Source organism: Engystomops pustulosus, chromosome 3 (genome assembly GCF_040894005.1).
Source record: "Engystomops pustulosus chromosome 3, aEngPut4.maternal, whole genome shotgun sequence".
NCBI lineage: Eukaryota > Metazoa > Chordata > Amphibia > Anura > Leptodactylidae > Engystomops > Engystomops pustulosus.
In genome coordinates this window covers 208,115,108-208,187,196 of record NC_092413.1, presented here as the reverse complement: position 1 = coordinate 208,187,196, position 72,089 = coordinate 208,115,108, and the positions used below count along the sequence as shown (strand labels likewise).

Genomic DNA, 72,089 nt, shown 5'->3' with positions numbered 1-72,089 from the left:
TATCTTTGAATGTCAGATTTTGGGTTCCATGAAGTTTCATCTACATGTATCCATACTTTGTCTACGAGTATAATTTACTGCATTGGGTGCTCTTTGCACCAAAACCTTGGAAGAGTGAGGTGGTATCATACGTTACAATTCTTCCTCATGTGGCATCAAAAATGCATTTAAATTCTTCTGCAAGATTTGTAACCACCTGGACCTGGCTATAGCATCTTTTTAAGGAGTGGACAAGTGGCTCATTTGGGAAAATCAAAGACCTTTTTCTCCCAGTCATTACTCCATTTGAACTAAACTGTTGTTGAAGAAATAGATCCCCTAATACTCATAGTACAAAAGGAACTGCATCAACCCATGTGTTTCCATCGTCAAGCAACAGTTTGGTGATTCTTGTTTTTATGGTTCTATTCATTCTTTCTACAATACTTCAGATTATGGATGGTAGTGTACATGGAATTGTTGTTTGATACCTAGAATAGAAACAACAAAATCTTACCAAGAAAGTGACTTCCTCTGTCCAAAGTGATCATTTTTGGAATTCCCCAGGTACAGAACACATGATTCACAAATGCCCCAGCTGTGGAAAGAGCATTATCTTTTCTTACAGGTAACATTTCAACCCATTTTGAGAATACATCGACCACCACCAAAGCATACCGGAGTCCATTTTTGCCTGAAGGCAATCTGTAATGTAGACCATGAACCGTCTGCAGGTGCGGTTGGTAAGAGTGGAGGCTTCTGTCCTTTTGGTCATGGGTTTAATTGAGCCCAGATGAGACAAGACTGAACAACATCTTGGACAGTCATTCAATCTTTTCCCAGTAAAATTTCTCCTTGAGAATTTCTAACAACTTTTGTTGTCCCAAATGACCTAAACTGTCATTGAGTCAACTCAATTTGCAAGTGTTTGGATACCAAAGGATGCGGATCTCCCATTGGAGTCATGACACAAAACCCCGTTTTTCACAAACAAAGGGAGGTTTTGGATCAACCTGAGGAGCAGCAATGGATGGATCCTTTGCTTGTTCCTCTGCAAAAGAAGGCAAATGTGTGTCTGACTGGAGATGCCTGCAAAGACTCAATATCAATTATCCAGGTCTAGCTGCTTATTTTGCAAACTCATCTGTGGTGTTGTTTCCTATGGTAAGCTCATTTGTACCTCTCTGATGTGCGGGGACCTTTACTACAGCTCTACAGCTTTACTACAGCTACTTCTTTTCTGCTAGCTCATATATTATTGAGTGTCGCCGTGCATCAGGACTTTGTTAGATGAGTCCACAAAACCTCGTTTTTTTTTTTTTTTTTCACATAGGCAAGTGATCTGTAAGAGATTAACTGTCACTATAAATAACCAGTGGGCTCCTGTTCTCTTCCACGTCCAATTCAGACACTGTCTTTATAGCTTCAAGCTCTGCTCTCTGTGCTGAATGATGTCCTGGTAATCTATGCTGCACTGCACATACCCCATTCTGGGTACCAAATTGCAAAACCTTTGTTTTCTCAGCCTCTCTCCTAAGGAGAGAAGGACTGGGTTCCTGAAGTGTCCAGACATTCAGCATTTCTCCCTCTTTCTGCATTAACTAAGTACATACTTGGCCTTATGGTCAATCTGTTTTGGAGACAAAGAAAACAGCCAATGTGACACACCTGGGACAGTCTTTTCAAGGAGAAGTTTTAGTGTGGAATGGGGAGTCCACAAAATGATTTGTGGCAGTGTATTTTGTATTAAAAGCCATTGAACACACAGTGGATTTCAACAAAGATGTTTTGCATAAACTTCAGATCCTTTCTCAACAGGTGTCAGAAGCTTGGGAAAAATATCCCAAAATTCTCCTCTTCCCCCCCCCCCCCTGCAACTGCAACAGTACTGCTGACACTGCTGTTTTAGAGGCAAGAACTTAAATGGCAAATTGAGCTGATTTTTCCACAGTAGCAAGTGCTGGTGCTGTTTGCAAGTCTCGTTTTAATTTTTCAAAAGCTTCCTGTTGTTCCTCTCCCCATGGTCCAAAGGAATCCTGGTCATCCAGTTTTCAAAAGCTCATAGAGGGGCCTGGCTTTTTCTGAAAAGCCCTCAATGAAATCCCTTGAAGTTGACAAGGCCTAAGAAATGTCTGAGCCTTATGTGAGGTTGGAATGGGAAGAGGAGCAACAGCAGTGACACTTTCCTGTAGAGGTTGTCATTTACCTGGGCTGATTAACACCCCAAGGTATGTGACCTCAGTGACCTTTTTGGAATTCAATTTCAAACCAGCCTCATGCAGCAATGTGAACAGTTCTGCTAACAAAGAAAGATTAGGTTCCTTGTCTTCAGTGGCCAACAGATCATCAACATATTGGAGCAGGCAATCAGGTCTGGAAAATGTAGATGGGATACCTGACAATGCACGATGGAATATGGATGGACTTAAATGAGCACCTTGTAAGTCTGCAAAAACATATTGCTCCCCTATGTGAAGGAAAGCGAATTTGTATTGCCAACTTTTAGCCAGAGGAATGCTGAAAAATCCATTACTGATGTCAAGGACAGAAAAGCACTTAGCCTTGGCATTTAACCTGGCCATCATGTCATGAGTATCTGCTACTACAGGTGCCACATTTGATGTATTTGTTTAACATTCTTAAATCCAGTAACATTCGATATGAGCCTTCAGGCTTTTTTACATGCCTCAAAGGTTTGTTACTGAATTTGCTTAGCGAATGACACCTTGTTGTAACGGTTTCACAACTATCTGCAACATCGGGGCAATGGCTTCTGGGGGCAGCATATATTATTTCTGTGGGGGGTGGGTCTTTCCCTTCAACATTTACGAGTACACCTTTCATCGGGCCCACTTTAATTCTGAATTGTGCCCATTAATGCAGGGTAACGTTGTACCAGCTCTGTTAAAACCTCATTACCACCAGTGTCAGGCCACAGACGTTCTGAGGGTGCAATTTCTGTTAGACATATTGTCCCAACCTTGCTGTACTGAGTGGGATCTATGACAACAGGTTTCAACCCGTCTGTATCTTTCCAGATTACTTGAAACACTGGGGCTGGGTCATTAACTTAGGAAATCATGATATCTGTCCCTAAAATGTTTTCAGAGGCAGGATATCTATTTTATTTTCTAGATGGCTAGAAATTTCAAAATTTATGTTCTGCGCTAAAGTAGCAGTAGTGGCCACTAAAACTTATGATCGAGCAAATGGGTGCATTAGAAGTCCGAGGCAATTCCTGATTTGTCACACTCCATTTGGGCTCCTGTGTCAATGAGGAATGTGAGTTCTCTGCCTTGCAGATATACATTGACATAAGGTCTGCCACATTCATCCAGAGACACAGGGGAAACCAATTCCAAGGGGAGGGGCGCTAGGCGGTTTTTAGATTCTAGTCATTGAGAAGCTACCAAACCAGATGTTCTGACAGTCTTGGAACCTTGTGACTTTGCCTTGTCTGAATTTACAGTTAATTCTCTTATCAAAGGGGCGTACAATGATTCTTGGTCTGAAGGCGCTGTAGGAATAAGACCATTTTCTTTACCTGCACTATGCTTTTTGCTATGCTTTTTGCATTGCCACTTTAGATGTCCTGTCTTCCCACAGTGAAAGCAGGTAGCAGTTTTTTTGTAAAATGACCTTTTCCTTCTTATTGAGGGTTCCCGTGTTTGACCCAGGTAAGATGTGTGTTTTCCTGGCTATTCTCTTTTGATGTGCCTAACACCTTTGATGTGCCATCTGGATAATTTAGAACTATTCTGTATACCGGCTCAAATTTAAGCAGGAATGCAAAGGGATCATCATGCAGAGTTGGCTTTAAAGTATCCAGAATTTCTACAGTTGGCTCAGTTTCTCCTGTAGTGAATTGTATTAGTTGTTTAGGTCTATCAGACTCCGTGCTATGAATTACTACATCCTTATTTATAACCGGAATGGGTTTCAGATGTTTGGCCATGTAAGAAGGAATCCAAAGTTTACAAATATTTTTCTGCTCATTATTTAAATTTAAACTTGTCTGTGTTGGATTCAAAGATATCAGCATTGTGGAATGCATCCATCTTTTCATTGTAAACAGGAATGTCTTTGTCTATTTTCATGAGCTGATTGTGTATTTTCATGTTTAATTTTGCTGCCGGGCCTGTAATTCCCGTTTCCTGATATCATGTTCATCATCCTCCTCCAAATATGGGGAGGAAGGGACATGTATGATGCCTCTGAAGTGGTGCTTTTTCCACTTTTGGTAATTACAGACTTCTTTTGCATTGTGTCTTAAGGCTGAAATTAATTGATTTCTCGTTTCTAGTCTATTTCATCAATATATTGTGCTAAACCCTCACAATTGGGACATGTGTTAGTCTTCCTCCTCTATGTGATTGTGTGTCTTTACTAACTACACATACACTTTGTCTGAAATTGTGTCTTTTTAAAATAGAAAGAGACACCGGCGGCGCCCCTAGTTCAATAGGTCACTTGAAAGTATGGTGAAGTGTTAGGGGTATCTGCTCACCTGTAGACACCTTGTGTCTTATGCGTGTAGAGCAGATACTTGTTGTAACATCTGATATCCAATGATCGTTGGAGGGGTGTCCGGTACAGTGGTAGTGCCGGATGGGGAATCGCAAGGATAGATAGGTTTAAAAAACCCGGGTTGTTGTAAGAGGCGCTGCCCCAATTAGGCTGAGTATGACACAAATAGTGGGGTTCAAGGCAATATTTATTTGAATGGTATAAAGGACTACGCGTTTCGGGGGTGGTCTACCCCCTTCCTCAGGTCCGTGACAAATACTAAACAAAATAACATAGTAAAAGGGATATATGTAAAACTTGATTTGGAAAAAAATCAACAAATATACAAATATGCATATATAAATATATAGATACATATACAAGTGGAAACGACATTTAAAATATGAACATTCAAATTAAAAGGGTAGGTATGTCGAGTACAATCTCGTTATATATAAACAAATTCATTTGGTATGTAAAATAAATTAAATATGATAATAGACAGTGTTTCACATAAAAATGTTTCACATAAAAAAGTAGTTAGTAGAGATTAGTTAGTGCACATATAAATTTCATACTTATAGGAAAGAAAACACTAAGAATGTATAGGGCAGAAGAAATGGAGAAATTGTCCGGATGATAGTGGGTGTGAAGAGTGGGTAAATAATATGTAATGGTAATAGTCGGTGGTAAGGCAGTGAATGTAAATTGGAGAATTACCTTGAGCGCCGGGGTGCGATATGTAACCCAGGGTAGGCACCGGACTGCTATTAGAGGATGAATAGAAGGTTTAGTAGATATGTTTCCTATGGTAGGAGCAATATATGATGGCTGGGGTTTGGGGAAACTCACTTGGTCGGTGGTAAATGCTGAAAGCCTGGTTTCGGCACGAAGTGTGCGACCAATGGAAGCGGGAGCCCTTTAAACGTGCGGGGGTGATAATGGAACTAGGCGCATGCGCAGTAGGTGGTGAGATCGCTACTGCGGTGGAGACGGGGATTGGATCGCTAAGGTAGTGTTGACATGGAGATAGTGACAATGTATCGGCATTAGAGTGTTTGAAATGGGCGAATTTGTTCTGTAATTGGTGATTGATATGTGTTAGGAGATATGGATGTTAATATGTGTAATCGAGGGTATGATTATATGAATGTGTGAGAATGAATGTAAGTATGTGTAGAGTAGGATGAGGTATAATAAATGTAATAGTTAAAGGATACAGATGAGGTATAATAAATAGAGAATAAATGCAATGGTAAAGGAAGTAGACATATGGTTATCTCTAGGTATAACCAGAACATGCTGTGGTAAATATATAAATAAATGGATAAATAAATGAGTAACTAAATAAATGGAGAGTGGTAAATGGGGAAATAGATGGATATATAAATGGATAGTAACACGGACTTATTGCGAGGGGTGTACAGATTATAGTTGGAAGTAGATATAAGCAATTACTAAAATATACATATAAATGAATTGATAAAGGAATATATACGGATTCAGGTACGTTCGATTACTTTGTTTAGACCGCTAGGGGTCAGGGTATTTAATTTAAAGATCCTGAAATTTTCTCTACGGACTAGTTGGTTGAATCTATCTGGATGTGAAGTAGGAATTTGTTCGATAGGAATAAGTTTCAATAGGGATGGGTCTTTATTGTGGTGGGATGGGAAATGACGGGAAACGCTGTGTAGGGAATAACCACAGTTGATTTTGCTCCGGTGGGTATTGATGTGTTCTCTTAAACTTTGGGTGGTGCGCCCCACATATTGCAGGGAGCATGGGCATTCAAGGACATAAATGACGTAATCTGAGCCACAGTTGATACATGAATTAATCTTAAATGTTTCTCCTGTAGATAAGGCCTTAAAATCTTTAGTCTTATTGCATAGGATGTCGCAGGTCTTGCATCTTTCCTTGTTGCATTTATAGCAACCTTTCAGTTCTGGAAAAAAGGAGAGTGGGTTTCTTTCTTTATGGAGTCTTGTGGGGGCTAGACTATTCTTAAGGGTTGGGGCCCTTCTGAAGGTGAGATGTGGTTTAGAAGGGAGTAAATCTGAAATGTATGGGTCTTTTTTGAGGATGTTCCAGGGTGTGTCTGATAGTTATGATCAGTGGTATATGTGGTAATGAAGTTGGACTTGTGTAAGTGGGCGTGTGCTTTTTTTTTTTTTTTTTTTTTGTAGGGAGGGGGATCAGACAGTCCTTTTGTGTAAGGCGATTGACTTTCTGGTATGCGTTCTTTAGTAATCCTGGTGGGTAGCCTTTTTCTGTAAATCTATCCCTAAGGATTTTTGATTGTGCCTGAAAGGTTTTGTGGTTGGTACAGTTTCGGCGGATCCTTTTATATTGGCCATATGGTACATTTTGTAACCATTTCTTATAGTGTGAGCTTGAAATATCTAAGAAGCTGTTGACGTCTACGTTTTTAAAAAATGTTTTGGTAGTTAGGTGAGGGTTCTGTTCGTCAACTTGGATTAGGAGGTCCAAATATTCAATTTGTCTGAGATGTATTGACTATTAGCTCAATGCCCCAAGAGTTTTGGTTAATCTCTTTAACAAAATTTAGGGCTTGGGCTTCTGTTCCTTTCCAGATGATGAAGAGATCGTCTATGTATCTTCTGAAGAATTGGATTTGGTGGCTGTAGTTGATATTACCTGTAATATGAGTTTTTTTCAAAGCGGCCCGTAAAAATATTTGCATAACTTGGTGCAAATCTTGTCCCCATAGCTGTCCCCCTGACTTGTGAGAAGATGTCCTTTTGAAACATGAAGGTGTTGTGTTCCAGAATGAAGAGAATACTATCCAGAATGAATGTAATCTGTGCCGGGGGAAAAGACGGTTCTGTGTGTAGTTTGTTTTATTGCTTCAATGCCCAGAGTGTGTGAGATGTTTGTGTAGAGTGAAGAAACTTCCATTGTGATGAGGATAAAATCTGGCTGCCATTGTATTTCATCCAGTTCGATGATAAGCTGTGCCGAGTCTCTGAGATATGTTGGGAGATTCTGGACGAATTTTTGTAATAGGATATCAATGTTTTCAGAGAGGTTCGATGTGACTGAGTTTATTCCTGATATTATTGGGCGGCCAAGTGGTTTTGTCGGGGTTTTTATGGATTTAGGTAGGTAGTAAAAAGAGCTGTCCGTGGGTTTTTTGGGATAATGTACTTTTTTTCCTTTGTTAGGATGCCCTGTTCAGAGGCTTGGTTAATTAGAGTGGACAGGAGATTAAGGTGTTCCTGTTTTGGATCGTGGGTTTTGTCAAGGATCACCGTGCCACCCCTTGTCTGCTGGCTTGATTACTATTGTGGGGTTTTGCATGAGTGCTTTCAGAGCTCTTCTTTCTCCGGATTTGAGGTTGTGGCGAGTGATTGTTTGTTTTGACCGGTCTATTGTTCTTAGGGTGGTGGAAACTGATGTATAAAAGGTTTCAATGTGGGGGCCTCGATTATGTATGGGGTTGAAATCCGATCTGGGTTTAAGATCGGTATGGAAATATGGGTCGATGGTTGTGGTCTCAGTAGTATTATGTGGGAGGGTTTTATTTTTGTTGATAGCGAAGTGGCGCATCAGGGTAAGTTTTCTGATGAAATGGTTTAGGTCTAAAATTTGAATTCATCCGACTTGGAGGGGCAAAATGAAAGGCCTTTGTGGAGTAGGTCTGTCTCTTGTGTTGTAAGTGCATGGGAAGAAAGATTAAAAAATTTTATTTTCTGTTCTTTGGAATTAGCTACTAGGGTCTTTTTGTTTTTGACAGTTGCGTTTTCCTCCTCTATCCTCTGGTCTTTTCTTTTGGTTCTGGTTGTTATTGGAGTGAACATTGCGAAGGTCGCTTTTGGGCTCTGTATTGGTATGATGAGTGTATCCGTACCTGTTGTGATTCGTGGTGAGTCCCTCAGGGTGTGGGGTAACTCTAAAAAAGAAAGAGAGCTTATGGAGTTGGCGGAAGTTAGTGTTGCTATCTCTTCTCCGATGTTGCGATTATCAGGTGAGATCACTGTGGTCTGAGTGTCATCAAATGATGTCTTTCTCCTCATTGGGTGTAGTGGGGATGGAATGTTCAGTAGTTGGCGTGTCTGCTTTGTCATATACTGAGAGTTGAGATGGGTTAATTGGTGAGTGGTCTTTTTTTCTTAGTCTCGTTAGGTGTCGTTTTTGGTGTAGGGGCTAGCACTGTTTCCTTTGTTAATGGTAGGACGCATATTTGAGGTCATCCTGGGACTGTCTGGATCAGGGTTATTGTGGGATTTTTGGCTCTGACTGTTTCTCATTTCGGAAGTTTTTTTGTAGTTCTTATTGATATATATTCTTTCTTTGTTGGTAGGAGGTAGAGGGTTTTATAGGGACTGTAGTTCTCTGAGAGAGAAGAGGGGGGATATGTCTTGTGGGCGGTTGTTGTTGTTTTTTGTGTGCATCTGAAGTTACGGATGTGTTATGGTGGAGGGTGGCAGGTGGGTTAATCTGATCCTGTTCGGGTTCCCAGAACCTATGTGCATTATTAGAGTATTCGTCTCTGTCGCGTTTGAGTTTCTTTGAGATATATATATATATATTATATTATATATATAATATATTTTTTTTTGGAAATGGAGCTGTTTAGTTCTGGAAATTTTTGAGAAGGGGATGTCATCAGGAAAGGGAGACTTAAAGGGCATCCTGAGACCACTGGGTGTGATGTCGTCTTCCAAATATATGTTAAGGAAAGCAATATCAATATTATGTTGGATTTCCTTTTTGCACTCGTCCTCTAGGGACAAGAAAAGATCAGTCATAGTTTTTGTGAGTGAAAGATTTTCACTCACTGTGTTGTGGATTGGCCTCGTTCTGGTGTGGGATAGTTCCCTGATGAGGTTTTCTGGACTGGTCCATCTGGTGTTGTAGTATTCCATTGTTCCTTCTCAAACTGGGAATGCGCACATGTGAGCAAATCAAACAGATTGGGGTATGTCTTGAGGAACCGCTGAACTATGAGATTTAACACATGGGCCAGACAGGTTACGGCCGTTGTTACACACAACCATGCCTGGCTTCAGGTTCAGCGGTGCCAGCCACAGATCAGTCTGCTCCGTGATGCCCTGTAATAGCTCTTGGGCAGTGTGCCTTTTATTGCCTAGGCTCAGCAGTTTGAGCACCGCCTGCTGTCGCTTGGCGACGGCACTGCTGATGCGCCTAGAGCTACCGACTGATGGCGCCATGCCCACGGATTGTTATTCGGTGGGGGAGGGGTGGGAGGAGGCATAGTAGGCCTGAGAGACCATGACCGAGGTCGGCCCCGCAATCCTCTGTGTCGGCAGTATGAGCGGCCCCGGGGTCAGACTCAGTCCCAGCCTCTGCCAAGTTAACCCAATGTGCCGTCAGCATTCGTCCACGTGTCCGTGGTTAGGTGGACTTTGTCAGAAACAGCATTGGTCGTGGCACGGATGATGTTGTCTGACACGTGCTGGTGCAGGGCTGGGACAGCACATCAGGAAAAGTAGTGGAGGCTGGGGACTAAATACCGAGGGCCGGCCGCCGCCATGAGGTTGTGAAAGGCCTCGGTCTCTACCATCCTATAGGGCAGCATCTCCAGGTTATGGCTAGTTTCTAACCATCAGACAAATTTTTTTTAAAATGTCCCGGTATTCATGTGAACAAAAGACCGTATTTGATTACACCACAGGTGACGTACAGTACACTTCACCGGCAGAGAGAATGTGGATTGGAATTTCTGCAGACTAGCTTGCTAAACCGTAGCGGGCAGACTAAGCTAGATGAAATTGCATTTGCACCACTGATAGTACACAAGGATTGTGCTGTGACTTTCACTTTCAGTTCAGAAGAAAATATAATCTGCAGACTGCCTAATTCAATCAAACCCCTAATAAATTGTCCCACTTAGCTGTTTGAAATGGATATGTGTCACTAAGAGCCAAAAATAACATTTGCAAATCTCCCTGAAAATTCGTCACAATATGGTAGCTGCACCACTAGTGCCAGCAAGCCCAACAAATTAAAATAAAAACTCTATTGTAGCCCTAAGAAGGGCTGTTGGGTTCTTGTAGAATCACTCCTGCCTAACACTATTCTAATAGAACAGCCTAACGCTTTCCCTGACCAGCAGCAGCTCTCTCCCTAACGGCATCCAGGCAGAATGATCCGAGCAGCGCGGGCAGCGGCTAGTATATTCCTGGGTCACCTGATCAGGCCAGCCAACCACTGCTATCCACATGTAAGTGTACTGCAGTCTCCTGGCTTGTGACTGGCTCGGTTTCTGGCTGCCAAAAATCTAAATGGCAGGAGATGCCGTTTTCTCGAGCTGGCAAAATATTCGTCCGAGCAGTTGTGAGTACACTAATGCTCGAACAAGCATAAATCTCGGCCGAGTATGTTCTCTCATCTCTATCTATGATGCATTCTATGTCCCCATGATTTTCTACTATAATATACTCATCCTCTGCTTCTATGATAATAAGCTCACCATTGTATTCCTGAATATAATCTTCTGCAATTATTTGAAAATATTCTTCTGGAATATCTTCAACTCCCCATGGAAATTTGGCATAACTTGGGACACTAAGAAGACTCCTCGCCTTGGGATCCTGGGAAAGCAGTACATGGGAAAAAGATCCTGGGCTGTCCTGTTTAAATTTGGCCAATGTTGCGGGGGTGGAACCACTATCTTCAAAATTTTGTCAACAAATACATTTTCTAAAACGTTGATCCTGCTCGGCTGCTCTTCTACATGAAAATTTTCCAGAAAATGCTACAAACGGTAGAACACCCAAGGCAAATATATCCACGCTTGCATCGTTAATTATGGTTTCAGTAGGTTTTAAATTACAAAGCCCCGGCGACATGTAGGGAATTATGGGGGACATAAATGGAACAGGAGTTCCCACCTGCTGGGTCAAGCCAAAGTCACTCAGCTTGACCTGGTGACATTCCTTGTCCATTAATAAAACCTTGTCAGGCTTGAGGTCTCTGTGCACCAGTTGTTTGCTGTGCATGAACTCTAGAGCTCCGCACAGCTGTAGTGCACAGCACCGCACCATCACCTCTGGAATCCCGACCTAGAAAAGAAGATATTATTAGACGTGTGAATTATGTAAAGCTCCTGTAGGAAGGAGGTCCACTTTGTTTTGCTCTTTTACATCATTTTGAGGGCAACCATTTTACCTGATTAGAAGAAATTTTCATCAAAGTTGATTAAAACTTGGAAAAATATTTAAATTAAAAGGAACGCTCCCCTAGCTTTAAGCAGTATTTTATAGTGTTTTTAGTAGAAGGGTGTTTCAGATAGCTATTTTATGATAAAGTGGACCTTCCAAATCTAATTTCAAAGGGTCCTATATTTATAAGTCAAAAAGCTCTAACTCCCATTGTCAAAAAATGAATTCTGAAACCTTAAAATCACCAGATAAAGAACTAAAAATGTTCACATTCCTTCAAAGGGGTATTTTTGTCTGGGCATTCACATTCCGTTTCATTAATCTGCCATATACGGTGTTAGAGATTTTTATCTAGGACTCAAAACGGTCCTTCATGTTGTACAGGTGACTTCCAAATTAAATATTTCATGGCCTCCGGCACTAGGGAGGAGAGAACAAACCTAAGACGCACATCAGTCTCTTAGTGTATGCAAAGATCTTCTCTCATTTCACAACCACAGTCGTATATAAAAAAAAAACAGAAAAGTCAGAGGCATGAATAGTACACTGCAATGCTATTGGCCATAATGAATTTACCAGCACATTCTGTGAAAAAATTAACAGGCCTTGTTCCTCAGACATGCTCTGTACATTCTGTAGATAAACATATCTCCAGAACACAAACATTTATGAGAAGAATATGCTGAAGGTCAAACATCTCTCACATATGCCAAGGAAATACTTTTACAAGCAGGTTATACAAAAATGGCTGAATCATGACACTAGCTGGACAGTGGTCAACAAACATGTCCGCTGTATCTAAAATGGCTGACAGTTTGCAAGATAGCTTCCGAAACCAGTGCGATCTCCTTAACATACGGTATATACATTTCTTCAATTGGATGTTATTAAAAAAAAAAAAAAAAAATTACCTGTGAAAATTTGTTAAATATAGTGTTATGGTCCCTTAGAAACAAGACTGTCCCTGGATACAGCCACCTCTGCTGGAGGAATTGCACAAGGAATCTTTTTTTGTATATGAAATTGTTGGGAGTTACTGCATGTCCCGCAGCCGTCCTGCGGTAATGATCGCTGAATTCAGGAGGTCAGGCAGGAATCAATACAGCATGTCTGGCGACCGCTGCCAAAATGTGAGGTGGTTGTATCCAAGGAAGCTTTCTCGTTACCAACAGACAAAATGGTGACATTTTATGAGAAATTTTCTTCACACAGGAACATATTTTTTTTTTTTTTTTTAAAAACATCCAATTGAAGAAATGTTTTGCTTATGGCAAATGAATAAAAATAAATGTAAATGCCCAGATGGGAAAACCTCTTTTAAGGCAAAAAACAAAACATATAAATACATTTAAGGGATTATTATGTAGTATCTTTTAGACATTTCAAACTGGGTATTTACCTGTTGCCCTCTCACGTGCCTTGACCACTTGGCCGTAGGTTCCTTTTCCTAGATACTCCAGGAACTGGAAATTCTTTTCGGAAATCTTTTGCAGCTCAAAGTTGCAGAATTCCATGGTGGATTTGTAGATATCTTATCCTGATAGTGACTGGACAATGATTCAAGAAGGTCTTCAAGAAGTTGGATTCGTCTTTATGGGTCACAGGAGAATAAATCTCTTGTAGGGTCAGTACTGCAGAACATCTAGAAGAGGATCCAGTTTCCAAAAACTGACTGCTATCCAAGAGGTCCATCTGTCTTTTATAGGGAAACTATGACTAATAGTTGATGTCCCTCCCCTTCCATAGGTAATGGAGTGTAAATGACCCTCTTATCATATTCAAATATGGATTTCACCTGGATGTTGATTTGATTATTTTGATCTAGAGTGGATTCTATATAGACACTTAGCAGTAAATATGACAAAACCGTTTTAACTGCTGGTGGGTTCCATCAACCCCTAGTATGAAGTACAGGATGGACAATGATGGAGGGAACCAAGGAGGAAATCGGATTACAAAGGTTACACAAATGGGACATTCCTAGGTGCCTACATCACCGCAACTTCTCACATAATCTGCACCTGGACGATTCTGAGGTATATACCAGGGATATAATAATGTGAGGTATAAGTTGTGATGAGGAAGATTGTTTAGAGTATACATGTGTCTTATTCTTCATAAAAGTTGATCCCAAGCCTTCATGCTGAGACTCCTTGTTCTGGATAATACCAGATACTAGGTTGTGTCGAATATGGAATATGGCTGCTGAGTTTGGTTATTTTGGATACTAACTTTAACTTTGTTTTATTAGACAAAATATTGTGTGAACAACTCTCCCCTTGGGAATCTGATAAAATCCCACCAAGTCTTGGATCTTTGCTCTTCCAGCAGATTGTCTATAGTCTTACACCTAGGTCAGGTAACTTCATATTATAAACATATATAATTTATTTTTTACCAAACCATTATTTAAAAACTTATTTTTGTTTCATTAATGACTCTGGACGGTGTGGGTTCCAGGGATAGTGCAAATCTGCCATGATACATAGATACACAGTATGGTACACTGAGAAGTATCTCCAAACTATGTGGCAGATGGTGGGGAAGGTGACGGCTCCTTACCAGAGACTCTCATGCCGCATTTTTTTTAGCTATAAAATGTTGCCGTGCGAGGGCTTATTTGCAGGATGATGCGTTTTTCATTGGTTCAGTTTTGTGTTGGCTATGCCCGATTTTGATCAAATGATTACATGCCCTGCTTGAGAGGGGCTTCAGATAGAAGCTGAAATGTAGCTTGGGGAAAGTCCACCTTTATTCACTTGAACGTATTGGAGTGCTTTATTCTACAGTTGCCATCCGAGGTTTTTGCTATATACTCGTCACATGCTGTATACTGATGGTTATGTGCCTCTCCCCTAATATATGGACTATGGACTATGTACATGGCTTCCACCTCGCTGCTTCTTGGTAGTTAAGGCACCAGGGAGAAGCCGTGTAATATTATATTACATTTATCCCCAAGAAATGGCTGTAGAGTTACCGGACACATGGTCAGAGGCTATTACTGTTTCTGCTGCACTGAATTCTTCATAAATGGATCCCATGGATGTATCCAGGTCCATTGTATGTTTTAGTGTCTTACCTGGCAGGCTTATATTCTATATAGAAAACTGTAATTACCACATGCAGCTAACGGGTTAATAACTGGAATCTACCAGCACTGCAATACAGGCTATAGCTGTATCAGGGCATTGTCTGTCTGTATTTAGACCAGCAGGCTCATTTCTTGCTGTACATCATGACCTGAGGTAGTCGTCATCTCAAGTATGGGCTTCTGGTCTCCCCAGGATAAAGACCAGGTATTATATAAAAATGTTTGTAGAGACAAATCTTTACTTCTCAGAGAGGGGCAGTCCCTGAGCAAATGGTTTCCATGAGCCCCACCTGGTTACGTCTTGGCCATAAGGTTTGCTAGTGAATTAATAGCGTTGGCTTTCTCTTTTGCACTGGCGGAGAAGATTGGTTTTGGTTTTCAGTCACGCCTAAATTTTTGGCACCCGCCAGGAGGTTTGCAGCTTGGAGGTGGAAAGCCAGATGGAAGCTCATTTTTAGTAAGCCATGTATTTGAGGTTGTTGTCAGAACTCCAGAAGGTATAATGGCTAATGAATAGTGGAGTCCATGTTAGTTGTAAAGCCTCTTATCTTCTGCGGCTTTGCAGTTCATGGACCCATTTCTGTTAATTTGACTACGTTTTGAAATGTTGACTTCATGTTAAGTTGATACACAAATCATATTTTTGATGCATAAATATTAGAGATGAGCGAACATGCTCGTCCGAGCTTGATGCTCGGTCGAGCATTAGGGTACTCGAAACTGCTCGTTGCTCGGACGAATACTTCGCCCGCTCGAGAAAATGGCAGCTCCCGCCGTTTTGCTTTTTGGCGGCCAGAAACAGAGCCAATCACAAGCCAGGAGACTCTGCACTCCACCCAGCATGACGTGGTACCCTTACACGTCGATAGCAGTGGTTGGCTGGCCAGATCAGGTGACCCTGGGATAGACTAGCCGCTGCCCGCGCTGCTCGGATCATTCTGTGTCTGGATGCCGCTAGGGAGAGAGCTGCTGCTGGTCAGGGAAAGCGTTAGGGTGTTCTATTAGCTTACTGTTAGGCAGGAGTGATTCTCAAAGAACCCAACAGCCCTTCTTAGGGCTACAATAACGTTCTACTTTTTTTATTTTAATTTGCATCTAGTACCATTTTGTGAGGAATTAGCAGGGGGACTTGCTACCGTTGTGTTTAGCTCTTAGTGGCACACATATCCATAGCAAAGACCGAAGTGGGAAAATTTAGTAGGGGTTGGATTTCAATTAGGCACTAACTCAGTGTCATCTCATCTGGCATAGTAGTGTGCTTTGATACTTGGCTAGAAAATAGCCATAGGAGAATACAAAGAGCTTACTTACGCATACAGTAGCGTTCTATATATTTGATTTCTGGTTGATCTGCTGGTGGCTGTACTTTCTGCAGTGCATGTACTAGCCAATTCTGAGCAATTTGTAGTGAGACTTGCGACCGCTGTGTTCTGCGCTTAGTGACGCACATATCCATAGCAAAGACCGAAGTGGGAAAATTTAGTAGGGGTTGGATTTCAATTAGGCACTAACTCAGTGTCATCTCATCTGGCATAGTAGTGTGCTTTGATACTTGGCTAGAAAATAGCCATAGCAATAGGATAGCATTGTTTGGTTTTAAAAACTCAAAAAAAAACAAAACACAAAAAAAAAAAAAACACAAAAAAAAAACAAAAAAAAGTAAAAAAAAAAATAAAGTTATAACTCTCATTTTAAAAATGTTTAACCCGAGGGCTAGGGGTAGAGGACGAGGGCGGGGACGTGGGCGTCCAACTACTGCAGGGGTCAGAGGCCGTGGTCCTGGGCGGGGTGAGACACCACCTGCTGATGAGGGAGCAGGGGAACGCCGCAGAGCTACACTCCCTAGGTTCATGTCTGAAGTTACTGGGACTCGTGGTAGAGCACTGTTGAGGCCAGAACAGTGCGAACAGGTGATGTCGTGGATTGCTGACAATGCTTCGAGCAATTTGTCCACCACCAGTCAGTCTTCCACGCAGTCCACCCATGTCACCGAAATCGCCACTCCTCCAGCTCCTGCACCTCAGCCTCCTCCCCCCCAGTCTGCCCCCTCCCAGGAAAATTTGGCATTTGAACCGGCATACTCTGAGGAACTGTTTTCTGGACCCTTCCCACAGTCACAAACCACTTGTCCGGTTGCTGCTGAGCAATTTTCCGATGCCCAGGTTTTCCAACAGTCACAGTCTGTGGGTGATGATGACCTTCTTGACGTAGTGGAAGTGTGTAAAGAGGTGTCCGACGATGAGGAGACACGGTTGTCAGACAGTGGGGAAGTTGTTGTCAGGGCAGGAAGTCCGAGGGGGGAGCAGACTGAGGGATCGGAGGATGATGAGGTGACAGACCCAAGCTGGGTTGAGAGGCCGGGTGAACACAGTGCTTCTGAGACGGAGGAGAGTCCTCGACCAGAACAGGTTGGAAGAGGCAGTGGTGGGGCCAGACGGAGAGGCAGGGCCAGAGCTGGTGCATCAGCGCCAAATGTGTCAACTAGTGAAGCTCCCGTGGCGAGGGCTCCTGCGGCGAGGGCTAGATCTTCAGAAGTCTGGAGGTTCTTTAAGGAAACACCGGATGACCGACGGACTGTGGTGTGCAACATTTGCCAAACCAGGCTCAGCAGGGGTTCCACCACTACTAGCTTAACTACCACCAGTATGCGCAGGCATATGAATGCTAAACACCCCACTCAGTGGCAACAAGCCCGTTCACCTCCGGCCGTGCACACCACTGCTCCTTCCCCTGTGTCAGCTGATAGTCAGCCCCCTGCCCAGGACCCTGCCACAAAAACCCCATCGTCGCCTCCACGATCCTCCACAGCATCCACCAGCGTTCAGCTCTCCATACCCCAGACGCTGGAGCGGAAACGCAAATATAGTGCAACCCACCCGCACGCCCAAGCCCTTAATGTGCACATCTCCAGATTGCTTAGCCTGGAGATGCTGCCCTATAGGCTAGTAGAGACCGAGGCCTTTCGCAACCTCATGGCGGCGGCCGCCCCTCGGTATTCGGTCCCCAGCCGCCACTACTTTTCCCGATGTGCCGTCCCAGCCCTGCACCAGCACGTGTCAGACAACATCATCCGTGCCCTGACCAACGCCGTTTCTGACAAGGTCCACCTGACCACGGACACGTGGACGAGTGCTGCCGGGCAGGGCCACTATATATCGCTGACGGCACATTGGGTTAACTTGGTGGAGGCTGGGACCGAGTCTGACACTGGGGCTGCTCATATACTGCCGACGCCGAGGATTGCGGGGCCTACCTCGGTCCAGGTGTTTCAGGCCTACTATGCCTCCTCCTCCTCCCACCCCTCCTCCACCTCCTCCTCCGAACTACCATCCGTGGGCACGGCGCCATCAGTCGGTAGCTCTAGGCACAGCAGCAGTGCCGTCGCTAAGCGACAGCAGGCGGTGCTGAAACTGCTGAGCCTAGGCGATAAAAGGCACACCGCCCAAGAGCTATTACAGGGCATTCCACATCAAAGTTGTTAACTTTGTCGCCACCCTGCTGTGTAATCCACAAAATATACTTGCAAACTTTTACCATTTAGGGATATTATTTCAGCGCTTCTTGCGCATCTGTTTACATTCCCCTCACCCGCCATATCCTAAACTTATAAGAACGCTACTACACTTGATCTTATACAAAAGGTTCTTAGAAGTGCTGTTTGGGGAGTAGCCTAGAGACAGGGGCTTGGATTGGCAAAAGCTCGCCTGGCTGCAGAGCGCCAGCTCCATCCCAAGATCCAACTAACATAGTTGCAGCACCTTTAATCTACTACTAGTTCACTGCCTCCATAATAATAATAATAATAATCTTTATTTATATAGCGTCATCATATTCTGTAGCGCTTTACAAATCATAGGAAACAAATACAAATGTAATGTAACAGAGCACAACATTTGTATGGAACAACAGGAGTGAGGTCCCTGCTCGCCAGAGCTTACGGTTTATGAAGATGATGGGGTAACACGAGGTAAAAGAATATTTAATGGTCAAGCCATTCTTCTTAGGGAATAGAAAAAAATATAATAAATGGAATTGCTGTCGCTTGAACCACTCAGCCGTCATCTTATATACCAGGTCCAGGGTGAATGGGACTGCAGAGAAGTCTGGTGCCTGTTGGTTGCTGGATAACAGATGGGAGGACGACACAGGACGGGTTAGTAGAAGAGTTAAAACTTCATGCAGTTAATGAGTGTTATAGGCTTGCCTAAAGAAATGGGTTTTAAGAGCACGTTTGAAACTTTGGAGGTTAGGTATTAGTCTGATAGTCCAGGGCAGAGCATTCCATAGAATTGGTGCACCTCTAGAGAAGTCTTGGAGACGCGAGTGGGAGGTCCGCACTAGGGTAGAGGTTAATCTAAGATCACTGGCGGATCTAAGAGCACGGGTTGGGCGATAGACTGAGATAAGAGAGGAGAGGTAGGGGGGTGCAGCATTATACAGAGCTTTATGGATGAGGGTTATTATTATTTTAAACTGTATTCGAAAGGAGACTGGCAGCCAGTGCAGCGACTGGCATGAACTGTAAGCATACATGGTCCCCTTATCAAACGAGCTGTGTCAGGCAGAATTTTGGGTTGTTTTCATGGCTTCCATGTTAACTTTGTCGCCACCCTGCTGTGTAATCCACAAAATATACTGGCAAACTTTTATCATGTACCGATATTATTTGAGCGCTTCTTGCTCACCTCCTTTGGTTCCTCTCTGACACCCATTGGTTTGAAGCCTGAGTCCAATTAGGGTATGTCGCCATGCCACTCTCTAGCCTGCTGCCGCTGCCTCTGCCTCTGCATGCCGTCCCCTATAGTGTCAGGGTCAATTATTGGATGTTTTACATGCTATCTAGCTTCATTCTGTCACTCTGTCATGGCCATGCTGTTGCCCATAATTTCGGCATAATGGTGCGATTAAGCAGCCTCAGAGGCATCCATGCATGCTGCCCCTGCTGTTTCCTGTCCATTTCCGTGGTGTTTCCATCCTTTTCTGAGGTTCCCAGGTGTTTGGCCAAGCTTCCCTGTGCAGAGCCTTGGTCCCCTTGAAAAATGCTCGAGTCTCCCATTGACTTCAATGGGGTTCGTTATTCGAGACGAGCACTCGAGCATCGGGAAAAGTTCGTCTCGAATAACGAGTACCCGAGCATTTTAGTGTTCGCTCATCTCTAATAAATATCCTAAAATGTTGGCTTCCTTTAACCCGTTAAGGATATAGCAAATTTTGTAGCTTAAAGAAAATCTACAATTTTGATTTCATGTATTATGAAGCAAACATACCTTGAGAATGCTGGAGCGACACTAGTTTTGCTGAAAAAAAAACATAAAAAAATTCAGGAGCTTTAGTAAAGCTGGATGCCTACATAACCACATTACACAAGGAGCTTCCTGAACTGTGCAGACAAATAGTCAACCTGAGCTGGATCACTTATACACAGCAGCAATGGGATGGTGCTTCAATTAATTAGATTAATTAGAGAACCGGTCATGCAAATTAACCCACCCAAAAAAGGATTCTTTAAAAACGATTGCCCTTCACCCTAAAAGGTTCCGTTCCATGGCTACAATGTTACAAAAAACAGTTCGCTATTGGACTCTCACCAGGTGAGGTGAATATAATTTTACAAAATGAGTCCTGCATAATAATTTTTACTTGCATTGCCCCGCCTCCTTGTGCCTGATTGGACATGCTATGATATACTGCTGTATGGAGAGCTCTGTTACATTGGGCAGTAAAAATTCAAGTGACCAGGATGACGCCATCAAAGGTCCTGTTACAAACATAGGCTAGATGTTGCAGATGTATCTGATCACATAACATCCCTGGAGAATGGGGAGAATTAGAAATCCATACAGACAGGCTGTGATTTCATTTAATCAGATACATACGTGGTGTACAGTTTGATAATGTTAGGAGGATTAAGGCCCTGTAATGTCGCACTGGTCACATGACATGCTGCAAAGAGGTATGGGAAGAAGTAGATGGAAAGGGCTGGTCAAACAGGTCAAGTCTTCTCTGATACCAGGGATTATAAAGTTGATTTATGTGGATGTAAGGAAAAAATTTTTAGCTAGAAGGAAGGTGTCAGTTAATAGGGCTCTACAAAAAAATAGACAAAAAGACAAAATCGTTATTACCTTTACTGTCAGGTCCACTGTGTGTGCCTCCCGATCTCCGCCACTCAGTCATCATCAGGTTTCCTTTCGTCTCGCAGGTAGGCGCAATCCCATAGAGAAAAATGTTTTTATAAACAATCTACACATTTCTTGCATTTTAAATAAAAATACAAAAAAGAATCTACAATACTTTTACGTCTCTGGTTAGATGATTTAAGCAGTTCTCCAGATAATAAAAAAAAAAAAAAAAAAACTTTCCTGAAAGTGAGAATCTTATTTAGTCTAGAATATGCATTATGGCCTAAACCTTGCCTTGTTGAACCATTATAGAGCTAAACACTGAAGATGCACCCTTCACCTTTACTTCCCAAGGATAGAAACCAAACTCAAACAGCTAACTAACATTTTCAAAAATATCTTATTAGATAAATGTAATACTTACGTTTTTTGAGTTCCCAATGTTGGTCAACTGATCAAGAATCGCCCAAAACCTTTTAGGGTCCCACAATGAAGTCCTAAGAAATTTCCACTTCCAATCCAAGAGTCAGCATAGCATCTTCCTCTGTGATAATTATAATTGGATTATCCGCTTCCATTCCATGGTTTGACGTGGTACCTTCTTGGTCAATAGGTTGACTGTCACTGTCACAGTCCACTGGACTTTCAGCCTCCCATGGGTTGCCTCCACTAACATCAGTTTTCCAGGGAAAATTAATGTAATTTAAGACTGAAAGAACTGAGTGTCTACAAGATTGGTCCGGAACAAGAAGATTGCTCAACATGGTGATTGCTGCAGGGGAATTGGTCCCAACGAGCTGGTGGGGGAATATAGCTCAGATTGTCCAGCCAGTATACATAGTCCAGGTACATGATGTCATCACTGAAGGCGCGTCTCCAAGGAAAATATCCAGTAAGGGTGACAAATAGTAGTACCCCAAAAGCCCAGGTATCTACACTAGGGTGTAAAACTAAATATTCCTCGTCCGAGATGTCACACAACTCTGGAGACATATACGGGATAATGTGCGACATTGAGGTTACAATGCTGCCTACAGGCTGAGTTAAGCCAAAGTCACCAAGCACGATATGATGGCAATCTCTGTCCATGAGGAGGACATTGTCCGGCTTCAGATCCCTGTGCACCAACCCTTTCTGGTGCATGTAGTCCAGAGCGCTGGAAATTTGGACTGCACATCTTTTTACCATTTCTTCTGAAAGTCCAGCCTGCAAAAATAAGATGAGCATCATAAGTTACACACATATATAGATTATACACGGTCATATACATCAGTAAGAGAAGATGTTGGGTTGGTTAATAGGATAATAAGGTGTATGTTAAAATATGAAGGCATTTCTTACCTCAGCTTGAATGAGGTGATGCAGTGTTCCCGCTGTTGCCAGCTCCTGAGTCATCGCATAGTAGTCCATGGTGTGTGTAAATATCGGGTAGGTTGTAATAAATCCAGGGTGCTCCGAGAGAGATTGATAGGGACAGTTCCATTAGAAAAGATTTCAACTTGGTCCGGTCCTTTCTCACCAACTTCAGTGCAAATGGTTTACCTAAAGACAATTAGTTGTTACCTCCTAGATCTCTCTTGAATATTCTAATAACTATACAGGTAATGGATTAGTTGATTACAACAGCCCCAACTCTGACAGCTGATAAGTCACCTCCTCTTTCCCCATTCATAACACTTGCATGATGGGCGGAGTAAAGTGAGCACATAATTGATAAAAAAGAAGCTGTGTGTCATATGGACATTTGACACATATTTGATCATTTTCTATAGGATTTCCTTCTGTTCTGGCTCCTTTTGCCTACAGTGAAGCTCAGGTCTCCTTGTGTAAACTCCTAGCTCGGCAGGAAATATCCTCTACGCTAACCAGTTAGTGGTCACAGGAGAGAGAAGAGCGACATTCACCGTTCTCACTCAAAAAATAAATGCATTTTTAACAAAATGAGGCAGATTCTACCAGAGATTACAACAAATCAGGGATAAGGAACGGAGTCCGCAATCCCTATGTAGATTACATCATTAGTCGAATCCACCAATATGAGCAGATTTGGAATAATTATAATAATTAATCTATTAATATAGCGCCATCAAATTCTGTAGCGCTCAACAATTTTCATCTGTGTATTATTCTACATATCCAGCTTTATGGCCTTGGTCACATACCTGTAAGTTTGTCTTGTGCAAGTAGGACTTGTCCATAAGCCCCCTGACCAAGCCTTTTGACGATCCTGTAGCATTCGGTAATTTCCTCGAGCACATTAAAAAGTGATCCCAAAAACAGCCAAAGTCCACCACAATGGCAGAAAACAGTCCTACAAATAAATAACATTATAGATGGAAAAGCAGGGGTGAAAAATAAAATATCTGCAAAAAACAATTGTAACTTGTAGCCATAACAGTAGACAAATCCATAATCCCTACTATACTGTTGCGTTATGGGTAGCGTACAGCCCCATGCATTTCAATGGCCAATACGTCCATCCATTTTGTGTTTGTGGACACAAGCCGTTACTTATGGTTTCATCTTATTCCCAGGAGTTTCTCCATAGCCTCCAGGAGAAGCTCCTCACCCCGGGAAGTCTGACATTTACATCTGACTTCTCCTTGTCTAGAAGACAAACCCTATTCCTAAGCAGGACCAGATTCTCTATCACTTTATACAAACCCATTTCATTTTTTTTTTTTTTTTTTTTATATTAGTAAACAATTTTCCAATACATTTTGAAAAATAAAAAATTAACCCCTTTCAGGCTGAGCCCCCTCCATACAAGGGGGGTGATTGCAGCTAACGTTCGCGATTGGAGTTAGCTGGTTATGGATTGCCACCGGGGGCAGACAAAAGCCGGCATCGTGTGGGCATGATGGCTACAATATCGGGGAGTGATGATCTGTCGCCATTACAGCCTTGGGTCTTTTACAAGACCTGAAGCTTTATGATTTCCGAAGATCTGTTACTATATGCCAGTAGCACATAGGACTTTTTATATGATCTATTACTGACAGTAGTATTGCAGTATATAGTAGGATCAGACAACCTAGGGTTAAAGTTCACTAGGGGGGGGGGTCTGAAAAATAGTAGGAAAAAAAAATTTAAATCAACCCCTTCCCCATTTCCTAAATATAAAACAGTAAAAATGATAAACATGTTAGGTATCCCCGCATCCCAAAATGTTCAAACAAAATATAACTGTTCCCAGCGTTTAAACCCCATAACTGAAAATGGCCCCTAAATTTCGCTGTTTTGCCTTATTACAACACAAAAAAAAAATTTTGTGATTAAAAAGTCATGCAGTCAAAATGGTAGCAAAGGAAACTTTGGCTCAACTCGCAAAAAATGACACCTATCACCTAAGCTCTGTAAACCCAAGTATGAAAGCACCAGAAGATGCCAAAAAAAAAAATTAATAATTCTTTCAGACAGAAGGTTTTAATTTTTTTAAATGTATTAAAAACGCAATAAATCCTATATAAAATTAAGTATCCCCATGATCTTACTGCTACAAAGATTCAACAAGATGTGTCATTTGGGGCACAGTGAAAATACGTGAAAAAAAAAAAAAAACAGAAGAAAATGGCGCAAATACATTTTTTTTTTAATCAATTTCCCTGCATCTGGAATTTCTTTCCCCGCTTCCCGGTACATGGCACAGAAGTGCCGTTGTTAACTCAAAACATGCCCTCACACATAGATTTTTAACGGTGGGTATTGTAAAAATGGAACCTCAAAAAATGTAAAACTGCCTGGTGATTAAGGGGTTAAATTAATGGGGTTGTTCACTATGGATTATTCTTTTTAGTTAGTTGCAGGGTCTTATATGGTCAGAAGTTGGGAGAAAAGCCAGACACAGCACAGATGCCCTTCTTCCATAGGGGTGAATAGCAGGGGCGTTGCTAGGGTGGGAAAAGGGTACAATGCATTTGTATCAGAATTTCAGTAACCCCCTCACACGTGGTTGTGCCAATAACAACTTAAATGAGGGTATATACAGCTACAGAAACACCAGAGAAATCCTGACTTACATCCAGAGACTGCAGGTGACATGTCCACTTCACTATTAGGGTGGTGGCACACGTGACGTTTTGAACCCGTTTTTTCTCAAGCATTTTCAGTCTGTTAAAAACGCATTCGTTTTTGTCCGGTTTTCCCAATTATCTTAATTAAAAACGGACAAAAACGGATGGGTTTTCAAAAAACGGATGAAAACCTGGATCAAAACGCCACGTGTGCCACCACCCTTAGGCCCAGCATCACGTCTCCTTCCTGTGGAGTTCACCACACAGACATCTTATGTCCTTCATTGTCCCGAAATCTTGGTTCTTTGAAGTTGCGTTCACATGTTGCAGTTACAACTGCATCACAATCAGTTTTGAGAAGGTTTTAGGTGGTTTAGTTATTTTATCAAGTGAAAGACATTTGTGGAGCAGGTTTCCCCTTTAATCTCAAATTCACCCATTCAGATCATGTCTTTCACTTGTTAAAGAAGCAAAACTGCACCTAAAACCCCCTCAGAGCTGATTGTGATGCAGTTGTAACTGCAACTTGTGACTGCACCCTGACAGTGTTATCCTGCTGCTGCCCCTAACACTCTCCCAAAATACTGTAAGGCTGCGCTCACACGTTTGCATCTAAACAAATACAAGACACCAGGTGCTCTTATCCATCACATAACCATCACTAGAAACTCATGTGAGATCAAACCTAGGCCCTTCCTACTGCCACGTGTGAACACGCCCCAAGAAATGTCCCCCACACAGCCCCCCAGTAATGTCCCCCAGTAATGTCCTCCACACATCCCCCAGTAATGTCCCCCACACATCCCCCCAGTAATGTCCCCCACACAGCCCCCCAGTAATGTCCCCCACACAGCCCCCCAGTAATGTCCCCCACACAGCCCCCCAGTAATGTCCCCCACACAGCCCCCCAGTAATGTCCCCCACACAGCCCCCCAGTAATGTCCCCCACACAGCCCCCCAGTAATGTCCTCCACACAGCCCCCCAGTAATGTCCCCCACACAGCCCCCCAGTAATGTCCCCCACACAGCCCCCCAGTAATGTCCCCCACACAGCCCCCCAGTAATGTCCCCCACACAGCCCCCCAGTAATGTCCCCCAGTAATGTGCCCCACACACAGATCCCCCAGTAATGTGCCCCACACACAGATCCCCCAGTAATGTGCCCCACACACAGATCCCCCAGTAATGTGCCCCACACACAGATCCCCCAGTAATGTGCCCCACACACAGATCCCCCAGTAATGTGCCCCACACACAGATCCCCCAGTAATGTGCCCCACACACAGATCCCCCAGTAATGTGCCCCACACACAGATCCCCCAGTAATGTGCCCCACACACAGATCCCCCAGTAATGTGCCCCACACACAGATCCCCCAGTAATGTGCCCCACACACAGATCCCCCAGTAATGTGCCCCACACACAGATCCCCCAGTAATGTGCCCCACACACAGATCCCCCAGTGTTCTCCCTCTCACCTGACTCGTGCAGGGAAAGCAATGTAGGCTGTGTACTGTGCCCATGTCCAAAGGACATAGGATCGTGGTGAGAGAGGGGAAGATGCCCGGGCAGCGGGACCGATGTCCTGCTGACCCAGGGAGATCCGGGGCACAAGACAAAAGATCCGGGGCACGGGCCCCGGATCTTTTGATCTAGTGACGCCCCTGGTGAATAGTAATTACCGAATAATAATTTCGATTTACCTCTATGGGATCGTATTCTATGTTTTCACCCAAGACCATAAGCACACGACCAAGCTCAGGCAGTGGAATCCTAACAGCACATGGTCCACTCTCCATGAGTCGAGCATGATTGTGTGTTGGATTTTTCCCTCACTCCACCTTAAAACAACCCAAACTAGAGTAAGTTCTGGTCTGGAATAAAATACACAAAACCTGCATTATACCATTCACTAATGGAATTTATATAGAAGCAAAGGGAGGACATACAAGGTCTAGTAGTATAGACTTCTAGTACTGGTGCCAACCTTTTTTTTTTTTTTTTTAAATACTTTTCTTTTTAGTTTACGGGACACATTGTGTGATAACATTTAGGATACATATAGAGTACCTTGTATAATCTATACAGGAGGTAATTGGGTCCTTATATTAAACCCCCTTTAGGATCCAGCACTTTGGACCTCACATTTTAAATATGGTGAATTTTTCTATAATTCTGCCAGAATGATATGATTTCAAGACAAATACAGGCAGTCCCCTTGTTGCGTACAGGATAGGTTCTGTAGGTTTGTTCTTAAGTTGAATTTGTATATATGTTGGAACTGTATTTTTTTTGTGTAGCCCCAGACAAAATTGGACAATTGGGTTTTAAGATGTTCGGTTGTCATAAAAACCAGGATTAACAATAATAGGGGTCGTCTATAAGTCAGGTGTTCTTAAGTAGGAGACCGCCTGTAGTCTTACTACCCACATTTTATGGTAAATTAAGGTTTTTATCTGCTTAGTTGGCATAACTTGAAAAATTATTATGTTTTTTGATTAAAAAAATCAAAACACCAATTTTATAATTTTTTGGGAATTCAGGATCAATTAATTTTTGGCTAATTTTAATTTTGAATGAGCTTTCCAAGATGGATAGATAGTAGAGATGAGCGAGCATTAAAATGCTCAGGTACTCGTTACTCGAGCCGAACATTTCCTGATGCTCGAGTGCTCGTTTCGAGTAACGAGCCCCATTGAAATCAATGGGAGACCCGAGCATTTTTTAGTAAAATTAAAAACTGAACAAGCACTGTGAAATAACACAGTGCAGAACAGATTGCAGATGTTCGGGAACATCTGCGATCTGTTCCGGAGACACGCGTGCAGAACGGTGTTCTCTGCAATAGTATTTGAAGAACAATATGTGTGAAGAACAACTTGCAGATGTTTGACAACATCTGCAAGTTGTTCTCTACACATATTGTTCTTCGAATACTATTGCGGAGAACACCGTTCTTCGCTGGTGGTTTAAATAACCACTGGAATTAGATGATGCGCATGCGCGTGTGGAGACGCGCACGCGCAGTAAGGCGGCATTATGTAGTTCTTGAATGGTGCGGTGCGCATGCGCGTGCTGATCCACGCGCATGCGCTGTGAAGACGGGACTGGGATCGTCGCTGAGACGATGCAGAGGGGACAGCGCTGGATAGTAGGAGAGGTAGGTAGAATGCTTGTGCAAGTATCCCTAACTGATGAGGAGTGGTGAATAGTGTAAGATATATGGACATAATGGACATAGGTATGGACACGAAAAAGCATTAAATGTAGTAAGTAATAAAATATATATAAACTCTGATGAGTGGGGGAACCAAGGAGATAATTCTGTGGTGTGGATATAAAGTGAGGGAACATAATAGATAACGGCATATAGGTAAACCGGGGAGAAGCTTTTAAGGGAAGTGGGCAGATGGTGGAATGGTGAAAATTGGATTAAATACGTTCCAGGGTTTCGTTTAGTCCGTAAGGACACATAGTGTTCAACTTAAAAATCCAATAATTTTCTCGTTTGATTAACTGTGCCAAACGGTCCGGGTGGTCTCTAGGGATCTGTTCGATAAGCAAAAGTGAGAGATGGTTGATATCGTTACTGTGGTGTTGATGACAGTGTCGGGAGACACTGTGGAGTTGGAAACCACTTTTAATTTTGCTCCTGTGGGTGTTGATTCTTTCCCTTAGTGCCTGTGTAGTTCTGCCAACATACTGAAGAGGGCAGGGGCACTGGAGGAGATACACGACGTGATCAGATGCACAGTTTAGAAATTTCGAAATTTCGAAAGTCTCTCCTGTGACTGTGGAGCAGAAGGAGTGTGTACGGTGTGAAATGATCTCACACGTAAGGCACCTAGTATTATTACATTTGAAACTTCCTTTTAGATCCGGGAAAAAAGATGGTTTTGTGCCCCCAAGGTGGTTCGCCTTTTGAATTTGTCGCATCTTGGTGGGAGCTAAAATGCTTTTCAAAGTGGGGGCTCTTCTAAACGTAAGTTGTGGATTGGGTGGAATGAACTCCTTTAGGTGAGGGTCCTTGAGGAGAATGGGCCAGTATTTAGATAGCACAGTTTTAATGGTTTTGTGATCCGATGTATATGTGGTAATGAAGTTTGGTCCTCTGTCTTCAATTTGGTTTGTGTTGCTTTTTTTGTCATTTCTCTTTGGTAGCAAGCACTCTTTTTGTGAGAGTTTCTTTGTCTTGGAGTAGGCATCTTGTATGATATTCTTTGGATAACCTTTTTCCTTGAATCTTTTTCGCAAGATTTGGGATTGTTTGTGGAACATGGTATCTTCTGTGCAGTTTCTTCTGATCCGTTTAAATTGGCTATATGGAACATTCGTAAGCCAACTCTTGGAATGCGCACTGTCAAATTCTAGGAAACTGTTGACATCCACTTGTTTGAAATATGTGGATGTTGATAATCCATTTCTTTCCTTATTAACTGATATAAGGAGATCGAGGAATTCGATCTGAGTTGCAGAGAGGTTCAGGGTGAGTTTGATACCCCATGTGTTAGAGTTAATTTCATTAACGAATTCGAAGATTTCTTGTTCACAGCCATCCCAGATGATTAGGATGTCATCGATGTACCTCTTGAAAAGTGCAATTTTATCTGAAAAATGGGCGTTTTTGGTGATTAGAGTACTCTCGAATTCGCCCATGTAGATGTTCGCATAGCTTGGGGCGAAGCGTGTTCCCATTGCCGTTCCTCGTTTCTGTTGGAAGAGCTCTTTCTGGAAGGCAAAAACGTTATGTTCGAGGATGAAACTGATACTCTGGATGAGGAAATCTGTTTGGGGAAGAGGTAAGGTCGGGTCTCTTTGGAGGGTGTTTCGTACTGCATTTAACCCCAATGTGTGTGTGATGTTTGTGTATAATGAGGTGACATCGAGGGTAAGAAGTTTCATTGAGGGTGTCCAGGCGAAATTTTCTAATTCCAAGATTAATTGGGAGGAATCTCTTAGATATGTAGGTAGGTTCTTCACATATGGTTGTAGGAAATGGTCTACATACTCTGACAAATTACAGGTGAGGGAATTTATCCCTGATATTATAGGTCTTCCTGGTGGGTGTTCCGAGTTCTTATGTATTTTCGGGAGGTAATAAAAAAGAGCCATCCTTGGGTTGGTAGGAAGGATGAACTCTTTTTCGGATCTGTTGAGGATCCCTTTACTGTATGCATCCATCACAAAAGACCTGAGTGATTCCAGATGTTCCAAACTTGGATCTGTAGTGAGCTTTTCATAGTATTCTTGGTCAGAAAGAATTCTATAGCTCTCCTCCAGATAATCTTTTCTGTTGAGTATGACGGTCCCTCCGCCCTTATCTGCCGGTTTGATCATAAGGTCGGGGTTTGTTCTTAGTTCCTTGAGTGCTCTTCTCTCTGGTTGGGTTAAGTTATTCTTTAGTTTGACTTTTTTGGGGGTCTCTAGAGACCTGAACTCTGAGGCGACCATGGAGTAGAACGTTTCGATATGGGGTCCTTTGCTGTGAATAGGGTAAAATTTTGAGGGCGGACGGAGGGAAGTATGGGTGAATGGATCTTCTTGATGTTCTTGCTCTATTTTACTCTTTGCCTGATTAATGGCGAAATGTCGTTTCAGAGTAAGTTTTCTTGTATAGCTATTTAGATCCATGAATAAGTCAAATTCTTTGGACCTTGTGGTGGGACAAAAAGAGAGGCCTTTACTTAGCAGGCTGCGTTCGCCTTCCGTGAGTATATGAGACGAGAGATTGAAAATTTTAACTAGTTTGGGGGTGGTGGTGGAGGTGTTTATGGTTGGTTTTTCTTTTTTACCATGTTTTCTTCCACTTCTCTTCCCTCTGGACCTTCTTTTCTTTTCATTCTTAATGTTTGTGGCGTGAAAATTGAGAAAGTTGCTTTCGGGCTTTCGAGTGCCGGGAGGACTATTTCCACTTTGGGTAGTGGAGGGTCCTTTTGTGTCTGAGGAAGGTCTAAAAAAGACGGCAAAATGCTATTTGAAAGTGTCTCATTTAATTCTATAGGGTTAATGGAGTGACTGTCTATATTAATTGGTTCGGTCTCTTCATGTATAGTGTATATGGAGAGTGTGCTGATACTGGTCTCGGGTTGTATTATCGAGGGGAGGGGTGGGTCTATTTGGGTTGAGGTAAAGGAGGGAGGTGGGGACCTTGTGGGTGCGCCTTGGGTTCTAGAATTAGGATCAATTGGACGTCTGTGGGCCAAAGCCTTCGGGTTCAGAGGTTGGCTGTTAGATGATTGATGGTTTTGATTTCGAAATGTTCTATTTCGATTAGGAATGATAGTATTCTTGGGCTTGGGTAGAGTAGTCGACTGTGTTTTTGAAGCTGGGGTTTCCTCAGGTTTTTCACGGGTGTTGGGTTGGGGTGTGGCCCGTGTTCTGGTGGTGGTGGCTGGTGTGGGGGGATCAAATGTAAGGTCTACATCTGGTTCCCAGCATCTCTGGGTTTTGTCGTTGTATTCCGACGATCCCAGTCCCGTCTTCACAGCGCATGCGCGTGGATCAGCACGCGCATGCGCACCGCACCATTCAAGAACTACATAATGCCGCCTTACTGCGCGTGCGCGTCTCCACACGCGCATGCGCATCATCTAATTCCAGTGGTTATTTAAACCACCAGCGAAGCCGGCAGGGGCGCGCAACTCAGCACCCACGCCGGCTCGCACCCGATTTTCAGTAAGTACCGCAACTCGTGCATCAGTCGCACGACTAGCATCTTTCTATTTTACCTTATAAAACTATATCTTCCCCAGAATTTCATCCATTTGATTCTGGTCCGACCCCAGCTATACTAAGGTACCTACTTTTTTACTCATCACACCCTTCCCCTGCATGAGATATTGATCACCCTCTCCCCCATTTTTTACTTTACTCGTAGGAGTCTATTGGGACCCTTCTCCCCCACATCTAGGACCAATCATCTAAGGGAGAAAAATAGGGTAGGGATCGATTTTATAGAATATCCACCCATTTATATAAATTCAACATACAACTACCACTCTACATTTCATTATGTAAAAATATGCACTTTTGATTCGTTTGGTTGTATTGACTTTTATTTATTTATGTATCTGACTGAAGCATACGTTTTAATTCGACCAAACATTTTTTATATATATCTTTTATGAATTTTTATCCAGTTGTAACCTAATATACATGCTACTATTATTATTATATATGTCTATAACTATTAGCATATTGAAGTGCAACCTCTCCGTTTTTCCTCTATTTGTTTTATTTTTTATTAATATTTACATAATCTTTACATATGTTTTTTATATGCATTCCTCTTTTATATATGTGTATACTTTCTAGCAGAACTTTTGTATCTCTTTTAGAAATTGTATGTACGGACCTGATGAAGGAGGCATTCCGCTTCCGAAACGCGTTGTCCACCCTACTTTGAATTAAAGTACGAATATTGAGCAGCGCGGTTCTATCCTGTGATTTTTCTCCTCTTTCAAAAACCTCCATTAACATCCGCTACAATTACCAGTACTGGATGTCAGGTGCACTGCAGCAGCTCCACCACTCAGATACGACTTACTATCACGGTTGTGATTTGTACCAGGCATATACTGCCAATTCCTGTATTGTTTAATAAGGTGTTACATATCTTGCGCTGTGTTCTTTCCTTTTTTCACTGTATATGTTACCCTATTTATATTTATATCAGTTCTAGAGAAAGGGGGGTGATTTGAGTTTTTAGGGTTTTTTATTATAATTTTTTAAAACTTTTTTTTTTTTTTTTTTTTTTTTTTTTTTTTTTTTTTTTAGTATTTTTCAGACTCCCTAGGGTACTTTAACCCTAGGGTGTCTGCACGATCCTATCATACTGCCAGTATATGGGGATTTTACTACTCTTACATTACAATGTGCTGATAGCACATTGTAATGCATGGGTTAACCCAAAGTAGCCTCGGGTCTACGTGAGACCCGAGGTTACCATGGCGACGGATCGCCTCTCCCCGATGACGTCACGGGGAGCGGCGATCCTTGAAAAGATGGCGGCGCCATTGCCGGCGGTGATCGAGGTGAAAACACCCGTGATCGGTGCTAGCAATATGCAGCAAAGACTAACCGGCTATGGAGAGGGCTCAGCACGTGAGCCCTCTCCATGCACCCGCGGCCGACCCGTGACGTGCTATTACGTCACAGGTCGTGAACGGGTTAATGCTCTAGCTGGTCCAATAGATTGAAGGAAAGAAGTGATTTGTCTTGCAATACCTGCAAGAAAAAAAAAAATACAACAGCATCACTCGTTCAATGGAAGAGCAACATGCATTCAAACAAATCCTGCTCCTAATATATTACATATTAAAAAATATTTAAAAATCTGTTAAACTTTTAAATCTTAAATTATAAGTGTTGCAGGAAAAGATGCTGCTAAAGAAATTATATTTAAAATATTCAGTTTTCAATTTCTAATTTTGGAATATACACAATAAAGAAATCCGCACATTCAGCATGTAAGGAGAAGTAATTGTACGGTACATGTAATGCCTGGGGAGAAGAATTACATTGCAAAGTTTAAAACCAAATATATAGATGCATTAGGGCTCTAGAATTGTTACCTGTGAGTGTACTACATGCAGAAAATATGAGCATACAATAAGGGCATCTCCAAAAAGTGTAAGGCCTCTGACCTATTCCTATAGGAGAACAACTAGGAGCCTCCGATTACAATGCCTGCGCCCTGCTTAAAGAGAACCGGTCCTGCAAATTAACCCACCCAAAAAGGCTTCATTAAAAACAATGATTGCCCTTCTCCCTAAATGGTTCCATTCCATGGCTACAATGTTACAAAAAACAGTTTGTTATTGGACTCACACCAAGTGAGGTGAATATAATTTTACAAAGTGAGTCCTGCATAATAATTTTTACTTGGACAGGCTATGATATTCTGCTGTATGGAGAGCTCTGTTACATCATTGGGCACTTAAAGTCAAGTCATCATCAAATGTCCTGTTACATACATAGGCTAGATGTTGCAGATGTATCTGCTCACATAAAATCCCAAAAGCCTCACTGGAGGATGGGGAGAATTAGAAGTCCATAAAGACAGGCTGTGATTTCATTTAATCAGATACATACATGGTGTACAGTTTAATGTTAGGAGGCTTAAGGACCTGTAATGATGTCACTCTGCAGCATGTCATGTGACCAAAGAGGCATGGGAAGAAGATGGTAGGGGCTGGTCAAACAGATCAAGTCTTCTCTGATACCAGGGATTATAAAGTTGATTTATGTGGATGTAAGGAAAACAATTTTTAGCTAAATGGAGGGTGTCAGTTAATAGGGCTCCAAACAAAAAAAAAAATAGATAAAAAGACAAAATTGTTATTACCATTACTGTCTGGTCCGCTTTGTGTTTCTCCCAATCACCTCTACTCAGTCATCATCAGGTTTCCTTTCGTCTCGCAGGTAGGCGCAATCCCATAGAGAGAGAAATGTTTTTATAAACAATCTACACAAATTTCTTGCATTTTAAATAAATAGACAAAAAAGAATCTACAATACTCTTTTACATCTCTGGTTAGATGATTTAACCCGTTCACGACCCGTGACGTAATAGCATGTCACGGGTCGGCCGTGGGTGCATGGAGAGGGCTCACGCGCTGAGCCCTCTCCATAGCCGGTAAGTCTTTGCTGCATATTGCAGCAAAGACTTACCGGTAACACCCGCGATCAGTGCCAGCACTGATCGCGGGTGTCTTCCCGCTGATCGCCGCCGGCAAAGCTGCCGGCGGCTTCAAAAGGATTGCGGCGCATAGGCGCCGCCATCTTTTCGCGGATCGCTGCTCCCCGTGACGCCATCGGGGAGCGGCGATCTGTCGCCATGGTAACCTCGGGTCTCACGAAGACCCGAGGCTACTTCGGGTTAACCCATGCATTACAATGTGCTATAAGCACATTGTAATGTATGAGGAGTAAAATACACAAATACTGCCATACTGTAGTATGGCAGTATATGATAGGATCGTGCAGACACCCTAGGGTTAAAGTACCCTAGGGAGTCTAAAAAAAATTATAATAAAAAACCCTAATTAAACTTTTTTTTTATTTTTAGTATTTTTCAAACTCAAATCACCCCCCTTTCCCTAGAACTGATATAAATATAAATAAACAGTAAAAATCATAAACACATTGTGTATCGCCGTGTCCGAAAATTCCCGTTCTATCAAAATATGATAATGGTTTTTCACTGCGTTTAATCCCGTAAAGGAAAATCGCGCCCAAATTCGAAAATGGCACTTTTTTGGTCATTTAAAAATAAAAAATTCTATAAAAAGTGATCACAAGGTCAAACAGCCCTAAAATTGATAACATTGTAAACGTCATCAAAATCCACAAAAAACGACACCACCCACAGCTCTGTAAACCAAGGTGTAAAAAAGTTATTAGCGCCAGAAGATGGCAAAATCCCCAAAAAATTTTTTGTAAAACATTATAAAACCTATATAAATTTGGTATCCTCTTAATCGAACAGGCCCAAAGAATAAAGTAGACATGTCATTTGGGGTGCACAGTGAAATCCGTAAGATCAAAGCCCACAAGAAGACGGCACAAATGCGTTTTTTTTTTTTACCAATTTCACTGCATTTGGAATTTTTTTTCCCGCTTCCTAGTACACGGCATGGAAAATTCAATACCATCTCTATGAAGTGCAATTTGTTACACAGAATATAAGCCGTCACACAGCTCTGTACATCGAAAAATAAAAATTATGGATTTTTGATCATGGGGAGTAAAAAATGAAAATGAAAAAACAAAAGGGCCAGGTCCTGAAAGGGTTAAGCAGTTCTCCAGATAATAAAAAAAAAAAAAACTTTCCTAAAAGTGAGAATCTTATTTGGTCTAGAGTATGCATTATGGCCTAAACCTTGCCTTGTTGTACCATTACAGAGCTAAACACTGAAGATGCACTGAAGATGCACTGAAGATGCACTGAAGATGCACTGAAGATGCACTGAAGATGCACTGAAGATGCACTGAAGATGCACTGAAGATGCACTGAAGATGCACTGAAGATGCACTGAAGATGCACTGAAGATGCACCTTTACTTCACCTTTACTTCCCAAGGATAGAGACCAAACTCAAAGAAACAGCTAACCAACATTTTCAGAAATATCTTATCAGATAAATGTAATACTTACGTTTTTTGAGTTCCCAATGTTGGTCGACTGATCAAGAAGCGCCAGAACCTTTTAGGGTCCCACAATGAAGTCCTAAGAAATTTCCACTTCCAATCCAAGAGTCAACATAGCATCTTCCTCCGTGATAATTAGAACTGGATTATCTGCTTCCATTCCATGGTTTAACGTGGTACCTTCTTGGTTCTGTGTTACAAAGTTCTCGATAGGTTGACTGTCACTGTCACAGTCCACTGGACTTTCAGCCTCCCATGGTTGCCTCCATTCACATCAGTTTTCCAGGGAAAATTAATGTAATTTAAGACTGAAAGAACTGAGTGTCTACAAGAGTGGTCCGGAACAAGAAGATTGCTCAACATCGTGTTAGCTGCAGGGGAAAATTGGTCCCAACGAGCTGGTGTGGGAATATAGCTCAGATTGTCCAGCCAGTATACATAGTCCAGGTCCATGAGGTCATCACTGAAGGCGCGTCTCCAAGGATAATATCCAGTAAGGGTGACAAATAGTAGTACCCCAAAAGCCCAGGTATCTACACTAGGGTGTAAAATTAAATATTCCTCGTCCGAGATGTCACACAACTCTGGAAACATATACGGGATAATGTGCGACATTGAGATTACAAAGCTACCTACAGGCTGAGTTATGCCAAAGTCACCAAGCACAATATGATGGCAATCTCTGTCCATGAGGAGGACATTGTCCGGCTTCAGATCCCTGTGCACCAACCCTTTCTGGTGCATGTAGTCCAGAGCGCTGGAGATTTGGACTGCACATCTTTTTACTATTTCCTCTGAAAGTCCAGCCTGCAAAAATAAGATGAGCATCATAAGTTACACACATATAGATTATACATGGTCATATACATCAGTCTGAGGAGAAGATGTTGGGTTGGTTAATAGGATAATAAGGTGTATGTTACAATATGAAGGCATTTCTTACCTCAGCTTGAATGAGGTGATGCAGTGTTCCCGCTGTTGCCAGCTCCTGAGTCATCGCATAGTAGTCCATGGTGTGAGTAAATATCGGGTAGGTTGTAATAAATCCAGGGTGCTCCGAGAGAGAGATTGATAGGGACAGTTCCATTAGAAAAGATTTCAACTTGGTCCGGTCCTTTCTCACCAACTTCAGTGCAAATGGTTTACCTAAAGAAAAGAAGACAATTAGATGTTATGTCCTAGATCTCTCTTGATAAAATAATATTCTAATAACCATACAGGTAATGGATTAGTTGATTACAACCACCCCAACTCTTAATCCTACCGCAGATAAGTCACCTCCTCTTTCCCCATTCATAACACTTGCATGATGGGCGGAGAAAAGTGAGCACATAATTGACAAAAAAGAAGCTGTGTGTTATATGGACATTTGATTGACAGATATTTGATCATTTTCTATAGGATTTCCTTCTGTTCTGGCTCCTTTTGCCTACAGTGAAGCTCAGGTCTCCTTGTGTAAACTCCGAGCTCGGCAGGAAATATCCTGTACGCTAACCAGTTAGTGGTCACAGGAGAGAGAAGAGCGAAATTCACCGTTCTCACTCAAAAAATAAATACATATGTAACAAAATGAGGCAGATACTACCAGAGATTACAACAAATCAGGAATAAGGAACGGAGAGTCCAAAATTCCTCTGTAGATTACATCATTAGTCGATTCCACCAATATGAGCAGAATAATATTTATATTGCGCAACATTTTACAATTTGTAATCTAGTGTGTATTAGTCTACATATCCAGCTTTATGGCCTTGGTCACATACCTGTAAGTTTGTCTTGTGCAAGTAGGACTTGTCCATAAGCCCCCTGACCAAGCCTCTTGATGATCCTGTAGCATTCGGTAATCTCCTCAACCTCTACAGTTTGGAAGACTGGTTCCATTTTGGCTTAAGGATTGGTGAGGCTTGATCTTGAGCAAATAGTCTACAAGAAAGAAAATCAACTTTTAGGAAAATATAATGTTCAATAGGTCTTCATGTCAATATATCATCACAATCCATCATACTTTAGGTATTCACAGTATAATATGAAAGGACTAGGTGACCACCCCAAAATAATTCATAATGTTGGACTTAGAATTGTGGAAAAATCGAATAACCAATAATAACCAAGAGAGGGCTAAAACGACATTTTATTCTAAACAGTTTTACATTATAACAAAGTTGTTGTTATCTAAATATTATTTTTAGTTTTGCTCATTATAGGACATTGAAAACTCCAAACTCATTAGTAATAACATCAGGAAAACAAACCAACCACAAAAAAAACATAACTTAGATGATTGGTCTTACCTTAGTTCTGTAGTTGTGGTTTTAGGTGAAGATGTCTAGTCAGGTGTCTTTTAAGAAGTTGAATGAAGTCGCTCTATAATCCTTGACCCACTGGTAGCAGTTTACTTTGACCACCTGCCTAATCATTGTATTCATGAACATCTTCTTTTGGTTACAGTATTATATCCCACATATGGAAGTATTGGGTAAGAACCTCATGTAGTATAAAGTAAATTGTCCCAGATTGAGGGTACAGAATCTATACCAAGATTCTTTATAGATTTGCCAGGTCCAAATTGTTGGGTCACTGAGGATTATGTTTTTAGTAGACAAGTGGCTGGTCACTCGGGCTCCAACAACCATAACACCCAGTGATCAGTGGAATAAAAGGTCTATAGGTACCCCCCCCCCTACAGTTATCCAATTTGATAAGATTAAGGAGATTATGGTTGTACATATGACTCCACTCGCTTCTATGGAGCATCAGGACGTAGATGTTCCACAAGAGTCACAAGTAATTTTTTTTCTCATCTACACTAACATGGGGTAACACTGGGGATTTGTGGACCCCTATTTCATGTGATTGCTGGAGGAAGGGTGATACTTGGGACCCCCATCAACTAGGACGTCATGGTAAAAAAACAAACAAAAAACCCAACTTTTTTCATTCCTCAGGTTTGGAATATTGAAGACTCTTTGATAGCTAATTAATATGAAATCAGAGGAGGTCCAACAATTGCTGTATTCTCCGATGTTGCGACATCCACTGATCCAATATTGAGAACCAACTTATAGTTGAACAATGTATTTAACAAAATTGCTAATTTTTGACAGGGTAAAAAGCAGGGTAAAAAGCACCCAAAAACTGCCAAAGTCCCACCACAATGGCAGAAACATTCCTACAAATAAATATAATCATTATAGATGGAAAATCAGGGGTGAAAAATAAAATATCTGCAAAAACCCATTGTAACTTGTAGCCATAACAGTAGACAAATCCATAGTCCTTACTATAGTGTTGCAGTATGGGTAGCGTACAGCCTCATCCATTTCAATGGCCAATACGTCCATCCATTTTGATGGATGTACTGCCCACCGTATCTTACCATACCTGGAAAAAAAATTTAGAGCGTGCGCCATCTTTCCCTATAATTAGGGCTGTGCCACAGTTCTCCCTACGGAGAGGGGAGGGGTGAGCTATAGCCTGGGCATGCATTTGTTCAAGTGAAACCGGCCTTTGCCTGTAAGTGGGGGGGGGGGGGGGGGTAGGGAAGTGGCTGAAGGTTGTGGGAGAAAAAGGTGCCACGTGTATCACCCAACTAATGGGCTTTATCAGGGGAAAGCAAAATAAACCTATTATGTTCCTTGTCAGAACACGGCTACAGCTACATGTGTGCTTGATATGATCAGTGTTTGAAGATGGGTGCATAAAATTCATATACAACTTCAAGGGCATCTAGTATCAGAATTAAAATCTGTATGCAAATGAGCCTGAGTGTCTCCAGGCTCCATTAAGACCTATGGAACCTGAAGCCCCTCAGGCTCATTTGTCTACAGATCTTCATCCTGGTGGTAGATGCCCTTTAACCCCTTAAGGACGCAGGGTATTTTCGCTAATTTCTCGCTCTCCATCTTCAAAAATCCATAACTTTTTCATTTTTCCGTGTACAGAGCTGTCTGAGGGCTTTTTTTGTGCGTAACAAATTTTACTTTCCCATGATGTTATTTATTATTCCATGCCATGTAGTGGGAAGCCGCAAAAAAATTCCAAATGAGGAAAAATTGAAAAAAACTGCATGTGCGTCCTGTTCTTGTGGGCTCAGTTTTTACGACTTTCACTCTGCGCTCCAAATAACACCTCTACTTTATTCTTTGGTTCGGTGCGATCGCGGTGATACCAAATTTATATAGGTTTTATTGCGTTTTAATACATTTTCAAAAATTAAACGAATGTGTACAAAAAAGAAAAAAAAAATTTTGCCATCTTCTGACGCGAATAACTTTTTCATACTTTGGCGCATGGAGCTGTGTGAGGTGTCATTTTTTGCGAAATGAGCCAACGTTCTCATTGCTACCATTCTGAGGTCTGTGCAACATTTTGATCATTTTTAATTACATTTTTTATGTCATCTAAAAAGGTGTAAAAGTCGCGTTTTGGACATTTGGGCGCCATTTGCCGTTCCGGAGGTCACCGCCGTCAATAACCGTTTTTATATTTTGATAGATCGGGCATTTTGGGACGCGGCGATACCTAATGTGTCTGATTTTTACTATTTATTATATTTTATATCAGTTCTAGGGAAAGGGGGGTGATTTGAACTTTTAATATTTTATTATTTTTTTACATTTTTTAAACTTTTTTTTTTCTTTTTTTTCCCACTATTTCTTAGACCCTCTAGGGTACATTAACCCTAGATGGTCTGATCGCTCCTGCCATATACTGCAATACTGCTGTATCGCAGTATATGGCATTTCTGCTCACTATACATTACAATGAGCCACAGGCTCATTGTAATGCATATGCAGAAGCCATGTATCCTCGGGTCAAACGAAGACCCGAGGCTACCATGGCAACCGATCGCCGCCCCCCAATGACGTTCGGGGGAGCGGCGATCGGAGGTAAGATGGCGGCGCCCACGCGCCGCCAAATTTAAAGTGCCGCCGGCGACTTTGCCGGCGGCAAAGAAAAGGTTAACACCCGCGATCGGTGCAAGCACCGACCGCGGGTGATAGCGATGGGTCTTTGCTGCGATATGCAGCAAAGCCCATCTCTGTATGAAGAAGGCTCAGCCCGTGAGCCTTCTTCATACAACCTTCACAGCTCCGTGGCGGATATATCCGTCACGGAGCGTGAAGGGGTTAAGATTGTACCAACATTTGAGGAAAACGGACTTCATTTATTTTGCCAGGTGCAGCCAACCCTCTACTATGTATGGGGCTCACCAGTCCCCCTACGGCGTTTTGCCATGTTTTTCAGAGCACCTCGTTGGTTAGGTGTACGAAGAAGTAATTTTAGTCAGAAGAATAATATTCCTATCATCTCCTATCCAATGTGAACGTCCTGGGTGTACAGCAATAAACATGGAGACTAAAAAGTCACTAAGTGGCCATTTACATGTTCTGATGTGCATAATGGTAGGGCCAAACATGGGCCCAGGAGCCTTATAGGGTCCATATAGAGACCTTAATACAATGAGAATAGGATTATATGCATTAGAATTGGGGACCTGGTGCAGATTATATATTATGAAACCATAGTTTTAGGTTACACCTCTGTCTTTGAGGAGTTCTGTGAAATGCATCTATAATAAGGAGAGGATCAAAAGAGACCCCATCCTTCTCCTAGTTTCTCCATGTGGTCTAACCTGTGCCCATTACCATGATATTCATATCTTAATCTTCTCCATATGTGGACACAACTGTAGTTATTGTATAATTATATTATTCTTCAAGGAAAAATTTTCTTCTTGAAAAATGTTAACACCTTGAAAAACATTTAAAACCTTCAAAAAGCCAGCGGTTTACATCTGACTTCTCCTTGTCTAGAAGACAAACCCCACTCCTAAGCAGGACCAGATTCTCGTTATCACTTTATACAAACACATTTTAGTACATCAATTATTTTAAAATACATTTTATGGTTTCTGATATGGTTACAAGTGGTGAAACAAACCAAACAATTGTCCTAAACTCTTCTTCGTCTAGAACGAAATAACTCCCAAATCTTAAGCAGGACCAGCATTTCATTATCGCTTTATACAAACCCATCTCAGTGTTTGTTTGTTTTTTAAATTTATCAATAAACAATTTTATTTTTCAATACATTTTGAAAATGAAAAAAAATTAACCCCATGCTGAGCGCCCTCCATACAAGTGGGGTGATTGCAGCTAACGTTCTCCAGTTATTGATTGCCGCCGGGGGCAGATAAAAGGCGGCATCGTGTGGGCATGATGGCTATGATTGTCGCTCTTCATTACGTTATCGGGGAGTGATAATCTGTCACCATGACAGCCTTGGGACTTTACAAGACCTGAGGCTTTATGGTTTCCGAAGATCTGTTACAATATGCCAGTGGTGCATAGGATTTTATATATGATCTATTACTGACTGTAGTATTGCAGTATACAGTAGGATCAGACAACCGAGGGTTAAAGTTCACTAGGGGGCTATGAAAAATAGTTGGAAAAAAATTGAAATCACCCCCTTCCCCATTTCCTAAATATAAAACAGTAAAATTTTATAAACATGTTGGGTATCCCTGCATCCCAAAATGTTCAATCAAAATATAACTGTTCCCAGTGTTGAACCCCATAACTGAAAATAGCCCCCAAATTCCGCTTTTTTGCCTTTTTATAACATGAAAAAAATGTATAAAAAGTGATGAAAAGGTCACACAGTCAAAATGGTAGCAAATAAAACTTAGGTGTCATTTTTTTCCGGGATGAGCCAATCACTTAAGCTCTGTAAACCCAAGTATGAAAAAGTTATTAGCCCCACAAGATGGCAAAACAAAAAAAAAAAAATTCTTTCAGACAGGTTTTAATTTTTAAAAAATGTATTAAAAACACAAATCCTGTATAAAATTAAGTATCCCCATAAACTTACTGATACAAAGAATAAACAAGATGTTTTATTTGGGGCACAAAAAAACAGTGGGGCACACAGTGAAAAAACATGAAAAAAAAGAAACCCCAGAAAATGGCGCAAATGCATTTTTTCATCAATTTCCCTGCATCTGGAATTTTTTTTCCCCGGTACATGGCATGGAGTATTGTCAATAACAAGTGCCATTGGTAACCCAAAACAAGCCCTCGCATAGCTCTTTACATGGAAAAGTAAAATATTATAGATTTTTGAAGGTGGGGAGTGAAAAATTGAAACACAAAATTTAAAACTGCCTGGGGATTAAGGGGTTTAATTAATGGGGTAATTCACTATGGATTATTCCTTTTAGTTAGTTGCAAGGTCTTATATGGTCAGAAGTTGGGAGAAAAGCCAGACACAGCACAGATGCCCTTCTTCCATAGGGGTGAATAGTAATTTCCGAATAATAATTTCTATTTACCTCTATGGGAGCGTATTCTACTTTTTCACCCAAGACCATAAGCACACGACCAAGCTCAGGCGGTGGAATCCTACCAGCACACAGTCCGCTTTCCATGGGTCTAGCATGATTGTGTGTTGGATTTTTCCCTCACTCCACCTTAAAACAACCCAAACTAGAGTAAGTTCTGGTCTGGAATAAAATACACAAAACCTGCATTATACCATTCACTAATGGAATATATATAGAAGCAAAGGGAGGACATACAAGGTCTAGTAGGATAGACTTATAGTACTGATGCCAACTCAAACCTTTTTTTTAAAAAAGTTTTCCTTTTAGTTTTTCGTGTAAGTGGCAAATTGTGTGATAACACTTAGGATATATATAGAGAACCTTGTATAATCTATGCATAAAGTAATTGGGGGCTTATATTAAACCCCCTTTAGGATCCAGCACATTGGAACACAAATTTTGGCACAATTATAGAAAAACTAACCATGTTCAGAATGATATGATTTCTAGAGAAATGCAGTCATGTACAGGATACGTTCTGCAGGTTTGTTCTTAAGTTGAATTTGTATATATGTTGGAACTGTATATTTTATAATTGTAGCCCCAGACCAAATTGGACAATTGGTTTTTAAAACTGTTGGGTTGTCATAAGAACCAGGATTTACAATAATAGGGGTCGTCTAAGTCAGGTGTTCTTAAGTAAGAGAATGCCTGTGGTCTTACCACTCAAATTTTATGGTAAATTATGGTTTCTATCCGCTTAGTGTTGGCATAACTTTAAATATTATTATAATTTTAGATTAAAAATCAAAACGCCAATTTTATATTTTTTTGTGAATTCAGAATTAATTAATTTTAAATTTGAATGAGCTTTCCAAGATGGATAGATAGGAGATATATAAATCATCCTGCTTTCATAACGGCACCTTTCAATATATTAGGAAAAAAATTAGCTTTTAGCAAGCTTGTTAACCCTTTTTAAGAGCTTCACAGTAACTAAGAAAAGAATCAAGGTGAAGCTTAGAATTTTCTAATTATTAGTCTTTAGATATAAAAGGAGAAAACAAATTTTGTTGTAAAAATGTTTTTTTGAACCCCCCCCCCTTTCCCCCATGTATTGTTGTTGTCTGTACACTGTAGGGTGTAGAAGGTACCGAGGTCCCTTTGGGTTTTAGACCGTTTGGGTTTTTGCGGTTATAGTATTCTGCATATTTTTAAATCATAAATGTAATGGATTATTGTCCCCCACCCCCATTTGGAAGCACAGCACCAACACAATCCATTCTTAGTCTCATCCGTGTTGGCCCTGTCCATCCTCACCAACTTCTCAGCCACAGGTACCTAAAGAGCAGATACCTCCTAGAACCTTATGTTTAAAGATTTCACTCCTGGCCATAGAACAATGAAAGCCAAATCTAAAAGATGAAAAGGTTTTCGGGAAAACAGAACATTGGTGATACAGTTTGGCACCTCAGAATTCAACTGCCAGAGCCTTTTACCACCCCTCACCCTCCACACATATGCATTGAGGATGAGAGAGTCAGGAGACCCCATACATTTTTGAATTATGAACTTGTTCAGATACAGATAATTCTGTCTTGACCAAATTCCCCCTGGATTTATACATATACAAGTCCTATATTTTGTTATTTATATACTTTGTGTCAGGTTCACTAGGGAGAATGCTTGGACTTCTGGTTATTCTGTTGGTGCCAGCAGCGTTCTCCTACCCCCGGCGCGTATCCGCGCAAACTCCACCTCTCGTCCCGGGCAGCGGCTGCTAAGATCTCGCGCTGTCTAGGAGTTGTGTTCGGAACTGCTGGAACTTGTGGTACCTCTGCATGGTGCCTGGTTGTTCTGCACCTTGAGGGGTTAATTCCCAGAAGCTGTCCAGCTCCTATCAGGTTCTGGAGGTGGAGTTCTGGCTGCATAAATTGCAGCTTCACTAGTCACCTGTGCCAGTGTGTGAAATCCTTCATCACTCGCTTGCTGCATTAGGTTGTATTGCTCTGTATCTGTGTTGTTGTGACCTCGGCTAGTTTTTGACATTTACTTACTTATTTTGCTCTTGACGTACCCTCTCGTTGTTACTCCGGCTAGTTTGCCATTCTTTTGTGTTTTATGTTTGTCAGTCTGTTTGTGTTTCCCTTCCCACACTTATCCAGTGTATTTCGAGTCTTCAAGTAGTCGCCCCACGGTTTAGCGTGGGGGGGCTATAGGAAGGGACAGAGGTTGGGGCAAGCTCAGGGCACACTATCCCCTGTCTTCTGTGTTTCCCAACCCTAACACTTTGGTTATGTAGAACAAGTCAAGAATATCCCCAAGTCATTGACAAGAAGTTGAATGTCATTTGATAATGTTCCAGCATATGAAAACTCTTTTGCTCTCAAGACACACAACCCATCTTGTACCTCTAATTTATGCCCAAGAGCTGCTATAAGGCCAGAGAATGTTATTTCTTATGTCTATACGTTCTATTTTGCCTCCCCCACCCCTTTAACTCTAAAGTGCTGGAAAAAAAAATATTTTTTGTTTAAATCAACCATATAGAATACATTTTCTTCTTAGAAGTGTTTTATTGAAAAACAAAAAAAAAACCCCAAAAATATGCCATATGCAAGAAAAGCATTATCTACTTATGCCACCACCAGTCACTGTAAGCAAGATGACAACTCCTTTCCTTTTTCAATTTTTTACAATATGGTTATTATTGACATGTTTTCCCATCAGTTCTCGTTTCTCGTATATTCTTTTTCATAGTGAAAGTCAATTAGCGAGATTCTTAGATCATCATCTGGGTCAACTCAAAAACCATTAAAAGAATTAAAAAATTTACCACCTAATACAGGTTCCCAATGATAAATTAATCACAACAGTTATCTGTGGGACTGCAGGGACCATAACAAGTAATAAACGGATGAGGCATCTTGTCAAATATCCATAGGACTAAGATGAAAGTGGGGACGGTTGAAGATTTATTCATTACGTAGTAATATGCTTTCAAGTTCCATTATTCATTTATAAGTCCCTCACTTCTTGCTTCATCCACTTTAATGCTCTAGCTGGTCCAATACCAATAGATTGAAGGAAAGAAGTGATTTGTCTTGCGATACCTGCAAAAATAAAAAAAATACAACAGCATCACCCGTTCAATGGAAGACTAGCGTGCATTCAAACAAATCCTGCTCCTAATATATTAAATTTAAAAAAAAAATCTAAGTGTTGCAGGAAAATATGGTGCTAAACAAATATTATGTTTTCAATTTCTAATTTTGGAATACACACAATAAAGAAATCTGCACATTCAGCATGTAAGGAGAAGTAATTGTACGGTACATGTAATGCCTGGGGGGCAGAATTACATTGAAAAGTTTAAAACCAAATATTTAGATGCATTAGGGCTCTAGAATCGTTACCTGTGAGTGTACTACATGCAGAAAATATGAGCATACAATAAGGGCATCTCCAAAAAGTGTAAGGCCTCTGACCTATTCCTATAGGAGAATAACTAGGAGCCTCAGATTACAATGCCTGCGCCCTGCTTAAAGAGGACCGGTCATGCAAATTAACCCACCCAAAAAAGGCTTCATGAAAAACAATGATTGCCCTTCTCCCTAAATGGTTCCATTCCATGGCTACAATGTTAATAAACAGTTTGTTATTGGACTCGCACCAGGTGAGGTTAATATAATTTAACACAGCGAGTCCTGAATAATAAATTATACTTGGACAGGCTATGATATTCTGCTATATGGAGAGCTCTGTTACATCATTGGGCACTTAAAGTCAAGTCATCATCAAATGTCCTGTTACATACATAGGTTAGATGTTGCAGATGTATCTGATCACATAAAATCCCAATAGCCTCACTGGAGGATGGGGAGAATTAGAAGTCCATAAAGACAGGCTGTGATTTCATTTAATCAGATACATACATGGTGTACAGTTTGACATTACAGGTCCTTAATCCTCCTAACATTAACACTCTGCAGCATGTCATGTGACCAAAGAGGCATGGGAAGAAGATGGTAGGGGCTGGTCAAACGGGTCTAGTCTTCTCTGATGCCATGGAATATAAAGTTGATTTATGTGGATGTAAGGAAAACAATTTTTAGCTAGATGGAGGGTGTCAGTTAATAGGGCTCCAAACAAAAAAAAAAAAAATAGACGAAAAGACAAAATTGTTATTACCTTTACTGTCTGGTACACTTTGTGTTCCTCCCGATCTCCGCCACTCAGTCATCAGGTTTCCTTTCGTCTCGCAGGTGGGCGCAATCCAATAGAGAAAGAAATGTTTTTATAAACAATCTACACAAATTTCTTGCATTTTAAATAAAAAGACAAAAAAGAATCTACAATACTCTTTTACGTCTCTGGTTAGATGATTTAAGCAGTTCTCCAGATGTACCCTTCACCCTTACTTAACAAGGATAGAAACCAAACTCAAAGAAACAGCTAACTAACATTTTCAAAAATATCTTATTAGATAAATGTAATACTTACGTTTTTTGAGTTCCCAATGTTGGTCGACTGATCAAGAATCGCCAGAACCTTTTAGGGTCCCACAATGAAGTCCTAAGAAATTTCCACTTCCAATCCAAGAGTCAGCATAGCATCTTCCCCCGTGATAATTAGAACTGGATTATCCGCTTCCATTGCATGGTTTGACGTGGTACCTTCTTGGTTCTGTGTTACAAAGTTCTCGATAGGTTGACTGTCACAGTCCACTGGACTTTCAGCCTCCCATGGGTTGCCTCCATTAACATCAGTTTTCCAGGGAAAATTAATGTAATTTAAGACTGAAAGAACTGAGTGTCTACAAGATTGGTCCGGAACAAGAAGATTTCTCAACATCGTGATTGCTGCACGGGAAAATTGGTCCCAACGAGCTGGTGGAGGAATATAGCTCAGATTGTCCAGCCAGTATACATAGTCCAGGTACATGATGTCATCACTGAAGGCGCGTCTCCAAGGATAATATCCAGTAAGGGTGACAAATAGTATCCCAAAAGCCCAGGTATCTACACTAGGGTGTAAAATTAAATATTCCTCGTCCGAGATGTCACACAACTCTGGAGACATATACGGGATAATGTGCGACATTGAGGTTACAATGCTACCTACAGGCTGAGTTAAGCCAAAGTCACCAAGCACAATATGATGGCAATCTCTGTCCATGAGGAGGACATTGTCCGGCTTCAGATCCCTGTGCACCAACCCTTTATGGTGCATGTAGTCCAGAGCGCTGGAGATTTGGACTGCACATCTTTTTACCATTTCTTCTGAAAGTCCAACCTGCAAAAATAAGATGAGCATCAGAAGTTACACACATATAGATTATACATGGTCATATACATCAGTCTGAGGAGAAGATGTTGGGTTGGTTAATAGGATAAATAAGGTGTATGTTACGATATGAAGAAGGCATTTCTTACCTCAGCTTGAAAGAGGTGATGCAGTGTTCCTGCCGTTGCCAGCTCCTGAGTCATCGCATAGTAGTCCATGGTGTGTGTAAATATTGGGTAGGTTAAAATAAATTCAAGGTTCTCCGAGAGAGAGATTGATAGGGACAGTTCCATTAGAAAAGATTTCAACTTGGTCCGGTCCTTTCTCACCAACTTCAGTGCAAATGATTTACCTAAAGAAAAGAAGACAATTAGATGTTATGTCCTAGATCTCTCTTGATAAAATAATATTCTAATATCCATACAGGTAATGGATTAGTTGATTACAACAGCCCCAACTCTCACAGCTGATAAGTCACCACCTCTTTCCCCATTCATAACACTTGCGTGATGCATGAAGCTGTGTGTCAAATAGACATTTGATTGACAGATATTTGATCATTTTCTATAGGATTTCCTTCTGTTCTGGCTCCTTTTGCCTACAGTGAAGCTCAGGTCTCCTTGTGTAAACTCCGAGCTCGGCAGGAAATATCCTCTACGCTAACCAGTCAGTGGTCACAGGAGAGAGAAGAGCGACATTCTCTGTTCTCACTCAAAAAAAGAAATACATATGTAACAACATGAGGCAGATTCTACCAGAGATTACAACAAATAAGGGATAAGGAACGGAGAATCCGAAATCCCCCTGTAGATTACATCATTAGTTGAATCCACCAATATGAGCAGAATAATAATAATATTTATATTGAGCCAAATTATGTAACACTTTACAATTTTTAATCTAGTGTGTATTAGTCTACATATCCAGCTTTATGGCCTTGGTCACATACCTGTAAGTTTGTCTTGTGCAAGTAGGACTTGTCCATAAGCCCCCTCACCAAGCCTCTTGATGATCCTGTAACATTCGGTAATCTCCTCGACCTCTACAGTTTGGAAGACTGGTTCCATTTTGGCTTAAGGATTGGTGAGGCTTGATCTTGAGCAAATAGTCTACAAGAAAGAAAATCAACTTTTAGTAAAATATATTGTTCAATAGGTCTTCATGTCAATATATCATCACAATCCATCATACTTTAGGTATTCACAGTATAATGTGAAAGGACTAGGTGAACACCCCAAATTAATTCATAATGTTGGACTTATTATTGGTTATTCGATTTTTCCATAATTCTAACCAAGAACAGGCTAAAACGACATTTTATTCTAAACCGTTTTACATTCTAACAAAGTTGTTATCTAAATATTATTTTTAGTTTTGTTCATTATAGGACATTGAAAACTCCAAACTCATTAGTAATAACATCAGGAAAACAAACCAACAACAAAAACACAACTTAGATGATTGGTCTTACCTTAGTTCTGTAGTTGTGGTTTTAGGTGAAGATGTCCAGCTAGTCAAGGGTGTAGCATAAAGTAAATTGTCCCAGATTGGGGGTACAGAATCTATACCAAGATTCTTTATAGATTTGCCAGGTCCGAATTGTTGTGTCACTGAGGATTATGTTTTTAGTAGACAAGTGGCTGATCACTCGGGCTTCAATAACCATAACACCCAGTGGTTACTGGAATAAAAGGTCTACAGGTACCCCCCCCCCCCCTACAGTTATCCAATTTGAGGAGATTATGGTTGTACATATGGCTCCACTCGCTTCTATGGAGCATCAGGATGTAGATGTTCCACAAGAGTCACAAGTAATTTTTTTCTCATCTACACTAACATGGGGTAACACTGGGGATTTGTGGACCCCTAATTCTTGTGATTGCTGGAGGAAGGGTGATACTTGGGACCCCCATCAACTAGGACGCCATGGTAAAAAAACAAACCAAAAAAACACTTTTTTTTTTTATTTCTCAGGTTTGGAATATTGAAGACTCTTTGAAAGCTAATTAATATGAAATCAAAGGAGGTCCAACAATTGCCGTATTCTCTGATGTTGCGACATCCACTGATCCAATATTGAGAACCAACTTATTGTTGAACAATGTAATCAACAAAAATGCTTATTTTTGACAGGGTAAAAAGCACATTAGAAAGTGAACCCAAAAACTGCCAAAGTCCTACCACAATGGCATAAAACAGTCCTACAAATAAATATAATCATTATAGATGGAAAAGCAGGGGTGAAAAATAAAATATCTGCAAAAACTCATTGTAACTTGTAGACAAATCTATAATCCCTACTATAGTGTTGCGGTAAGGGTAGCATACAGCCCCATGCATTTCAATGGCCAATACGTCCATCCATTTGGATGGATGGACTTCCCACCATATCATACCATACCTGGAAAAAATCAATTGGGTCCGTGCCACAGTTCTCCCTACAGAGAGGGGAGGGGTGAGCTACAGCCTGGGCATGCATTTGTTCAAGTGAAACCAGCCTACGCCTGTAAGGGGCAAAGAGGGGGGGGGGGTGTAGGGAAGTGGCTTAAGGTTGTGGGAGAATAAGTCCCCACATGTATCCTCCAACTAATGGGCTTTATCAGGGGAAAGCAAAATAAAGCTATTTTGTTCCTTGTCAGAATACGGCTACAGCTACATGTGTGCTTGATATGATCAGTGTTTGAAGATGCATAAAATTCATATACAAATTCAAGGGCATCTAGCACCAGGATGAAGATCTGTATGCAAATGATCCTGAGACCTCCAGGTTCAATTAAGTCCTATGGAACCTGAAGCCCCTTAGGCTCATTTGTATACAGATCTTCATCCTGGTGGTAGATGCCCTTTAATATGTACAAACATTTGAGGAAAACTGACTTCAATGATTTTGCCAGGTGCAGCCAACCCTCTACTATGTATGGGGCTCAACAGTCCCCCTACGGCGTTTTGCCATGTTTTTCAGAGCACCTCGTTGGTTAAGTGTACAAAGAAGTAATTTCAGTCAGAAGAATAATATTCCTGTCAACTCCTTTCCAATGTGACCGTCCTGGGTGTACAGCAATAAACATGGAGATTATAAAGTCTTTGTAAGTGGCCATTTACATGTTCTGGGGGGTGCATAATGGTAGGGCCAAACATGGGCCCAGGAGTCTTATAGGGTCCATATAGTGTGTCCTCCTAATACAAAGAGACCAGAATTATATACATTAGAATTGGGGACCTGGTGCAGATTATATATTATTAAACCATAGTTTTAGGTTACACCTCAGTCTTTATGAGGAGTTCTGTGAAGTGCATCTATAATAAGGAGAGAATCAAAAGAGACCCCATCCGGGTCCTAGTTTCTCCATGTGGTCAAAGTGGTCCAACCTGTGCCCATTACCATGATATTCATATCTTAATCTTCTCCATATGTGGACACAACTGAAGTTATTGAGCAATTATATTATTCTTCAAGGAAAAATTCTCTTCTTGAAAAATGTTAACACAAAATTTAAATCTTCAAAAAGCCAGCGGTTTATAATTGATAAATGTTTTCCCAGGACTATATGGTGCATTATAATTGGGAACTTTGTACAGATTTTTCATTTTCACCCTACACCTCTGTCCAGGTACCAGACATTTCACACAACAAGAAATGATCTAGATCTCCATCCTGCTCCTAGTGTCTCCGAGAGGATGTCCTCAGAGTGGTCTAACCTGTGCCCATTGCCATGACATTAACACATTAATCCCCTGTGTTTGTGGAGACAAGCCGTTACTTATGGTTTCATCTTATTCCCAGGAGTTTCTCCATAGCCTCCAGGAGAAGCTCCTCACCCCGGGAAGTCTGACATTTACATCTGACTTCTCCTTGTCTAGAAGACAAACCCTATTCCTAAGCAGGACCAGATTCTCTTTATCACTTTCTACAAACACATTTTAGCACATCAATTATTTTAAAATACATTTATATTGGTTCTGATATGGTTACAAGTGGTGAAACAAACCAGTTGTCCTAAACTCTTCGTCTAGAACGAAAAAAATCCCAAATCTTAAGCAGGACCAGCATTTCATTATCGCTTTACACAAACCCATTTCAGTGCTTTTTAACCCCTTCCCGCCGCGGCCCTTTTTTCGATTTTGCTTTTTCATTTTTCACTCCCCACTTTCAAAAATCTAACTTTTTTTTTTTTTCCATGTACGGAGCTGTGTGATGGCTTATTTTCTGCGTAACAAATTACACTTCAAAATGGTGGTATTTAATATTTCATGCCATATACCGGGAAGCGGGGAAAAAATTCCAAATGCAGTGAAATTGGTAAAAAAACGCATTTGTGCCGTATTCTTGTGGGCTTGGATTTTACGGATTTCACTGTGCACCCCAAATGACATGCCTACTTTATTCTTTGGGTCGGTAAGATTACGGGGATACCACATTTGTACAGGTTTTATAATGTTTTCATACATTTAAAAAAATTAAAACCTCCTGTACAAAATTTTTTTGGGGAATTTTGCCATCTTCTGGGGCTAATAACTTTTACATACTTTGGTGTATGGAGCTGTGGGTGGTGTCGTTTTTTGCGGATTTTGATGATGTTTACAATGTTATCATTTAGGACTGTATGACCTTTTGATCACTTTTTATTGAATTTTAAAACAAAAATGTAAATGGCAAAAAAGTGCCATTTTCGACTTTGGGCGCGATTTTCCGTTACTGGGTTAAACGCAGTGAAAAACCGTTATCATATTTTGATCGGGCATTTTCGGACGCAGCAATACCTAATGTGTTTATGATTTTTACTGTTTGTTTATATTTATATCAATTCTAGGGAAAGGGGGGTGATTTGAATTTTTAGGTTTTTTTATTATAATTTTTTTATTATTACTATTTTTCAGACTCCCTAGGGTACTTTAACCCTAGGTTGTCTGATCGATCCTATCATATATAGTATGGCAGTATCATAATATACTGTAGTATGGCAGTATATTGGGATTTTACTACTCATACATTATGAATGGGTTAACCCGAAGTAGCTTCTGGTCTTCATGAGATCCGAAGTTACCATGGCGACGGATCGCTGCTCCCCGATGACTTCACGGGGAGCGACGATCCACGGAAAGATGGCGGCGCAAGCGCGGCGCTGTCCTTTTGAAGCCGCCGGCACCTATGCCGGCGGCGATCAGCGGTAAAACACCCGCGATCGGTGCCGGCACCGATCGCGGGTATTACCGGTAAGCCTTTGCTGCAATATGCAGCAAACACTTACCGGCTATGGAGAGGGCTCGGCCCGCGAGCCCTCTCCATGTACCGGGACCCGACATGTGACGTACTATTACGTCACATGTCGGTAAGGGGTTAAAAAAATAAATTATCAATAAACAATTTATTTTTCAATACATTTTGAAAATAAAAGGGGATGATTGCAGCTAATGTTCGCGATTGGGGTTATCCGGTTATTGATTGCCGCCGGGGGGCAGCAAAAGCCGGCATCGTGTGGGCATGATGGGTACGATAGTCGCTCTTGATTACGTTATCGGGGAGTGATGATCTGTCGCCATGACAGCCTTGGGTCTGTACAAGACCTGAAGCTTCATGGTTTCTGAAGATCTGTTACAACATGCCAGTGGCGCATAGGACTTTTTATATGATCTATTACCGACTGTAGTACTGCAGTATATAGTAGGATCAGACAACTGAGGGTTAAAGTTTACTATGGGAGTCTGATAAATCGTAGGAAAAAAAATTGAAACTCCCTCCAACCGTAGCATTACCTAAATTAAAAAAAAACAGTAAAAATTAACATGTTGGGTATACCCGCATCCCAAAATGTTTAATCAAAATATAATACCGTATAAGACGACCTGGTGTATAAGACGACCCCCCCTACTTTCCTGTTTAAAATATAGTTTAAGATATATTTGCCGTATAAGACTACCCCTTTTCCAACGCATACAAAACGCCGGGAAAAATTAAAAAAAAAACAGATTTGAATTTAACATGGTCCTTTTTTTAATTTTAAATTCTTATGACATGCAGGTATATAGCAGGAAAACTGTCGCTCATAAACATAAGGCATACAACAACATTACTACCGTCCATTTTACTGTGAATGTTACCATACTGTACCTTACATTTTTATTTTATTAAATATTCCATGCCATGTACTCAGAAGCAGGAAAAAAATTCCAAATGCAATGAAAATGTTGAAAAAACGCATTTGCGCCATTTTCTTGTGGGCTTGGATATTACATCTTTCACTGAGCGCCCCAAATGACATGTCTACTTTATTCTTTGGGTTGGTACAATTAAGGGGATACCAAATTTATAAAGGTTTTATAATGTTTTCATACATTTACAAAAATGAAAACCTCCTGTACAAAAATTATTTTTTTGATTTTTGCCAACTTCTGGCGCTAATAACTTTTTTATACTTTGGTGTACGGAGCTGTGGGTGGTGTCATTTTTTGCGAATTTTGATAATATTTTCAATGATATCATTTTTAGGACTGTACGACCTTTTGATCATTTTTTTTATAGATTTTTTTTATTTTTCAAAATGGCAAAAAAGTGCCATTTTCGACTTTGAGCGCTATTTTCCGTTACGGGGTTAAACGCATTGAAAAACAGTTATCATATTTTGATCGGGCATTTTCAGACGCGTCGATACCTGATGTGTTTATGATTTTTACTATTTATTTATATTTGTCAGTTCTAGGGAAAGGGGGGCGATTTGAAATTTTAGGTTTTTTTTAACTTTTATTTATACTATTTTTCAGACTCCCTAGGGTACTTTAACCCTAGGTTGTCTGATCGATCCTATCATATACTGCCATACTACAGTATGGAAGTATATGGGGATTTTCCTTATTCTTTAGAATGTTCCCAGCGTTTAAACCCCATAATGGAAAATAGCCCCCAAATTCCGCTGTTTTTGCCATTTTACAACATGAAAAAAAAAAAATTATAAAAAGTGATGAAAAGGTCATACAGTCAAAAATGGTAGCAAAGATGTATGAAAAATTAGCACTAGAAAATGGCAAAACAAAAAAAAATTATTTCAGACAGTAAGATCATGGGGATACTTAATTTTATATAGGATTTATGGAGTTTTTAATATATTTAAAAAAAATTAACCTTCTAATACAAAGAATAAACAAGATGTGTCACTTGGGGTACATAGTAAAAAACCTTGAAAAAAAACAAAACCCAGAAAATGGCGCAAATGCATTTTTTCGTCAATTTTCCTGCATCTGGAATTTTTTTCTCCCGGTATATGGCACGGAATACTGTCAATAAGAAGTGCCATTGGTAACTCAAAACAAGCTCTCACACAGCTCTTTACATGGAAAAGTAAAATATTATAGATTTTTGAAGGTGGGAAGTGAAAAATGGAAACACAAAATTTAAAACTGCCTGGGGATTAAAGGGTTTAATTAACCCCATAGCGCAATAAGACGTACCCTTACATCTTACTGCGCATGGGGGAGTATGAAGAGGGCTCACGGGCTGAGCCCTCTTCATACTCACCGGGCATTTGCTTCATAATGAAGCAAACGCCCGTCGCTAACACCCGCGATCGGTGCTTGCACCGATCGTGGGTGTTAACCCTTTGATCGCCGCCGGCAAAGCTGCTGGCGGATTAAAGAGCCGGCGGCGCGTGGGCGCCGCCATCTTGGCTACGATCGTCACTCCCCGTGACGTCACCGGGGAGCGGCGATCCGTTGCCATGACAGCCTGGGATCACACAAAGATCCGAGGCTGTCATGATCGAGGCTATCTATTACAATGTGCGATCTGCACATTGTAATAGATGGTATGCAAAATCCCCATATACTGCCATACTGTAGTATGGCAGTATATGGTAGGATCAATCAGACAACCTAGGGTTAAAGTACCCTAGGGAGTCTGGAAAAATAGTAAAAAAAATAAATTAAAAAAAGTAAAAAAAAAAAAAAATTATATTAAAAAAACATAAAAATTCAAATCCCCCCCTTTCCCTAGAACTGATATAAATATAAATAAACCGTAAAAATCAAACACATTAGGTATCGCCGCGTCTGAAAATGCCCGATCTATCAATATATGATAACGGTTTTATACTGCGTTTAACCCCGTAGCGGAAAATAGCGCCCGAAGTCGAAAATGGCATTTTTTTGCCATTTTGAAAAATAGAAAAAATTCTATAAAAAGTGATCAAAAGGTCGCACAGTCCTAAAAATATAAGCATTGAAAACGACATCAGAAGTCGCAAAAAATGACACCACTCACAGCTCCATACACCAAAGTATGAAAAAGTTATTAGCGCAAGAACACGGCAAAATGAAGAATTTTTTTTCTTTACAGGAGGTTTTAATTTTTGTAAATGTATGAAAACATTATAAAACCTATACAAATTTGGTATCCCCGTGATCGTATTGACCCAATGAATGAAATAGACCTGTCATTTGGGGCGCACAGTGAAAGCTGTAAAAACCAAGCCCACAAAAAATGGCGCAAATGTGTTTTTTTTTAGCATTTTCACTGCATTTAGAATTTTTTTTCCCGCTTCCCAGTACACGGTATGGAATATTTAATACCATCACTACGAAGTGCAATTTGTTACGCAGAAAATAAACCATTACATAGCTCTGTACATGGAAAAATAAAAAAGTTATAGATTTTTGAAGGTGGGGAGTGAAAAATAAAAACGCAAAAACGAAAAAGGGTCTGGTCCTTAAGGGGTTAATGGGGTTGTTCACTATGGATTATTCCTTTTAGTTAGTTGCAAGGTCTTATATGGTCAGAAGTTGGGAGAAAAGCCAGACACAGCACAGATGCCCTTCTTCCATAGGGGTGAATAGTAATTACCGAATAATAATTTATATTTACCTCTATGGGAGCGTATTCTACTTTTTCACCCAGGACCAAGCTCAGCCGGTGGAATCCTACCAGCACACAGTCCGCTTTCCATGAGTCGAGCATGATTGTGTGTTGGATTTTTCCCTCACTCCACCTTAAAACAACCCAAACTAGAGTAAGTTCTGGTCTGGAATAAAATACACAAAACCTGCATTATACCATTCAGTAATGGAATATATATAGAAGCAAAGGGAGGACATACAAGGTCTAGTAGGATAGACTTATAGCACTGGTGCCAACTCAAACCTTTTTTCTAAAAAATACTTTTCCTTTTAGTTTTTCGTGTAAGTGGCAAATTGTGTCATAACACTTAGGATATATATATGGATGGATATATAGAGAGGTAGGTAGGTAGAGAGGTAGGTAGGTAGAGAGGTAGGTAGGTAGAGAGGTAGGTAGGTAGGTAGGTATCTCTATCCTTGTATAATATATACATGAAGTAATTGGGGGCTTATATTAAACCCCCTTTAAGATCCAGCACTTTGGACCTCAAATTTTGGCAGAATTATAGAAAAATTCACCATATGCAGAATCATAAACAATTTCAACTAAAGAACAAATCTACAGAACATATGCTGTACATGACTGAATTTGTCTAGAAATCATATATGTTGGAACTGTATTTTTTATAATTGTAGCCCAAGACAAAATTGGACAATTGGTTTCTGTGACAATTGGGTTTTAAAACTGTTGGGTTGCCTTAGGAACCAGGATTATCAATAATAGGGGTCTTAGGTAAGAGACCGCCTGTAGTCTTACTACCCACATTTTATGGCAAATTATGGTTTCTATCTGCTTAGTGTTGGCATAACTTTAAAAATTATGATTTTAGATTAAAAATCAAAACACCAATTGTATAAATCTTGGGGAATTCAGGATCAATTAATTTTTGGCTTATTTTAAATTAGCTTTCCAAGATGGATAGATAGGAGTTATATAAATCATCCTGCTTTCATAATGGCACCTTTCAATATATTAGAAAAAAATTGCTTTTAGCAAGCTTAACCCTTTAAGAGCTTTACAGTAACGAAGAAAAGAATCAAGGTGAAATATTCAAATTATTAGTCTTTAGATATAAATAGAGAACCCCACCTTAGAAATTTGTTGTAAAAATGTTTTTAAACCCCCCCCCCCCTCTCCCCCATGTATTGATGTTGTCTGGACACAGTGGGGTGTGGAAGGGACCGAGGTCCATTGATCTTTTGGGTTTCAGATTTTGCTGTTATAGTATTCTGCATATTTTGAAATCATAAATGTAATGGATTATTGTCCCCCACCCCCATTTGGAAGCACGGCACCAACACAATTCATACATGTTGGGCCTGTCCATCCTCACTAACTTCTCAGCCAAAGATGACTAAAGAGCAGATACCTCGACCTAGAACCTTATGTTTAAAGATTATTTCACTCCTGGCCACAGAACAATGGAAGCCAAATCTAAAAGATGAAAAGGTTTTCGGGAAAACATAACATTGGTGATACAGTTTGGCACCTCAGAATTCAGCTGCCAGAGCCTTTTACCACCCCTCCCCCTCCACACATACAGGAGACCCCATACATTTTTGAATTATGAACTTGTTCAGATACAGATAATTCAGTCTTGACCAAATTCCCCCTGGATTTATACATATACAAGTCCTTCTTCATTATTTATCTAACATGGTTATCCCCAAGTCATTTACAATAGCATCTGTGGAATAACCCATTATAGATTAGCCTTACCTTAGTTAACATTTTCACCAAAAATAATAAAAAAAGATGTCAGGTCATTATCTCTAAGAAGTTGAATGTCATGTGATAATGTTCCAGCATATGAAAACTCTTTTGCTCTCAAGACACACAACCCATCTTGTACCTCTAATTTATGCCCAAGAGCTGCTATAAGGCCAGAGAATGTTATGTCTTATGTCTATACGTTCTATTTTGCCTCCCCCACCCCTTTAACTCTAAAGTGCCGGAAAAAAGCTATTTTTTGTTTAAATCAACCATATAGAATACATTTTCTGCTTAGAAGTGTTTTATTGAAAAACCAAAAAAAACAATGTGCCATATGCAAGAAAAGCATTATCCACTTATGCCACCACCAGTCACTGTAAGCAAGATGACAACTCCTTTACTTTTTCAATTCTTTTACAATATGGTTATTATTGACATGTTTTCCCATCAGTTCTCGTTTCTCGTATATTCTTTTTCATAGTGAAAGTCAATTAGCGAGATTCTTAGATCATCATCTGGGTCAACTCAAAAACCATTAAAAGAATTTAAAATTGTTCCACCAATTACAGGTTCCCAATGATAAATTAATCACAACCGTTATCTGTGGGACTGCAGGGACCGTAACAAGTAATAAACGCATGTGGCGTCTTGTCAAATATCCAGAGGACTCATATGAAAGTGGGGACGGTTGAAGATTTATTAACTACTTAGTAATATGCTTTCAAGTTCCATTATCCATTTAGAAGTCCCTCACTTCTTGCTTCATCCTCTTTAATGCTCTAGCTGGTCCAATACCAATAGATGGAAGGAAAGAAGTGAATTGTCTTACGATACCTGCAAGAAAAAAAAATACAACAGCATCACCCGTTCAATGGAAGACCAACGTGCATTCAAGAAAAATCCTGCTCCTAATATATTACATTAAAAGAAAAAATTTAAAATCTGTTCAAATTTAAATCTTAAATTATAAAAGTGTTGCAGGAAAAGATGCTGCTAAAGAAATTATATTTAAAATATTTAGTTTTCAATTTCTAATTTTGGAATATACACAATAAAGAAATCTGCACATTCAGCATGTAAGGAGAAGTAATTGTACGGTACATGTAATGCCTGGGGAGCAGAAATACATTGCAAAGTTTAAAACCAAATATATAGATGCATTAGGGCTCTAGAATTGTTACCTGTGAGTGTACTACATGCAGAAAATATCAGCATACAATAAGGGCATCTCCAAAAAGTGTAAGGCCTCTGACCTATTCCTATAGGAGAACAACTAGGAGCCTCAGATTACAATGCCTGCACCCTGCTTAACAAGAGAACCGGTCCTGCAAATTAACCACCCAAAAAGGCTTAATTTAAAACAATGATTGCCCTTCTCCCTAAATGGTTCCATTCCATGGCTACAATGTTACAAAAAACTGTTTGTTATTGGACTCACACCAGGTGAGGTGAATATAATTTTACAAAGTGAGTCCTGCATAATAATTTTTACTTGGACAGGCTATGATATTCTGCTGTATGGAGAGCTCAGTTACATCATTGGGCACTTAAAGTCAAGTCATCATCAAATGTCCTGTTACATACATAGGTTAGATGTTGCAGATGTATCTGATCACATAAAATCCCAATAGCCTCACTGGAGGATGGGGAGAATTAGAAGTACATAAAGACAGGCTGTGATTTCATTTAATCAGATACATACATGGTGTACAGTTTGTTAATGTTAGGAGGATTAAGGACCTGTAATGTCACTCTGCAGCATGTCATGTGACCAAAGAGGCATGGGAAGAAGAAGATGGTAGGGGCTGGTCAAACAGGTCTAGTCTTCTCTGATGCCATGGAATATAAAGTTGATTTATGTGGATGTAAGGAAAACAATTTTTAGCTAGAAGGAAGGTGTCAATTAATAGGGCTCCAAACAAAAAAAAAATTAGACAAAGACAAAATCGTTATTACCTTTACTGTCTGGTCCACTGTGTGTTCCTCCCGATCTCCTCTACTCAGTCGTCATCATCAGGTTTCCTTTCGTCTCGCAGGTAGGCGCAATCCCATAGAGAGAGAAATGTTTTTATAAACAATCTACACAAATTTCTTGCATTTTAAATAAAAAGACAAAAAAGAATCTACAATACTCTTTTACGTCTCTGGTTAGATGATTTAAGCAGTTCTCCAGATAATAATAAAAAAAAAAAAAAGAACTTTCCTGAAAGTGAGAATCTTATTTAGTCTAGAATATGCATTATGGCCTAAACCTTGCCTTGTTGTACCATTACAGAGCTAAACACTGAAGATGCACCCTTCACCTTTACTTCCCAAGGATAGAAACCAAACTCAAATAAACAGCTAACAAACATTTTCAAAAATATCTTATTAGATAAATGTAATACTTACGTTTTTTGAGTTCCCAATGTTGGTCGACTGATCAAGAATCGCCAGAACCTTTTAGGGTCCCACAATGAAGTCCTAAGAAATTTCCACTTCCAATCCAAGAGTCAGCATAGCATCTTCCTCCGTGATAATTAGAACTGGATTATCTGCTTCCATTCCATGGTTTGACGTGGTACTTTCTTGGTTCTGTGTTACAAAGTTCTCGATAGGTTGACTGTCACTGTCACAGTCCACTGGACTTTCAGCCTCCCATGGGTTGCCTCCATTCACATCAGTTTTCCAGGGAAAATTAATGTAATTTAAGACTGAAAGAACTGAGTGTCTACAAGATTGGTCCGGAACAAGAAGATTTCTCAACATCGTGTTAGCTGCAGGGGAAAATTGGTCCCAACGAGCTGGTGGGGGAATATAGCTCAGATTGTCCAGCCAGTATACATAGTCCAGGTACATGATGTCATCACTGAAGGCTCGTCTCCAAGGATAATATCCAGTAAGGGTGACAAATAGTAGTACCCCAAAAGCCCAGGTATCTACACTAGGGTGTAAAACTAAATATTCGTCGTCCGAGATGTCACACAACTCTGGAGACATATACGGGATAATGTGTGACATTGAGGTTACAATGCTACCTACAGGCTGAGTTAAGCCAAAGTCACCAAGCACGATATGATGGCAATCTCTGTCCATGAGGAGGACATTGTCCGGCTTCAGATCCCTGTGCACCAACCCTTTATGGTGCATGTAGTCCAGAGCGCTGGAAATTTGGACTGCACATCTTTTTACGATTTCTTCTGAAAGTCCGACCTGCAAAAGTAAGATGAGCATCATAAGTTACACACGTATAGATTATACATGGTCATATACATCAGTAAGAGGAGAAGATGTTGGGTTGGTTAATAGGATAATAAGGTGTATGTTACAATATGAAGAAGGCATTTCTTACCTCAGCTTGAATGAGGTGATGCAGTGTTCCTGCTGTTGCCAGCTCCTGAGTCATCGCATAGTAGTCCATGGTGTGAGTAAATATCGGGTAGGTTGTAATAAATCCTGGGTGCTCCGAGAGAGAGATTGATAGGGACAGTTCCATAAGAAAAGATTTCAACTTGGTCCGGTCCTTTCTCACCAACTTCAGTGCAAATGGTTTACCTAAAGAAAAGAAAACAATTAGATGTTACCTCCTAGATCTCTCTTGATAAAATAATATTCTAATAACCGTATAGGTAATGGATTAGTTTATTACAACAGCCCCAACTCTTAATCCAACAGCTGATAAGTCACCTCCTCTTTCCCCATTCATAACACTTGCATGATGCATGAAGCTGTGTGTCAAATAGACATTTGATTGACAGATATTAGATCATTTTCTATAGGATTTCCTTCTGTTCTGGCTCCTTTTGCCTACAGTGAAGCTCAGGTCTCCTTGTGTAAACTCCTAACTGGGCAGGAAATATCCTCTACACTAACCAGTTAGTGGTCACAGGAGAGAGAAGAGTGACATTCACTGTTCTCACTCACAAAAAGAAATACATATGTAACAAAATGAGGCAGATTCTACCAGAGATTGCAACAAATAAGGGATAAGGAACGGAGAGTGCGCAATCCCTCTGTAGATTACATCATTAGTCGAATCCGCCAATATGCGCAGGATAATAATATTTATATTGCGCCAAATTATGTAACACTTTACAATTTTTAATCTAGTTTGTATTAGTCTGCATATCCAGCTTTATGGCCTTGGTCACATACCTGTAAGTTTGTCTTGTGCAAGTAGGACTTGTCCATAAGCCCCCTGACCAAGCCTCTTGATGATCCTGTAACATTCGGTAATCTCCTCGACCTCTACAGTTTGGAAGACTGGTTCCATTTTGGCTTAAGGATTGGTGAGGCTTGATCTTGAGCAAATAGTCTACAAGAAAGAAAATATAATGTTCAATACGTCTTCATGTCAATATATCATCACAATCCATCATACTTTAGCTATTCACAGTATAATGTGAAAGGACTGGGTGACCACCCCAAATTAATTCATAATGTTGGACTTATTATTGGTTATTCGATTTTTCCATAATTATAACCAAGAACAGGCTAAAACGACATTTTATTCTAAACAGTTTTACATTATAACAAAGCTGTTATCTAAATATTATTTTTAGTTTTGTTCATTATAGGACATTGAAAACTCCAAACTCATTAGTAATAACATCAGGAAAACAAACCAACAACAAAAAAACACAACTTAGATGATTGGTCTTACCTTAGTTCTGTAGTTGTGGTTTTAGGTGAAGTAGATGTCCAGTTAGTCAAGGGTGCAGAAGATGTCCAGTTAGTCAAGGGTGCAGAAGATGTCCAGTTAGTCAAGGGTGCAGAAGATGTCCAGTTAGTCAAGGGTGCAGAAGATGTCCAGTTAGTCAAGGGTGCAGAAGATGTCCAGTTAGTCAAGGGTGCAGAAGATGTCCAGTTAGTCAAGGGTGCAGAAGATGTCCAGTTAGTCAAGGGTGCAGAAGATGTCCAGTTAGTCAAGGGTGCAGAAGATGTCCAGTTAGGTGTCTTTAAGAAGTTGAATGAAGTCGCTCTATAGTGGTTTAGGCTAAGAAAACTCTTTTGCCCTCTCCAAGTTTATCTGAGAAATACTCAAGAATAAACTAACAAGACCCATCTTCTACCTCTATTTTATACATGAGGAGATCCAAGGCCTAAAGGTTACCCCCATTCTATTATCATTGGATGGCAGAAGCTTCTATCAAGTTGCTAATGACTCATCACCTAGACCTTGGCCAGTCATGGAGACCCCATTGTTATTTAAAGAGACCGACTAAGGAGCTGATCAGGGAACAAGGGATCAGGGAGTAGCCACCTCAGGATTGTTTATAGTGTTAGGAAAATGCTAATATCATTTGTCCTGAAATTACCTAAACCTTAGTCACACCTCATCTTCTACTAATTTGATAACAACAGAAAAAAAGTTCTATAGGGAGATATACAATTCTCATGCATCAACATTGTAACGAGTGTTCATTCTCATAAAATGAGTCCACATTTTGTGGAACTATTCACATCTTACATATCTAGATATACAATTATCCTCATTATTATATTTGTCCTATATTAAGCCATGGTGTTTGGTTGCCTTCTATGCTTGACCCACTGGTAGAACTTTACTTTGACCACCTGCCTAATCATTGTATTCATGAACATCTTCTATTGGTTACAGTATTATATCCCACATATGGAAGTATTGGATAAGAACCTCATGTAGTATAAAGTAAATTGTCCCAGATTGAGGGTACAGAATCTATACCAAGATTCTTTATAGATTTGCCAGGTCCGAATTGTTGTGTCACTGAGGATTATGTTTTTAGTAGACAAGTGGCAGGTTACTCGGGCTCCAACAACGATAACACCCAGTGATCAGCGGAATGAAAGGGCTACAGGTACCCCCCCCCCCTTACAGATATCGAATTCAATGAGATTATGGTTGTACACATGGCTCCACTCACTTCTATGGAGCATAAGGACATATATGTCCCACAAGTCACACGTCTCATCTACACTCACATGGGGTAAAACTGGAGGTTTGTGGACTACCCCCCCCCCCCATTTCTTGTGATTGCTTGACGAAGGGTGACAGCTGGGACCCCCATCAACCTCAACGTCATTCCCCAGGTTTGGAATATTGAAGATTCTTTGATAGATTATTAATATGAAATCACAGGAGGTCCAACAATTGCTTTATTCTCTGACATCCAACATCCACCGATCCAATATTGAGAACCAATTTATGAACAAAAATGCTAATTTTTGACAGGGTAAAAAAACACATTAAAAAGTTAACCCAAAACTCCCAAAGTCCCACCCACAATGGCAGAAAACACTCCTACAAATAAATATAATCATTACGCATGGAAAAGCAGAGGTGAAAAAAAAAAAAAAAAAAACTCCACAAACCCAATGTGTGAATACCTGTAACCATAACATGGAGACCGATCCAAAATGCAACAATGCAAGAGTGTTTTTCCCACAAAAACATTCATATGCACCCTACCATAGTGTTGCGGTAAGGGTAGCATACAGCCTCATGCATTTCAATGGGCAATACGTCCGTCCATTTTGATGGATGTATTGCCTACAGCAGTGATGGCAAACCTTTTGGAGACAGAGTGCCCAAGCTACAACCAAAACCCACTTATATATCGCGAAGTGCCCACATGACAATTTAAGCAGTAACTTATTGGACCCTGCTGTATCACAGGTTTTAATTGTATTGGCGCCCTCCAATATTGGAGTTCACCAATACAGTTGAAAGATGATGGAGAACAGTAGACTGTAGCATCCCAGTAGGGTCCACTGCAGAGGAAGGATCAGGTAACCCAGAGCAGGAGCTCCAAATCCATCTCTAACCACACCTTACCACTCCTCCTGTAGTCCTGGCAGCCAAGGATGCCGCTTTAAAATAGCACTGAGCATGGCATGTCCTGAACTGTATTGGATCACAGGGGAAAGCCTTGAGTCCCATCTGGCAAGCTCTAAATTGGGATGAAGGCCTGGGTGCCCACAGAAAGGGATCCAAGTGCCACCTCTGGCACCCGTGCCATAGGTTCGCCACCACTGGCCTACAGTGTCATCCCAATACCAGGAAATAATATTAAGCATGCGCCATCTTTCCCCATAACTACGGCCGTGCCGCACTTCTCCCTATGTAGAGGGGATGGAGGAGCTACAGCCTGGGCATGCACATGTTCAAGGGAAACCGGCCTAAGCCAGTAGGGAAGTGGCTGGAGGTTGTGGGAGAAAAAGTCCCCATGTATCACCCAACTAATGGGCTTTGTTAGGGGAAAGCATAATAATATTTTGTTCCTTGTCAGAATATGGCTATAGCTACATGTGTGCTTGATATGATGCATACAGTTCTTCATTTTGGTGGTAGATGCCCTTTTAAGATATACCAACATCCCCCCCCCCCCCTACATTTGAGGAAATATGACTTAATTGAATTAGCCAGGTGCAGCCAACCCTCTACTATGTATGGGGCTCACCAGTCCCCCTACGGCGTTTTGCCATGTTTTTCAGAGCACCTCGTTGGTTGAGTGTATGAAGAAGTAATTTCAGTCAGAAGAATAATATTCCTATCAACTTCTATCCAATCTTACCATCCTGGGTGTACAGCAATAAACCTGTAGACTATAAAGTTACTATAAGTGACCATTTACATGTTCTGAGGGGTGCAGAATGTAGTGCCAAACATGGGCCCAGAAGCCTTATAGGGTCCATATAGTGTGTCCTCCTAATACAAAGAGACCAGGATTATATACATTAGAATTGGGGACCTGGTGCAGATTATATATTATGAAACCATAGTTTTAGGTTACACCTCTGTCTTTATGAGGAGTTCTGTGAAATGCATCTATAATGAGGAGAGGATCAAAAGAGATCCAATCTTTCTCAGAGTTTCTCCATGTGGTCAAAGTGTTCTAACCTGTGTCCATTACCATGATATTCATATCTTAATCTTCTCCATATGTGGACACAAAACTGTAGTTATTGTGCAATTATATTATTCTTCAAGGAAAAATTCTCTTCTTGAAAAAAACTAAAACCTTTAATAAGCCACAGGTTTATAATTAATAAATGTTTCCCCAGGACTATATGGTGCATTATAATTGGGGACCTCGTAGGGATTTTTCATTTTCACCCTACACCTCTGTCCAGGTACCAGACATTTCACACAACAAGAAATGATCTAGATCTCCATCCTGCTCCTAGTGTCTCCGAGAGGATGTCCTCAGAGTGGTCTAACCTGTGCCCATTACCATGACATTAACACATTAATCCCCTCTGTTTGTGGACACAAGCCGTTACTTATGGTTTCATCTTATTCCCAGGAGTTTCTCCACAGCCTCCAGGAGAAGCTCCTCACCCCGGGAAGTCTGACATTTACATCTGACTTCTCCTTGTCTAGAAGACAAACCCTATTCCTAAGCAGGACCAGATTCTCTATCACTTTATACAAACACATTTTAGCACATCAATTATTTTAAAATACATTTATATTGGTTCTGATATGGTTACAAGTCGTGAAAAAAACCAAACACCGTTGTCCTAAACTCTTCTTCGTCTAGAACGAAACCCACTCCAAAACTTAAGCATTTAATCATTTAAGCATTTTATTTTTCAATACATTTTAAAAATAAAAATTATCTCCTTTCAGGCTGAGCCCCCTCCATACAAGGGGGATGATTGCAGCTAACATTCACGATGGGGGTTATCCGGTTATTGATTGCCGCCGGGGGGCAGCAAAAGCCGGCATCGTGTGGGCATGGCTACAATAGTCGCTCTTCATTACGTTATCGGGGAGTGATGATCTGTCGCCATGACAGCCTTGGGTCTGTACAAGACCTGATGCTTTATGGTTTCCGAAGATCTGTTACAATATGCCAGTGGAGCATAGTAATAGATCATATGTCAAATCCTGACTGTAGTATTGCAATATATGGTAGGATCAGACAACCTAGGGTTAAAGTACACTGGGGTTGGGGGGGGGGGTGTCTGAATAATAGTAGAAAAAAAAAAAAATCCCCTCCACCCCCATTCCCCAAATATAAAACAGAAATTATTATAAACATATGTTAGGAATCCCCGCATCTAATATGTTAATAACTGCTCCCAGTGTTGAACCCAATCACGGAAAATAACCCCCAAATGTCAGAAATTCCACAAAAAAAGTGATCAAAAAGGTCATACAGCCAAAATGGTAGCAAAGTAAACGTCATCCCGCAAAAAATGACACCTATCACTAAGCGCTGTAGACCAAAGTATTAAAATGTTATTAGCCCCAGAAGATGGCAACACAAAATTTGTACAGAAGGTTTTAATTTTTTTGAATGTATTAAAAACACAAATCCTATATAAAATGTAGTATCCCCATAATCGCACCGATATAAAGAATAAATAAGACATATTATTTAGGGCGCACAGTAAAAGACGTGAAAGAAAAATGCCCACAAGAAAATGGCACAAATGCGTTTTTTCATCAATTGCAACGTATTTGGAATTTTTTTCCCCGGTACATGGAACGGAATATTAAATACGGTCAATAAGAGTGCCATTGGTTGCGCAGAAAGTAATCCCTCACACAGCTCTGTACATGGGGTTTACATGTTAACCTAAGTCCAATAAGCCTTTAAATGTTATGCAATTATATATTGTAATAATCGATTGTATTATTAATCCCAGCTTTAACATATAGAACATATACAGGCCCGGGTTACGTACAAGATCTGTTCTGTAGGTTTGTTCTTATCTGGAATTTGTATGCAAATCGGAACTATATATTAATAATTGTAGCCCCAGACAGAATTTTATTGGTTTCTGACAATTGGATTTTAAAAATGTCGGATTGTCATAAGAACCAAGATTAACAATAAAGATTTATTACAGACATCACTGGTAACTGTTATAGCTGATTATTGTAGCCTAGGATCAAAGTATAATAAATTACCAATATCCAGAGGTCCGTTTGTAACTAGGGGTCGTCTGTAAGTTGGGTGTTCTTAAGTAGGGGACCACCTGTATATGCAAACTAAACCTGTACTAAAGCAGAGAGAAATCTAGCAACAAGACTCAAAGTGATGGACTGTAAATAAAATTAAAATAACCTGCTTTGGATAAGACAAGAATCCCAATGTACAAATTTTTATGTTGGAATATTATATGTATGTTTTCATAATATACTAGTACGGTGCGCACCGGGTCCCGGTGCATGGAGAGGGCTCGCGGGCCGAGCCCTCTTCATAGCCGATAAGTCTTTGCTGCATATTGCTAGCACCGATCGCGGGTGTTTTCAAAAAGACTGCGGCGCGTGGGCGCCACCATCTTGTCGTGGCTCGTCGCTCCCCGATGACGTCACGGGTTGCGGTGATCTGTCGCCATGGTAACCTCGGGTGTTCAGAATACCCGAGGCTACTTCGTTTTAACCAATTCATTACAATGTGCTAATTGCACATTGTAATGCATGGGCAGTAAAACCCTAGGATCGATCAGACAGCCTAGGGTTAAAATTCAAATCACCCCCCTTTCCCTAGAACTGATATAAATATAAATAAACAGTAAAAATCATAAACACATCAGGTATCGCCGCGTCCGAAAATGTCCATTCTATCAAAATATAATAACAGTTTTTCAATGCATTTAACCCCGTAACGGAAAATAGCGTCCAAAGTTGAAAATGTCATTTTTTTGCTATTTTGAAAAATATAAAAAAAATAAAAAGTGATCAAAAGGTAGCAAAGTCCCAAAAATTATAGCAATGAAAAGGCCATAAAAATTTGCAAAAAATGACACTACCCGCAGCTCCGTAGACCAAAGTATGAAAAAGTTATGGGCACCAGAAAATGGCAAAATCCCCCAAAAAAATTTGTATGTATGAAAACATAAAACCTCTACAAATTTGGTATTCACGTGATAGTACCGACCCAAAGAATAAAGTAGACATGTCATTTGGGGCGCAGAGTAAAAGCTGTAAAATCCAAGCCCACAAGAAAACATCGCAAATGTGTTTTTTCACCATTTTCACTGCATTTGGAATTTTTTTTCAACTTCCCAGTACACACCATGGAATATTAAATACCGTCACTACAAAGTGCAATTTGTTATGCAGAAAATAAGCCATCACACAGCTCTTTACGTGTAAAAATAAAAAAGTTATAGATTTTTTAAGTTGGTGAGTGAAAAATGGAAGTGAAAAAACTAAAAAAGGCCAGGTCGTTAAGGGGTTAAATATATTAGAAAAAAAACAGTTTTTAACCATTTAAGAGCTTTACAGTAACTGAGAAAAGCATCAAGGTGACATTTAAAATTTTCCAATTATTAGTCTTTAGATATAAAAGGAGAAAACCCACCTTACAAATTTGTTGTAAAAATGAATTTGAAGCTCCCCTCCCCCCCCCCCCCCCATGTATTGATGTTGTCTGTTGTATGGGTGGGGAACAGTTGGGGTGTAGAAGGGACTGAGGACCATTGATGTTTTTGGTTTCAGATTTTGCTGTTATAGTATTCAGGTGTAATGTCACCTTGAGATATGAGAACAGAGGAAACCAACAAAACCTAACTCCTTTTTCCGATATTTGAGGAAATTTTCTACGGACATAATGAGAATTTTAACCCCACAGGTAGAAATTAGCCACCAGAACGGATGAAGAAGCTTTAGTATAAACCGGTTATGTATAATAAATCGTCCATCTCAGTAAGAAGTACACATGTGACATCAATGTGAGGTAAAAGGATCAATGTGAGGTAACAAGAAGATGCTTCATCACAGTATGTGATAATAAAGGAATAACGTTCCCATGTAAAACGTTATCCATTCTTCTATATTATACGTCAAAGGCATCTATATTGTGTGCGGCAACATGCCAACATATATAATCTGACATGTCGGCCATGTGCAACCTGACAGGAAGTGGATACATGAGGAGACATGGCGACTGCAGAGATTTCTGAGGTAAAACTCCACCTATGTCTATAGTACACGATCATGTAATTCTCCCATGTAACATATCTACCGTGTACAGGGCGATATGTCTCATATACATCAGTAATCTCCATCATGTGTGAGGCAATAAGCTCACATCTGTACAGCAGCCATGTTTGTAATATGTGAGGTAACTTGGAGCAGATACATGAGGAGACATGGTGACTACATGAATTAAGGTCACTGGATGTCCTCTGTGTACAGCGATAACAATGGAGATTACCATGTCATAAGTGACCGTGTACACGTTCTGACAGGTGCAGATGGTGGGGCACATCAAGGCCGAGGAGCCATAGGGGGTCATAAAGGTGTCTCTTCCCCTTTTTATAGATCCTTTTTATTATTTTTACAGCACAAATCAAAAACAATAACAAAGACGCTTCAATGTAGATGAAGAGAAAAGCGTTAGCATTGTATCGTGAAGGCAGTGAAGAGCCCCCCAGCGCCATTGTGTGAGGAAACAAAAACAAACATTACTCAGTGAAAGGAAAAACAGTGCAAGTGATGGCAGGTTTCACACACAGCAGGATATAGAAACCAAACATCAGATCATGGCGGCCTAAGGCTTCCTAATATGATGCATAGTAACAAACATTAACACATAAATCAGACAGGACCAAGGGACCAAACTATTGGAGACTTAGAGGCAAAGATAAGATTAACATAGGGAGTAAAGGAAGAGGAGGAGGGTGGTGGGGGAGATGTCCCATGGTGAAGACGCTGGATTACATATATTTATCTACTTCATTCCAAAAGGGCCTAATTAGTACATGGAGGAAAGTTCCCCATTGTCATTGCCATCTCCTGCATGCATCAAGAATATTCCCATCATAACACCGCGAGAGGGCAAGCTCATATTCCTGTTCTCCTCGTTCTACAAGGGTTAGGAACATCCATAGAACGCCCCAGGGTGAAGGACCTATACTGTTTTCAGAGACCTTTTCTACCAG

The 72,089-nt window shown here is 40.6% G+C and overlaps 3 protein-coding genes across 3 annotated transcripts; all 3 read right to left on the bottom strand.

Moving 5' to 3' along the window:
• Positions 1–36,210: 36,210 nt before the first annotated feature.
• On the bottom strand, positions 36,211–37,896 carry LOC140122912 (serine/threonine-protein kinase SBK1-like). Its single transcript, XM_072144154.1, has 3 exons — positions 37,779–37,896; positions 36,959–37,161; positions 36,211–36,822 (listed from the first exon to the last, which is right to left on the bottom strand). Exons 1-3 carry the CDS (start codon positions 37,894–37,896, stop codon positions 36,211–36,213), a joined length of 933 nt encoding a protein of 310 aa, XP_072000255.1.
• Positions 37,897–47,917: 10,021 nt separating this feature from the next.
• LOC140122911 (serine/threonine-protein kinase SBK1-like) lies at positions 47,918–49,695 on the bottom strand. Its single transcript, XM_072144153.1, has 3 exons — positions 49,578–49,695; positions 48,778–48,980; positions 47,918–48,637 (listed from the first exon to the last, which is right to left on the bottom strand). Exons 1-3 carry the CDS (start codon positions 49,693–49,695, stop codon positions 47,918–47,920), a joined length of 1,041 nt encoding a protein of 346 aa, XP_072000254.1.
• An 11,993-nt stretch (positions 49,696–61,688) lies between these two features.
• On the bottom strand, positions 61,689–63,477 carry LOC140122910 (serine/threonine-protein kinase SBK1-like). The gene is made up of 3 exons (XM_072144151.1): positions 63,360–63,477; positions 62,557–62,759; positions 61,689–62,417 (listed from the first exon to the last, which is right to left on the bottom strand). The coding sequence occupies exons 1-3, from the start codon at positions 63,475–63,477 to the stop codon at positions 61,689–61,691; spliced, it is 1,050 nt and encodes a 349-aa protein (XP_072000252.1).
• Between the last annotated feature and the right edge of the window lie 8,612 nt (positions 63,478–72,089).

Coding starts and splice junctions, on each gene's coding strand:
- LOC140122912 (XM_072144154.1), bottom strand. CDS start 37,896: ATGGAACCAGTCTTCCAAACTGTAGAGGTTGAGGAGATTACCGAATGC. Junction 37,162..37,778: donor TGCACAAGACAAACTTACAG/GTATGTGACCAA, acceptor TCTTTTCTTTAG/GTAAACCATTTGCACTGAAG. Junction 36,823..36,958: donor ATCACCTCATTCAAGCTGAG/GTAAGAAATGCC, acceptor TTATTTTTGCAG/GCTGGACTTTCAGAGGAAAT.
- LOC140122911 (XM_072144153.1), bottom strand. CDS start 49,695: ATGGAACCAGTCTTCCAAACTGTAGAGGTCGAGGAGATTACCGAATGT. Junction 48,981..49,577: donor TGCACAAGACAAACTTACAG/GTATGTGACCAA, acceptor TCTTTTCTTTAG/GTAAATCATTTGCACTGAAG. Junction 48,638..48,777: donor ATCACCTCTTTCAAGCTGAG/GTAAGAAATGCC, acceptor TTATTTTTGCAG/GTTGGACTTTCAGAAGAAAT.
- LOC140122910 (XM_072144151.1), bottom strand. CDS start 63,477: ATGGAACCAGTCTTCCAAACTGTAGAGGTCGAGGAGATTACCGAATGT. Junction 62,760..63,359: donor TGCACAAGACAAACTTACAG/GTATGTGACCAA, acceptor TCTTTTCTTTAG/GTAAACCATTTGCACTGAAG. Junction 62,418..62,556: donor ATCACCTCATTCAAGCTGAG/GTAAGAAATGCC, acceptor TTACTTTTGCAG/GTCGGACTTTCAGAAGAAAT.